General features: G+C 37.7%; 4 protein-coding genes and 1 non-coding gene across 7 annotated transcripts; all 5 read right to left on the bottom strand.

Annotated features, from left to right (window-relative positions):
• Window positions 1–4,683: 4,683 nt before the first annotated feature.
• Window positions 4,684–17,660, bottom strand: LOC126724825 (uncharacterized). Of its 2 annotated transcripts, XM_050429217.1 has the most exons (12): window positions 17,285–17,660; window positions 16,439–16,655; window positions 16,158–16,340; window positions 15,946–16,045; window positions 15,818–15,848; window positions 12,948–12,990; window positions 12,158–12,310; window positions 9,140–10,139; window positions 7,874–9,103; window positions 5,919–7,332; window positions 5,235–5,315; window positions 4,684–5,047 (listed from the first exon to the last, which is right to left on the bottom strand). In XM_050429217.1, exons 2-12 carry the CDS (start codon window positions 16,495–16,497, stop codon window positions 4,983–4,985), a joined length of 4,359 nt encoding a protein of 1,452 aa, XP_050285174.1. In that variant the 5' UTR covers window positions 16,498–16,655; window positions 17,285–17,660; the 3' UTR covers window positions 4,684–4,982. The 2 variants fall into 2 exon arrangements, with proteins under 2 accessions (XP_050285174.1, XP_050285173.1); XM_050429216.1 differs by having other exon boundaries at window positions 7,874–10,139.
• Window positions 17,661–27,637: 9,977 nt separating this feature from the next.
• On the bottom strand, window positions 27,638–29,986 carry LOC126724824 (trihelix transcription factor ASIL2). The gene has a single exon (XM_050429215.1). The coding sequence runs from the start codon at window positions 29,135–29,137 to the stop codon at window positions 27,833–27,835; it is 1,305 nt and encodes a 434-aa protein (XP_050285172.1). The 5' UTR covers window positions 29,138–29,986; the 3' UTR covers window positions 27,638–27,832.
• Window positions 29,987–47,422: 17,436 nt separating this feature from the next.
• LOC126724823 (uncharacterized) lies at window positions 47,423–52,488 on the bottom strand. 2 transcript variants are annotated; one of them, XM_050429213.1, is made up of 8 exons: window positions 52,329–52,470; window positions 51,654–51,727; window positions 49,962–50,029; window positions 48,989–49,056; window positions 48,665–48,771; window positions 48,262–48,311; window positions 47,900–47,982; window positions 47,423–47,815 (listed from the first exon to the last, which is right to left on the bottom strand). In XM_050429213.1, exons 2-8 carry the CDS (start codon window positions 51,709–51,711, stop codon window positions 47,740–47,742), a joined length of 510 nt encoding a protein of 169 aa, XP_050285170.1. In that variant the 5' UTR covers window positions 51,712–51,727; window positions 52,329–52,470; the 3' UTR covers window positions 47,423–47,739. The 2 variants fall into 2 exon arrangements, with proteins under 2 accessions (XP_050285170.1, XP_050285171.1); XM_050429214.1 differs by lacking the exon at window positions 47,900–47,982 and having other exon boundaries at window positions 52,329–52,488.
• TRNAA-UGC (transfer RNA alanine (anticodon UGC)) lies at window positions 52,479–52,551 on the bottom strand. The gene has a single exon. It is a non-coding gene; the product is annotated as a tRNA-Ala (tRNA).
• A 2,844-nt stretch (window positions 52,552–55,395) lies between these two features.
• On the bottom strand, window positions 55,396–57,757 carry LOC126727680 (uncharacterized). The gene is made up of 6 exons (XM_050433609.1): window positions 57,456–57,757; window positions 56,789–56,915; window positions 56,551–56,717; window positions 56,091–56,382; window positions 55,702–55,979; window positions 55,396–55,635 (listed from the first exon to the last, which is right to left on the bottom strand). The coding sequence occupies exons 1-6, from the start codon at window positions 57,487–57,489 to the stop codon at window positions 55,490–55,492; spliced, it is 1,044 nt and encodes a 347-aa protein (XP_050289566.1). The 5' UTR covers window positions 57,490–57,757; the 3' UTR covers window positions 55,396–55,489.
• Window positions 57,758–65,362: the final 7,605 nt, after the last annotated feature.

The following is a 65,362-nucleotide window of genomic DNA, read 5'->3' as shown; positions in this document are numbered from 1 at the left end:
TCCAATTGTTGAGACTCATTTTTGGCAAGTCCGGTAAGAGAAAAGGCCCAACAACATGGGCAGACCAAAGTTAGCAAGTAAGAAAAAACCATTGAGTCCAAGTGGCAGGAATGAATGGCTCATGGGCTCATAAAGTGGGTCCTGAAGAAGCAAATTGGCCTGAATGGGCCCGGAAAGAGAGGGGAAGCAAACCCATGGGCAGTATGTAGAAAAGCGAGAATGGGCCACAGCAGGCCCAAAGTAATGCAAGCAAAGAAAGTAAGGGGATAATGGAAGACCCATCAGCCCCAATGATGAAGTATAAAGTAATTGGGCCAGGGAAGTCCAAAGAGAGTTAATAAAGGCCCATGAGAAAATAGGATTGGAAAAAGGCCGAGGAAGTCCAAAGAAAGCAAATGGGCCAAGGATGCCCAAGAGGGAAATGGAACACAAGAGTCCGCAAACAATGTAAGAAAAGGCCCCGTGAACACACTAAGTCACTGGGAGGGAAATAAACAACAGGCCCAAAGAGGTCCAGCTGGATTGAGTCAAACAACATTATAGCAGGAATAGCATAATGGTACAGTAGGAAAATGCTAACAAGGTCACGAAGTGAACTCAGAATAGGTCGGGGGGAAGGAAGGCCCATGATCCAACAAGGCCCATTCCCCAAAAGAAGCAAGTCATAAAGAATGGCAAATCGGAAAAACAACCCACGCCATACGAAACCAAAAGTGCACGGAAAAACGTACAGACCGATCTCCAGAACACGATAAATGCATGAGCAGCAGGTGAAAAGGATGAAGCACGCGCGAGACCCAGGCACCACCAGCCTGTACCCAGCCAATATAGGAAGTGGTGGGTCATGAGTCAAAGGGCATGGTCTGGCAGTGGGGAGAGGGAAAAAACCTTTTTTGGGGTTCTTACTCAAGCTCTTTTGGAAGAAATGTCCTGCTGGGATAACATGCCACCCAAAAGAAGTAAGGATGAGTTAAAACCATCAGGTGCATGCCATGAGGGATAGAGAGAGAGAACACACACATTGTAATGGATAGAAAAAGTCACAGCAAGCAAACAAACAAAATAACCTTCTTTGTCTGGCAGAGGGGAGCGGCACAGCCAACATAGGTAAGTGGTGGTGGCTGAACCACTGACGACCAGTAAATGGTCAGCAAGGACACCCACACCAGACAAAGATAATTAAGGGCTAAAACAGTAAATACCAGTCATGACAGGCTTTATAAAGGACCCCTTGCTGTGCACTGAGAAGGGATTCAGAAAAATCATGATAATAGGAACTTCTAGAGAAAAACATAACCTAGAAATAAGCATTGAGAAGGAAAGGAAGTAAAACAAAAGAAAAATAAAACCAAGAAGTAGAAAAGAGAGGAAAAGAAAAAACAGAGAGTTTAGAACGACAGGCATGCACCAATAGGTTGATTTCCTCTATCTCTCAATTGTCTTGCTCTCTATAAAAGGCAAAAGATCTATATTTGGGCATGGATCATTTAGGCCTGTTCTCTCAAAGCAATTAATTTCTTCTCTAAGATTACTCGCGTTGAGGGAATGGTTTTTTCCCTTCTTGGTTTCAACTCCGTGTATTACTTGGCCTGGCAAACTAACGCTTTGATTTTGCTAACTCTTTTTTTTATCCTTCACTTAGCTTATTCTATATATAAAGAGCCTTTTGTTGCTCACTTTCATTCATTGTGGCTAAAAGTAGTGATTGTGTTTCTTATATCATCTTTATTATATCTGTCTGTCATAACTTCTTCACAGTGGTTCTGCCTGTCATGGGTCTGTGATTAAACTCTGGCGAACGAGGCACAGTTTGTGCACAAGCCAGACCAAAGTGAGTTACAATTGGACCAGTCTCGACTTACTCAGAACATTTGGGCCAAATACCGTAGGAGACAGCCCAACCCAGCATTACAAAAAAGGCCCACTACATTACACCAGTCATCAGTTTTTGCTCTTTTTAAAAAAAATATTATATGAGCTAGCATATATATTGTTATATTGACATAACAAATTTTATAATACACAATTATTGAGGTGTCAATTTTTTATAAGTCAAAATAAAATAATAAAATATGAAATTATGATCAACCACAACTGAAAATAAATGTTTTGTGAAAATGTTGTAACACTTGTTGTTATCACGATATTTTCACAATTGTTGAAAACTCAATTTTTTATAAATCAAATAAAAAATTGTTAAGTCCACAACATTTTCACATTAATTTCACAACAAATCATAGGTGGTAAGCTACTATTGATGGATAAAAAAGTGATATCAGTTGTGGGTCCATTTTAAAATCAATAACAACTTGCCATTTAGAATTTGTTATGTAAATATTATGGAGATAGCATTTCTAAAAAAAAAAAAATATATATATATATATATATATATAACCGAAATTACCACGGTTGAAAATAAAAATATTGTGAAAATATTGTGACATTTTGTTATGTTCCTACACTTCTCTTTTGGTTTAGTCAAATTTTGTGAGCAAAAATTCACTATTTCACAAACAATTTCTTTGGTTGTTTTTTTTTTTCTTTTTTTAATGCATAGTTTAAAGTAGTTGTCCCAATTAAAAATCAATAACAATTTACCATCTACGATTTGTTATGAAAATTTTATGGATGTAGCATTACTCTAAAATAAAATTATAAAATATCATACTAGGGCCCACCATAGCTAAAATAAAAGTATTGATAAAATAACATGACATTTATTATGTTCCTGACTTTTTTTTTTTTAGCCAATCTGTTGAGCCAAAATTCATAGTTTTACAAACAGTTTTCTTGGGGTTTTTTTTTTTTAACACATTGTTTAAATTAAAAAACACATAGTTTACCAACAAAAAAAAAAAAAAAAATTATAGAAAAAAAAAATACTTTCCCCCTTTATGTTTGGAGTAGTTTCATCTCCCAACTTTAAAGTTGAATAATTTCCTCATTTATATTTTGTACACAAGCATATAGTCCCTGCTGTTACTCTCTTAGTTAAATCCTAACAAAATCTTTTGATTCCTAGATATTTCATTGTGCAATATCTAAAATGCCTCACTAAATTTTAATTTCCCAAAAATTTTCTTTGTGTACTTTGAGATTTATGTGTTAGACATACTTAAAAAGTAAAAATTGTGATCTATGGTATTCTATTTGTTACCTAGAGAACACTAATTTATTAGAGGTTTAAATATTCTAGATTTATAATTTTATCTAATAGAAACTTCAATGACATTTGTCTTTTGTTATTTTATTTTTTTATTTCTTCTATTTCTTAAAAAAGGTGTTCATTAAAAATTAAGTAAGCGAAGTATCGTAGTTAGACTCATAAAATAAAATGATAAAGAATGAAGTATGTATAACAAAATATTCATTGCAAATGGTTGTAAGTATTTAATTTGATAAAGAGTTTCAATTGTAGCATATGTCATCATTTATTGCGAAAATTTAAATATTGTAACAATGTTTTATCAAAACTTAGTTGTTTATTGTTGGGAAATGATGACATTTGTTATCATTCTTAGTATAATTTTTTTGTTGAGTAGATACTATCTTTAGTAAATAGGTTCTAAGAAATTATAATACAAAATAAATAGAGAGTCATATGTTAAATAACTATTCTAAATTTAAATACATGATATGATACTACTTCAAATAAAAATTCTATCTAAAATTTTTTACTCAAGGGGCAGCACGTGCCTCGCACATGCAACCCTTACTAGTATGTATAAAAAGGGTGAATGTGCAAATGTACAGTAGCTACAGTGCCTTTTTGGTTTGTTCAATTGGCACTGTAAATGTACAGTAACTACAGTGCCTTTTTGGTTTGTTCAATTGACACTGTAGCTACATTTTTTTTTTTTTTTCAGTCATCAGTTTGTTCTTTTTTTCTTTTTCTTTTTTCCTTTTAAATATTTATATGAGTTGGTACATATATTATTATACTGACACAACAAATTTCACAATATTTTCACGATTATTGAAATGTCAATTTCTTATAAGTCGAAATAGAATAATAAAATATGAGACTGTGACCAACCACAACTGGAAATAAATGTTTTGTGAAAATAAAATGCGCGAATGCGCAAATGAACAGTAGCTACTGATTGGCACTGTAGATACTATTTTTTTTTTTTTTTTTTTGGTCATCGGTATCTTTTTCTTTTCTTTTAAATATTTACATTGTTACGACAAATCAAATTTAACAATATTTTCAATTATTGAAATGTCAATTTCTTATAGGTCAAAATAAAATAATAAAATATGAGAATGTGACATACCACAATTGAAAATAAAAGTTTTGTGAAAATTTTGTAACACTTGTTATCACAATATTTTCACAATTGTTGAGATCTCAGTTTCTTATAGATCAAATTAAAAAAAAAATGCTAAGTTCACAATATTTTCACATTAATTTCACAACAAATCATAGGTAAGCTACTATTGATGGATAAAAAAGTGATATTAGTCGTGGGTCCATTTTGAAATTAATAACAACTTACCATTTAGAATTTGTTATGAAAATATTATGGAAATAACATTCCTATAAAATAAATAATAATATATCAAACCAAAACTTACCAAGGCTGAAAATAAAAGTATTGTAAAAATATTGTGCCATTTTGTTGTGTTTTAGACTTCTATTTTGGTATGATCATCTATAAGTGCCTATCATTCCCAACAAAATTCAATGACAAAAGTCTCTGACGTAAATTGATTACAAACATTCACAAAATTTTGACAAATACAACCAAAAATAGCGACTCTTCGTTCAATAGCATATACAAAATATTGAATCACACTATGAGATTACCGACTAAATCATGAGGAAGGCCTCATGAGACCAAGAAGATATACATAGTCCATTCTAGATCTTTTATAAATGTTCGTATCATCCCTACCTCAAGCATTTGTATCTTATAATCCTTTACACCCTACCAATTTCAACAATCCAACACATTTGCTCCGGACCATCCACTCAATGATTATCTAGGCTTTGAATCACTTCCCTTGCTTCGGAATGATGAGAGCGAGAAAAATGATCTTGGAGCTGTAAGATTAAATATTTGGTTATAACACTGTCAGAAAGATGTTCAACCATTCTTTGATGATAATTATTTTGATCAAGAGTCACCTCTGACAGAGAGACTATTACTTCAGCTCCATCGCATTCATAATGTTACTGCTAGGAAAAGTATGATAAACAACACAATCAGATTAATGCTGATTAGCCATACCTTTTAAGGAGCTTCCGGACAAATGATCGTCCCTTAGTCTGAAGTTTGCTGGAGGTGCTGGGATAGAGCTATAGGCTTGGACTGAAAGAAATGAAAGCCATTGACTGATCAACTTTTTTTTTAATATTATTGAGTGATCAACTAGAGAAATAAAGTTACATTTCTGTCTATCCCAAGCATAAAAAAGAAAAGAAATAAACAAACAAAGGAGAAGATGCAACAAATAACGAAAGCATAATTTAACCCAGTGGAAAACAGGTTACACACTCTAAATAAGTTGCAAGTGGCTACCATGCAGACCACAAACTCAAAGTTGGCAGCAGTTACATTAGAAAAATGATCATTTAACAGAATGATGGTTGAAGCTTAACCCATATAAGCAAGCAGCACCAATGGAACTCCTGAAATCTTTTTATTAAGTGACAAAATTTTATGCTTGCTGTCAACAATTGAACTCCATTTTCTGCAGAAGGGTTTCTAGATTTCTGGATTCCATGAGCTTTCATTAGTTTCTGTTTATTTGTTAGTTTTGTTCTCTTCTTATTTCTTTCTGCGGTATCACTTGTATACAGTCCGTGTACTTGGGCAGTGCTTTTCTTATTGATTTTTCAATGAATTTATTTACTACTAAAAATAAAAATAATAAATATGAAAAACATAAAAATAGGGGAAAGAGTAAGTTACCCTGTTCATTGAACTCGCTCTCATTGAAGCTGTCGTCAGAAGGATGACCATGTGAGAATCCCATTCTCGACTTCCTCAAGTCTTCTGATGATCTATTGGCAACATCACGCCCATCTTCTGTATCATCATCTCCTTCAGAAGTTGTAGCAGAGATCCAGTCAACCAAACTATCAGCTCCGCGACTTTTCCTTCCAAACTTCAATAGCCGTTTAAACCCTTTTGTGACATCCTTACGAGACTGATTGTGGGATGCATTGGCAACAATAATAGGCTTCTGAGCAGCTCCCCATTTCTTTCTCATTCGAGCTGCATCAGCCTCTGATTGGGTAAGACTATGAGAATTCCAAGATGCAGGGCTCCCAATTGGAGAATCCACAAAAGCATCAATATCAGAGGTCTCATGTGGGTATGAAAATGGATGATGCATGCGTGAATTCCATGAGATTGGACTTCCATTTGGTGAGTCCTGCAGAGATCCTACATTGTGGAAAGTTGAAGGCACAGTAGCAGGCAATTCAGTAACAGAAGTAGGGTCCACTTGAGAAAGAGATCTCACGGAATCGCCATTTTCAGACCCAGAATTAGCTGACTTGTCATATTCTTGACTTAGTCTTGTTTCTCCATTATCCACGTCAGCACAATCTTCGACTGGCATGGTTTCAAGCTCTTCATCTTCTTCCTCTTCTTCCTCTTTGGCCATATCCACATCATCTGCCTCAAAGGCTGATTCATATTCTTCGTCATTTTCCAAAGTCTCGGATGCCAATGAAGCTTTCAGCTTAGCTATACTAGCTCCAGCACCAGGACCTATGCCATTACCCTTCCTGAGGAAAGCCTTTGAATCCACATTCTTTGAAATTTTTTCAGATGGGATCTGCTCAGTCTGCTCTTTATCAAATTTTAATGGAGCCAAAACAGAGTTGTCAGAGTTCACAGTGGACAAATCCTTCAACTCTACAGGATTAGAGGCACTTTTTCTTGAGGACTGAGACCGCCGTGGCTTCTCTTCCTTAGCATTTGGTGCCTCTTCACTGATACTCTTGCTGCGGTTAAAGTTTCTCACCTGTGAGCGGGGGGTTGTTTTGCCAACTCCCAAAGAAGGTTTTGTGTTTTCTTTCCTGAAATCTGAGAAGTTGGGAACTGACTGTGCTAGAGGATTTTCTGCTTGCACTCTTCTCCTCCCAGAACTGGAATTGGAGACTTTGGCTGATGACCGTGTAACTGAATTTACTGTGGTGCGAGGAGTAGATATAGACACATTTCTGTTAGGCAAAATCTTCTTTGCTTGAGCACTTCTGGAAGCAACATCTCCCACAGATGGCTCACTGAAAAATCTGTCTTGTCCATAAAATTTATGTTCAGGAAATTCAGAAAGGTCTTCATCGTCTTCACTCTGAAAGGAATCTATTGGGTGCTGTGAAAGCACAATCTTATTATGATTAGTTACAAGAAAGAAAATCAAAAACCAAAATACGGCTTCAGAATTAAGATTGAGTGTACACATCAAATTATACAAGTCATCAGATTTAGCACGTATGTCCTATATGTTAATCCCAAGTCTACTTCAAAAGGAGTACTTTAACTTCCAATAAGCACTTATAAGTCTACATGCGCACTCCTTAGGGTTTTGGGATTAAGCTCATAAGCATGAAAAGTTCTATTTAATTTGGTTAAGAGAATAGATGATATTAGGACTTATAGGTGTGGTGTTAAATGACAGGAGAAAAATGCAGAAAATAATGATCCATGGAGGATAGGAGAAAAATATAGGTGAATGTGTCAAAGCTTTTAAGAACCATTGCTTTGCATTCAATTATACAATTTCAAATAAATCCCAAGTGACAGCACAAGTAGCTGGGAACAACTCCTCATTAAGCTTGATATCATACTCAAAGGTACATAAATTTGAATGAGGGGACACTTATTTCCTAAAAACATAACTATAATAAGAATACCTGTTCCCTCTTCACACTCGACCGAAAATTGAAAGATCTGAGTTTATCTGCACGTCTACGAGCACTAGAGACATCCCTATCAGCAGAGGCAGAAAACTTGAGCTTCATCTCAGCTTTACTCTGCTCAAGGTTATCCTGCATGGCCTTCATCTTGGCTTCCTTCTCTGCCCTGTTGGAACTCCATTCTTCCCTCAGTTTAGCATCTCTTTTTTGCATGTACTTCTCATAGAATTTTCCTCTGGAATCATCTGTGAAATGAAGCTCAGCAAAGTTCTTCCTCAGACTATCACCATAATCCTGAATATCTACCATCTTCATTGGCGGCGGGGTAGAGGTATTGAACTTTGCCATATTAATAGAAGTCCCAGCTGGTTCAATCACTGAAGGTTTTTCAGATAATTGTGCAGGAGCTACCTCCACTGCTTCTGGTTTTTTATACTGTGAACTTGCTGCCTTTTCCATTTGTTTTTCAGCAGGCTTGTTTCTCCGTGCAGAACCAGACTGATCCCCGGGAACCCGAAGCTTGTGCTCAGCAAAAAGCTTTTCAAGCTCATTAGCCTTCATTTTCAGCTCATCATTGAGCTCCTGATTTCCCTTAGACTGTCTAACTCTCTGAACTTGCTCCAATGGCATTGTTGGCATCGTAGGAATGCTTTCCTGAGCCTCCGAAGCCTTTTTACCAGGATAATCCAACTTGTTATTTTCATAAGAAAAACCAGCCTCATCCTTCCTACTACCCTGAGGCTTCTTAATCTGCTCACGACTAGCAGAAACTGGTTTCTGAAATTTCATGCTCTGGGGTCCAGATTCTTCCACTTTCTGAAACTTCATGTTCTGGGTTCCAGATTCTTCCACTTTCAATTGTTGCCTATCTGATGAACCCAATTCTTTCTTTCCCACCTCCTCTAGTTCTCTCGTAAAAGATCTCCACTTGGACTGAGGATCCAATTGATCACCCTCAACTCCTTTCGCCAGACCCGAAGGGGCGGCTTCCCGAAGTTTTAGCCCACTACCACCTTCCAACTGTCCTGAAAAAGAGCGGGTATGACTATTATAAACCCTAGAACGTGATTGAGTCACCGGTCCCGAATCCCCAACTCTATTTACAAACCCACCATCAGATGATCCATCCCCTACCTTGCTTCCAAAACCTCCAACTTGATTCTTCCCTCCAACAACCTCAGACCGATCCCTATTTACAAATCCACCATCCGATGCACCATCTCCTACCTTGCTTGCAAAACCCACAACTTGATGATCTTTAACCTTCAACTTCTCCTGAGAAACCTCTTGATCACTGAAATCCCTTGATTGATTCAGAGACCCCACTACTTTATGATCCTTCCAATTCGTCCGCCCCTTCACTCCCACATCCTCCTCTTCTTTACCTTGATCTTTCAACCCAACAGAGCTTGCAGTGTCATTCAACAATCCCTTCTTATCCTTATCCTTATGATCCTCAGCTCCACTGCCCAAAAACCCATTACTACTATTCGATTTGGGCAGCGAAACAAACGGAGAATTAACAGAAGACGGTGTACACAAGGGGCTCTCTACGTCCTTCTTTTCTCCACTAACATCAATGCTCATATCACTGGCACCACTCCATCTCCTCAACACCGGCAGAGGTGGCGCCGCGGCAGTCGACACGTCAGAAGAGAGCCTCCTGAGCTCCACCGCCTTCCCAACGACAACCGGCTTGCCGCCGCCGCCACCACTACCACTACCACCGCTACCGCCGCCTGTCTCCTTCTGCTTGTTCTCAAAGAGGTTAATACGGTCCTGCACGCTGAGCCGCCTCGCGGGTTGACTCGCCGCGATGGAAGAAGAAAATGGTGGAGAGTCTGATGACTCGGTCACAGGCAAAGAATCTTCTTTCTTGTTTTCGTTGTTGTTAATGTTGTTTGCAAGCTGTGCTGTTGTTGCAGTATTGGCGGGTTGGTTGGGTTCGTTTTTCTCGTTTAAGTTTCGTCTCGTGGGGAACTTGGGTTGCTGACACGTGGAGATCTGTGATTGGTTTTGCGTTACGCTAAAACTGTGTTGCTGTTTTTGATGTTGTTGGTCTTGACCGGCTGCTACTGTTGTTGTTGTTGTTGTTGGGTGGTGGGTCCCATTGTTTGGGTCTTCTGCTGAAGTGGGGTCATCGATTGACATGTCAGACCCTGTGGATGATCGGATGGCTGTGTCGTCGACACCTGGCTTCCACGTGTTGATTAAGAGGTCCGGTCTTCTTTGGCACAGTGACCTAAATTTGGTGCATGCTTCACTGCACACACAAAAAAGGAAAGAAAATAAATAGTTTTATTATATTTTTTTAGAAAAAAAAAAAAAGGTACAACTATATATTAAAAGGTGAGAGAAAATTGAAAGCCAGATGGGCTTTGAAAAATGGAAAGGACCCCTATAACTACTGTACCTTCCAAATCAATACTGAATGTGATGGTACTTTTTTATTATTTATTTATTAATTAAAGCATACTTGTGCAAGAAGTCCAACATGGTCCACTAGATAAAAAATCGTAAAATCTTTGTCATGGGTCCACCGCAAAGTAAAAGAACAAATGGTATCCAGCATAATTTGCCATGTTAAAGACTGTAAAAAATTGATAAATTGAGGTGCTTAGGTAACTTTTGGCACATCATAATAAGAGCTTGACCCCATAAAAATTGGGATTTATTACCCACCCCTTGATGAAAACGACAAGTGGGGAATGAAACAAATGAGCAGGCCAAGGATTGGTCAATTCAAGAATGGGCCCCACTAACCCAAAGAACAAAGTTTTTAAAGGAAACAAGATCTGGGTTCTGTTTGTTTGGGACTTACGTGATGCACCTTGTGGTAGATTTCATGATTTACTAATCATGAAATATAACCATAGCCCATTACAATAATGACCCCAGATAAAAAAAATTAAAATTTTTTTACAGTGCTTTCCTATACTCATCTGACAAATCTTATTCACCAAATGATAGATCACAAGCACTTTTCAGGCCCGCCTATTTTATATTTTTGGCTATACCGTACATTTTTAAGGCTAGGTGCTAAAATTTCATTTTCAAGTAGCTTGGCAATTGCATAAATTTAGGCAAGTGGACCCTGGATGATGTGACCTATCAACATTGATTATTATTATTGGCCTAAACAGCTTAGCAAGTTCCTCACTCAAGAGCCTAAAGTTGGGGCATTTGAAAACTGCATGGAACCATAATGTTTCAATTTTTACTGCCCACATCACTATTGCTTTTTATAAAAATGAGGCATTATCAAAATCATCAAAATGACAATGGACTATTTTGGAAAAATTAGTGATGGGAGCTACTTTCACAAACCAAAAAAAAAAAAAAAAAACAGAACACAAGATGCCATGTTTTTAAAATTTTGAAGGGGGAAAAAAAGACTCAAGTTAAATGATAAGAGAAACAAAAAGAAGTAACCTTTGCACTTTGGTTTCCAAAATGCCCCAACTGACTCTTCCAACACAAGCTGTTTCAAAAGACATTGCGATTATACCAAGAATTAGTTGACAACATGGCAAATAAGTTAAACTTCCATTAAAAAGCAAGGTAGCTCCCTGACTTGACCGCATATGCTACCAATTCAGCAGACAATGTGTCAAAATCCTTTGATAAGATAACAAAATGAGAGGAGCAGGGTCAAGGGAAGACTAGGTGAAGGGTAAAATCTTGGCAATTATGTTCTATTCTATTAGAAAATCTAGTTGTGAGGGCAAAGTTTTGTGAATAAATTACTGACCTGGCATACTTGCTAATGTTTTCTATATAAACCCCCCAACGAAATGGTGAAACGTATGGAATGAAAACTTGAAACAACAGTTAATTTTAAGTTATATTAGTTTCCCCCTTATTATATGTCTTCAGTAAAAGGGATGTCCACACCACTTGCAATTGGTGTGATGAAAAAGCATTGTGGCATAAAAGGTTCCCATCAAGCCCGCATTACTTTTGAAGTTTTCCACCTTATGCAGTTTGGGAAGAGATTTTGACCTGAAGGGAGAGAAGTTTTAAACATTTCCTCTTCAATTTTCTTTTCTTTTGTGTTTTCCATCCCAGCAAACCAGAGGAAGATTCTTCCCTGTCACTGCTACCAAATCCCAGGACTAAAGTGCTACAAAAAGATGGATTCACTTGATGCCACATCCACAGGCACACACACACACACACGAATAGGCACACACGCACACACACACACACACTGACAGGAGGAATAGGAGCTTTAGATATATAAGGTTTACTTGAAGATAGAATTTCTTAGAGAGTTCTTACTTCAAGCGATGAGCGCCAAACCGATTTGCAAAATGATGGAGTTCAGACACTGTATCAGGGTTAAAACCAGCAGCTGATGCACGAGCACAAGCTGTGGTCAAGTCCTGCCTAACTGCAACAAGCCGTACATCAATGGCCCTTAGAAGCTCCTTCCTGGATAAGAGTGAAAATAGCAAAACAAAAATAAGAAAAAAAAGTAAGCAACTCAGAGAGTGTTGTCAGTTCAACATATCAAGAACATCTGTTATAAAATAATTTGTAATTTTAAATTGTTGATGAGCAAGTAATGGCATTTTTTCTAAGAAATTTATGCGTTTAACTATGATCATGAACTGTGTACTTCAATCATTGGCCATGATCAACATAACTTTGTCTTTGCCCTTTCTTAACTGTTGACCATGTATGCTAGTTTGTCCACCTGCTCAAAACATCAAATCTTTGACACTCCAGTCGACTTCCATGATATGATGATTCCTAAGTTCGTGAAAATCCCAGACCTACTAATCAAACCAAAAAGTGCTTCAAAACATCATTTCTGTGATGCAGGATCCAAGCTAGCATACATCAGTAACAGCAAAAAGGGAGATCTCATCTTAAATAAATATCAAAAGTATCTTCAATGGCTGATATTTAAAGGGCACGTGCAATTGACTAAGTGAACATTTGCAAAACAAAATGAAACCCAAAGAGTTCAAATGAAACCCAGAATATAGTAAATGTTAAGTAATTTGAAAAACTGATCAAATTTAATTTAAACAAAAACTTGGGGGGGAAGAAAAGAAAGTATTACTTTGTTGCATCTGCTGCTCCTGCGGTTCCTATTCCATCTCCACCTGGAGCATATTATCCAATATCAGCATATTAACAACTTGTGCTTTAAAAATAATGTAGCTTTTACTAGACAGTTCCAACACAAAAAATTTCAAAAGAATTTTCAGGTGTCTAATAACCTAGGCAGAACATAGCCCATGACATATTCCAAGGAAATAAGACTCCAAAGAATCATACTGAAGCTGGGAAATTGGCAAAGTAAAAGATAACATTAGTAATATTGGCAAACAGCTGATCTTAACATAACAGACAACAAAGAATTCAACAACATACTTGCTTAATTATTAAAAGAAAAACTTAATTCCTAGAGATAAATTTTCAGGATGCATTACCACAACTGTTAAAATATGTTACATAATGATTTTACCAAAAACAATAGCTCAGAATGAGTTTGCATTTCTCCCAATTTCCCCCCAGAAACCATCATGGCCCATGACATCATAGGAAAATTACGTTTTTCTTTTGGGTATGTATCATGGGGAGGCAAATTCACAGTTGTAGGACACAACATCCCATATACCCCCCCCCCCCCCCCCCACCCCCCAAAAAAAAGAAATATGGACGAAAAAAAAAAACAAAGGACTAAATTTCATGCATGGGTATATTCAATAGTTCAAAATTATTTCCCTAAAGAATCTCCATAATCGCTTCTATAGGCTCAAATGTGATAATGATCTCCAGTACAATAAACAATTCATGACTGGCTCTTAAACAGAAAAGATTTGGAACAAAATCTCTAGCAGATGTCCCTCAGCAGAACACACAACTACAACTCATTTTCTCAGTAGTGTGCTACAGGCATCAACACAACAGGTAGACCAATTTAAGTAAAATGCATCACATACTTGATTAAGCAGAAGAAATACCTTGCCGGCAAACAAAATTAGTCACAGTAAAATTCACTAAATCAAAGAGGTCTACTTATTGAGCCAATGAGCCACCACTTGGATCATAAGATACACTTTAGTCTTTAACCCAAAAACCAGGCCTAGCATAATACCCTTAGTGCAATGGCAAGTTAATTATGTGAGATTCCATCGGATAAGCCACCAAATCCTAATTCCTAGATTGTCTTCACTATAAGAACCATTGCACATAGAAAGGTTGCAGTTATATCATCAGTACATCTTCGCCTCAGTGCCCCACTCCCAAGTCCAATCCAGTACTCCATACCTAACGAAAGTGAGCTTGCTAGCAGATCCCAACAGCTCCAAGGAAGAGATCCAAGCTTTAAAAGAACAGGTCATGGGCTTTACCTAGGTCAAAGGTCCTTTTTTTTCTTTTTTCTTTTTTCTTCTCTGATATTTCTCTCATGATGCAACCACTTTTGTCTACAACAAAATGATGAAATAAGTTTCTCCTCTCCACTAACTTCTTCAATACAATCCATAGCAAAACTCTAGTGTCATATTTTTGCAAGGATATGGGGTGTTGATCTTCAAAATTCATGAAGGTACGCTGTTAAAATTTCAATATATGTTGTAGTACTTACTTGTTATTATTGCATGCACACAATCAAGCTCCCCCTTTGCCAAGTAAACTGACCATAATGTAAACAATGGAATCTTTATTTCTTTAGGCACCAATGCACTACATACAAATGCAAACTTAATGTAGTCTCATTCTAAACGCAACTTGATATAAGTGCCCAACCTTGTGTAAGATGAGTATTGATGCAACTATAGTGACTATCCACTATGTATAACTAGAAGAAAATGATCATAATTACATAGATAATGTCAAAATAAATCATGTGACTTAAGTAGATCACCTCCATGAGGAATAAGCTAAATTATCAGATAACAAAGAAAATAAAATTCCAATTGCTAATGAATTTGACATACATTAGCAGGTTATATGACATTATAATTATTTTTTTCTAATAAGGAAGTCATTCTAATTGAATACTTCCGGCTTGACATTCTACACCACAAATGTATAACTTAACATATAACTGCATCAAAAAGAATATGATCTTGACAAGACTCCAAGGCTTTTTGGCATGCATAACTTATTACAGGCTTCACGAAGAGGCACTCAGTGATGACATCTGCATAGATTTGTGCTCTATTTATATAAAACAATCCCCGCTAGCCAGAATTTAGTCCAGTTTGTAGCAGTTTATGCTTCAAAGATTGACAACGTAGCGGTGAAATTGATGTTCTGTGCTTTATCCTTTATCACTATGTAAAAATTTTCTCTTAACTAGTAATTTCACACGCACCTAGTGCATAATGAACCCAAAACCTCCCCTCCACCTTGCATTTACAGGGGACAAGGTGCCATTTAAGCTAGAGCTCATTCGCATATTCCCATTATGTATAATGTCAGTATGTACAAGGTGTTTAATAGGCACCTTAGAAAATTAATTCAAGAAATTCAGCAGTCTCAATGGGATATCTATTGCTATTCTTCTGATCATACCAGCATCACCAACCATTGGCACCTTGGTTTATGCCTATGTTGAGAACCAATGCAACTCAGACTTTGCCACTATTAATGATTAAAACAAAATAACAATAGTGGTCAGCCACTGGGCATCTCCACTAACTCTAATGTCCCACTTCTCACTCTTGGCTTAAACTTTCACTGGTACTGTCCACAGCATAATATCACAAAAGAATAATACAACATGAACCTCTAAACAGAGAGAAAGAAGTAAAATCTAAGGAAATCCTAAACATCATACTTGCTTCTGTGTATAAAATATATAATGTCTTCCTAGACAGGATTTTGCAGGGCAAGTTTTCTTGTAATCAGACCATCTGAGATTAAAAGTAAAATAAACTATCTAAAGTCAAATAGAAAATAGAAAGAAACAAAGCATACCTAATGCCCCAGAATTCTGATCTCCTGCCCTCTGACATAAAATAATTTCCCAAATTCAGTGATAAAAATAATTGTATTTCCAATTATCAGCACATTGGTTGTCTAATTAATTGAACTGTGGTTATTACCTGTGAATATATTCTCTGGGCTGCTTCCAACTGAGACATCTCTGCATCATATGTGTTAACCAGTTCCAAGACCTCTGGTGTACTAACAAACCGAACAAACCTGGAGAACAAGTTCCAATCAAGTCAAAGAGAAAAATCAAAACTGTATTATGTAGAAAGGCAGCAAAATTCAAGTATACTTAAAATTTGTTTCAACTGGCAGTATGTGTTACCTTTCCAGTGTTCCTTTAGTGAACCACGTCTCAGCATTTCTTCGCTTCTCAACTTCAAGCTTAATCGACTGAACTGCAAGTGCAACCTGCTCTTCTGCAACCTTTAAATGGGTCACAAATGGCTTAACTAATCCTGATGCAAGCTTCTCTGTGTTTCCATCACTTGAGACAAACAACTCACAACTGCCCAGAAAGGAAGAAGAATACAACTCCATATCAAAACAATACAAATAGGAAAGACAGAATAATAAAATCTAAAACCCAGTAACAGTTATCCTCACCGTGAACGTTTTGGTGACAATTGGAACACAGCATAATCAAGAGGCATGTCAGACTTCATCTTCCCCCTACTATTGCTAAATTAGCTCTTCTCTGAATTATTCATATACCCGGATGTACTTTCGGTAAAATGCAAGCCCAGATCCTCACAACTTTAATTAATCAAGTCATAAACCAGCAAAACTTCAATCACAAAACTCCACTACCACAATGTAGATTCTGGAAAAATCAATAAAAATACACAGAAACATAGTTACCATTTATAGAAGTGATGATGCAAATACATAATCTAAATTCATAAACTGCAAATATAGATGAAGTTAATAAAGAGGTAAGAAACTTTAATTATTCAACTCAAATAAGGGAACCATCTATGGTAATCCACATTTCAAATCCAACTGGATTACTTAAAATAAGTTCAAATTAAAAAAGTGGATGACTAGCGGCACCCACTAAACTTTTTGACCAGATTGCTTATCAAAAATACCCAACAGATCTCAATCCCAAAGAACAACTCCAAAACCAAATGCAACAAAAAAATTCAAGCTCTTGAACTAAAATAGAAGCCCAAACTTCACACAAATCAAACTTGTGCCAGATCTGGTTCAACAAATATCCAAACCCAAATGCCAAACCAAACCAAACCCACAAAGACTTCATAGTTTCCACTCATAAATCCAAATTCAAATGCAAAACCAAGTCAGACCGAGATGAAAATACACACATACAAATAGATATACGCATTAATACACACAACCCAGAAACAAAAATAGAATTTTCAAAATACCCATTAGTCTTTTGCAATAATTTAAGTAAATGTGAGAGGGATCAGTGAAACCAAAGAGTACCTGAGATCTTGGACTGTAGAAATCGGATCCTCCTAATCGGGTTCAAATGGTTACCAACATTTTCACTCTCTGAGCTTTATATATTCCACTTTTTCCTTCTTCTTCTTCTTCTTCTTTGAGAATAACTTTCTTTTTTTCTTTTTTTTTATTACTTTAATGGGTTTGTTTTTGTTTCTGTTACTATTTTTTTATTCTTTAAGTTCTAAGAAAACCCTAACATTGACAAGATAGTCTTTGCTTTACTCTTCCCTCAAATGTATTACTTTCTTTCTTTCTCTCTCTACACTCTCTGATACAGTAGAGAGAGACAGGGAGAGGAAAGAGAGAGTATGTGTGTGTTTTTTTTTTGTGTGTGCTTTCAGACAAGTTTGTTTGTAATTTGCAAATCCTAAGAAAGCTCAAGTAGGATTGAGAGACAATGACTCTTTTAAGTCATAAACAGTGTGATGTAAAATTTTGAAATTACAGAAATAGTCTTTTGACTGTATGGTGTTGGTCATGTCAATTTACTCAAACGAGCTTGACTTGATCCAAAGTCTTTTTTCAAATTAAAAAAGAAAACGTTAAACAGATATATTAATTTAGGATTTTTTTTTTTTTTTTTGTGGGTTCCAATTAGTTCGACTAATAAAGTCTCTGATGATTGAATAAGAAATTTAGTGTTTAATCTCCGCCTATACCAAAAACTGATTGATGTCTTGGTCTAATGATAAAGAACTATCATCAGGAACGGAACCTATAGGTTAAAACTCTTTCCAAAAAAAAAAAAAAACTTAGGAAATAAGGAAATATTTTTAGAAATTTTGTATGGGAAAAAAAAAAGTAATGATTCTTTTAACAATTTTTATATTTCTTATAAAAATAGTATAAAATTTTTTGTAAAATAATTCATTTACAAATGCTCTAAGTGCCCCCATTAACCAAACCCAATATGCTCATTTAACTAAATTGGATTCATCTCATTCTTAAAATTTTCCATTTACAAATGTTGTAAGAGTATCCATTAACCAGAATCAATATGGTCATTTCACTAAATTGGACCTATCTCATTGAATGAGGTGGGCATCAAAATTTTCTTTCTAAAATGAGAAAGAAAAACTTCTATCATGTTCATAGTTATTCTCTCATGCAAGAAATTCTCATTTACAAATAACAAATTACAATTTATCCTTAATTATTTCACTCCTAATATATATGACTCATTAACATGTGAAGGAAGAAAAATAATTAAAAAAAATATATTATAACTTAAAAGGAGATAAGATGAAAGCAACACCTAGATTTTATTTTCATTTTTTAATAATGCCTTTTCCCTTTTTGTTTCTTTTTTTGAATAATGCCTGGTGGGAAAGCTTTCTGTGAAGAAAATGGGCATCATTGTCCAAACATACATGATCTTATAGCCTATAGGTGGAATCATGGGATGGACCACTATTGAAAGAGGTGGGCATTTTTGTAATTTAAGCATGGTCAATTTGGTACATCCACTATTAAGTAGAGATTCTAAATTTAACGGTTTCTTTGGGGGAAAAAAAACTTTTAAAAGTGAGAGCGAAAGAAAAAGCATATCGTGCAACCCAAGCAGTGACCCTGGTTTGTATAAATTTTTTTGGATATGTGAAATTACCATGTTACTCTCCTTTAAAAGTCCCCGAAAGAAGCTATTATACTGTTCTTCAATATCCACTTATCTTGTGACACTTGTCACCATCATTTGAGTCAGCACAGCTTCATATGGAATAATAAATACTATTAATAATAGAAATAATTATAATTATAATCATCACCATGATAACAACAAAATCCCTTAATTATTACTATTTTTTAAATGAAAGTCATTTAACACAATTGATGGTTAATTTTTAGGGCTTTATTCAAGGTGAAAAAGACGGTTTTTTTTTTTTTTTTTAAAAAAAATTTAGAGAAGAATTTGAAAATCAAACTTAGGAGAATGGCCGTTTACTAAACTAACAAAGCACCCAAAAAAAAAAACCTTATTTCATAGGTTATATTTGAGCTCGAGAAATCAAAAATTGATATGACTTGTGAGCAATCACTTTAACTACAATGATAGTTAAGTATTAGAGAGATTGTGCATGGGAAATTATTAGTTTAAAGGTAGTTTGTCTAGTATCAATTTTAGTTTTAGACCTTCCAAGTATATGCCGTTACCAACATGGCAGTCTTTTGTCAGTTATGTGGTATCAAGCAACTACCAACCATGTCCACTGACCATTTCCAAATTTATGATAGCTACTTCTATTCTACTTCTAATGTTTGTGGTATATATTATTATTATTATTATTATTTATTTATTTATGGGTAGAGTTATTGTTAAATGTGACATAAGTTGATAAATTTATCTAATATATGCGATCATGATTTTGTCTGCCCAAAATAAATATGGGCTATTATGTGATGTTGACGTAAATATCATCTTATTTGACTTGTCAAATTCTTAGAGTATTCCTATCAGCACTCTTATAAAAAATGTCATTTTGACACACCAAAAGCCTACTTTATTATTTTACCACATCATTTTACAATATCTCATTTATCACATGTTTTATCTTTCAATTCTATACATTAAAATAATATTTACAACATATTAAAATAATATATTAACTCCTCCCACCACCACCATCATCATCATCAACAACAACAACAACAACGGCACAACCACCACTGTCGTAACAACGGCCACCAACAACCACTACCGTAACAACATCGACAACCACCACCGACACAAACCCACATCCACCAATGCTGACTTAAAAAAAAAAAAAAAAAAAAAAAATCCACAACAACCCACCACATTCACAAACCTTAAAATCCATCCCAAATTAAACAAACCCACAACCTAGCTCCAAAATCTCCTTCCTCACACTCTTCGACAACAGTTTCCTTGACGACCCTGCCGCCGGAGTCCCTCCAGTGCATCCATGAATATCGAATCGGAATCGCCTTCTTCTTCGTACTCACCGGAGTCGGCAAAGATTGAGATGGGGTTATTGTCAATGTGGACGAAGACTCAGTCATTACCAGGTGAGTCGTAAATGGGATCGGATGAAGGTTGTGGAGGTCGGCGGTGAAGGCCATGGACAAGAAAGAGAGAGAGAGATAGTGATAGGGAAAAAAATAAGCAAAAAAAAAAGACATGAGATAAGGAACAGGAGGAGGAAGAAAGAAGAAAAAAGTAAGAGAGAGAAGAAAGAAAAGTAATAAAGAAGAGAGAGGAAATGAATAAATTATTTTTTTAGCACATCTATTTGTACCATCTCAAAGATAGAACGGTACTGTTCACATGTGTCAAAATTTATAAGATTTGAAACACCTCATGAGAAGGGTTTTTTGGTGTTTGGTGTGCCAAATGCCAAATATTTGACATTTGGCATACCTAATGGTAATGCTCTTATGTGAAAAATATAATGAAAAATGTTATAAAAATTGTGGAGTTGGTGCTCAATATAACTACAATTATGAAGTGATCAATATGATAAAGTTACTACCATATGAAATAGTGTTATTAGTAGAGAATCAGTAGAATATTATACCCAATTAAGGAAATTCTGGTATTGTAAAATCAATAACTTTAGAGAATTCGTCAAATATGCTCCGTAAGAGGGATGTGTTGCTTGATGACGGTTACATCAAAAGAAGGTTACAAGAGTATTGTGATTGAAGGAGATGCATGGAATGTAAGTAGAGCCTTTGGGAAATCGAGAAACAACTCCCCATTGGAGTATCAAAACAAGTACGAAGGACATTTTGTATTTAGTTAATTTCTTTGAGTATGTTTCCTTTTCTTTTGTATTAAGAGGGGGCAATATTTCTGCCCACCACTTAGCCCATTGAGCTACCTTTTTTAATTGGATAGGGCTAGTCTCCATCTCCAACCTGTCACCTATGTTAGTTTAGGTTATGGATAGAAATAGTTCCAGGCCCTCTCCAAATTGTATTTCTCTCGTTTTTGTTTTGAATGAAGTATTTATTTAGTATTAAAAATTTTTTTTGAGTTCTACCCATCTTTTTTTCATCCCATTATAACCAAATAAATGCCTTCATTAATAAACTACTATAGCAATTACCCAAACCATGACAATTTTCACAAAATAGTTTATAAATGTCAAGTTGATAAATTGTTAATGGTAGATTATGAAGTGATATTAATGATAGGCCCAAACAAGAACTAATAAAAACCTACCAAGCCATCTTTTGTGAAAAAATGTTATGAAAATCGATGCATTTATAGCACTACTTTTGTAGAATTTCTCATCTTTGATACATGATTTATTATTATTATTATTATTATTATTGGAGAAGGGATATTTGAATCTAGAATCTTATCGGTGGAAGAACTAGACAATGCCAATGTTGAAATATAAGACAATTAACAATTTATTATTTTGATTTGTCTAAGAAAAGTTTTTGATATATTACTTAAGATACAAGAAATAGACTAATAGAATGCTGCTTGTATTGTATACACCTTTCTTCCTTGTCAAAAGATCATAGTCGTATTCACTTTTCAATAATGCACACATTAATTGCTAGGTCACTATTGTTGGTCAAAAACATACATAATATAAAAGAGTATAGAGTAAATCGCTTTTTACTAAATTATGCTGCTAATATTAGAACTTTTTGGATAATGAAAGATAAGGAGAAATAAAAAATCTTTGTTCCTATGCACTTTTCTTTATGTTCTTTCTTTTCACCCAAAATTTGGTACCATACACTTTACATGTGTTACTCCATTTTGATATCAATGTCATGGGAACTAAAAAAAGTTACCATTTTCAATGGGTAAAAAAAAAAAAAAAACCACTAGATTCTAATCAAGTCAATAGAGGTTTGGCCATTGTAACCAAACAGTTAATTTTTCATTTTCTATCACTTATCAATAAAAATTACCAATCTTGTCCATGCAATGTCAAAATTTACCAATCGTTTAGATGGATAATATTTGCATCCTATCCTCCATGATGGCAATATTATCATGATGTTGCAACAACTTGTTGGTCGGTCTTCATTCATATGTCCTCTTCAATATTTCAAAACCTAACTCATTTAATTGTTTCGAGGATTCACAAAACCTATTCATCCATGTTTCAAATTAAGCATTTAAAGAATCATGATATTCAGTAGTTTTAGGAATTAAAGAGCACTGCATTCACAAAACCAAGGGAGTCAGCTACTTTTCAAGTGGCAAACTGAATTGCTAAACAGTCTTTCTAACTTCCAGGCCATGATTGTAAGAAGCTATGAATGTCTTATTCATGTACTGCACAATCTTCTTTATAATGTATAAGTGCCAATGCATAATTCTAATTTTTGTGGTCCACAATAGTAGAAATTTGTAACTGTTTTGCAAAGTTCAATTGGAATGTTTTCCATCACTTCCATTTTTCATTTGATGTTTTTGATGTCGTGTAGGAGGTGAGATTATTCCTCTGATTTTGTCTAGATTGTTTGCGGCTTTAACTCTTTTTTTTTTTTTTTAATTTTTTATAAATAATAATAATTTGATAGTTACAATGAGAAAAATGAGATTTGAACCCTGAATGTCTCCCTTGAAAACACAAAAAGGTGTCAACCAATTAATTTATAAGACTAGCTCTTAGCGGCTTTAATTAAATCATCTATCTAGCACACAAATACACACATAAAAGAGAGAGAGAAGAAGAAGAAGTGCCAATGCCATAATCTTCATCTTAGTTGGTGAAAATACCTACTAAATAATACTAAAATAATAATAATTGTGTTGGTAAATTCATTGGAGAGAGAGAAGAAGAAGAAGTGCCAATGCCATAATCTTCATCTTAGTTGGTGAAAATACCTACTAAATAATACTAAAATAATTATAATTGTGTTGGTAAATTCATTGGTAAGGAATATATAATATAAGTGCCAAAAAGAGGACCCCTAAGAAAGAAAGGGAAAAAAAATATTCTTATTTATAGCAAGAAAAGTAAAATTGAATGTTACTCATATTCTATGTGTACCTACCAAAAGAATAAATTGTGTTGGTAAATTCATGGGTAAAAGAAATTAAGGAATATATAATATAGGTACCAAAAAGAGGACCCCAAAAATAGAGAAAGGGGGAAAAAATACTAATTCATAGAAAAAGTACAATTGAATGTTACTCATATTCTATGTGTACCTACCAAAAGAATAAATTGTGTTGGTAAATTCATAGGTAAAAGAAATTAAGGAATATATAATATAGGTACCAAAAAGAGGACCCCAAAAATAAAGGGGGAAAAAATACTAATTCATAGAAAAAGTACTATTGAATGTTACTCATATTCTATGTGTACCTACCATTCAAGCTCAAATTAAAGCATAAAAGGTCCTAAATCTAACTTTAGATTATCAAACTCACTGATCAGCTACAATACTCTTTTCTTTTAGAGTAGCATTATCTAATCTTTATTTAAACATTATCTATGAAAAGTAATCATATATATTTAGAGAGCCACCAAAAGTGGGCTTCATTATATGCTATTCCAAGTTACCAATTTGCCTCTCACAGCAAAATAGTATAGGAAAAAAAAACACAAAGTATATTTTTTTTTCTTTTTTCCTAGAAAAGTGAAATTCTTACAATGATATTGTCCTCCTTTGTGTCTCTTTCTTACCCAGAAAAGTTGAAATGAAAGAGAATACAAGTCTTCATTACTGGCAAAATTTGCTATTCTTTGGTTGGTGGTTTGGATGTAAGACACTTGTGCAGCAACAACAACAATCCAATTTTTTTTGGTACGTGTCAGTGACATAGATCTTCTTCATCTACTTTCTTCCTCAAAGGGGTTAACATCTTAAACTTTCAATGTGGCCACCAATGGATGAAAATGCATTCCATCTTTGAGTGACTGGCCAAACATGATTAGCTTGGTTGTTGACAAACTTTGCTTAACCAATCCTTGATGAACATGTGTCAAAAAAATGAAGATTGAGCAAAACCCTTTATGAATCATTAAGGCACGTGGGATGTGGCTCTATTTGCCCCTTAAAGTCCACCTATTTTACTTATCTAAATTGGTAATTATGATATGATTATTATCATTTGATTGGGATTATAATTGAGAAGAAAATATGAGAAATCCATAACTTTTAGATGGATTTAAGGTTAACCCAAAAGTATTATTTAAAGAAAAAAAAAAAAAAAGACTTTCTTTTTTATCATGAGAATCAAAAGCAAAATGGAGGAGGATTTTGATATACACATGGTTTGTGAGCCCACTATAAAAGATCCACCAACACCTTCACCTGACAATACTTGTTTTTGTGGCCCTTGAGCCATTGAGTGTAATTTTAACGGTTGGACCATAGAAAATCATTTATATATCTAAGGGTCTTAATTGCATGATGGGTGGACTTCTTTTCGCCTTTCGACAATCAGCCTTATATTTCAATTTTAAGGGGAGCCCACCACTTGAAGAATAGGTGGGGCACTTCACACATGTATGGGATTGACTATAGAGAATGGCTATGCTTGTTTTCATCGTCAGCGTACAAACTCGTAACTCAACTAACACGTTTTGATATTTTTAACCGAATGTTTAGATTGTTTGAAAAATTTATACATAAAAAATAAAATTGAAAAAAAATTTGAGCTCAAAAGAAAAGTGCAGATTTGACACTGCTATATCAAACAGGCACAGTCCCGAATGAGTGGATGTCCAAATGATATACTCTTTTGTCTTTGCTGCAGAACATCCAGCAACTAAGGGTTGTGGAAGATGTGTTTTTTTCTTCTAGATGGACATTGCTATATAGTCGGTAAGCTGTTGTGAATTGCTGACCAAACAAAGTGTCTGATACACTTTTTTTTTTTTGGACACTTTAAGGTCCATATCCTTTCGGCACTCATTTGCCTGAGGTGGTTGTTTGGTAGAATGCTTAGTCAGACAATTTAGCTTGTCGTTTGTATTATTTCTTGTTTCATCAATCTTCTCTCCCATGTTTCTTTTTCTTCACTGTTCAACCACAGATTAAAAAAAGGTATATATTACCAATACAATTGCATGTTCGATAGTATTATATAGCATGAATAATTGGGTTTAAACATAACAAAAGTGCCATATAAATACCATGTGAAGTTTGCAGATTCGATTATTAAGAGCAACCAATACATATATGTCAATACCATGTGAAGTGGGCTCGTTCATTACAGTTATTGAAAGCAATTACTTCATACAAAGAAAGTGATTGGACAGAACTGCGTATAATTCTTCCCTTGAATGACCTTTTCTAATGGCTGTGTCACTCTTTCTTATTCTGGCTCATCTTAACACTTATATAGAAAACAAGTGGTTCAGTAACTCCTAGGAAGGAAACTAATGAAATACAATGCTTGAATTGTTCCACTTTGTATCATGGCTGATGTCCAAATAAAAAGTACACATTCTTAGGTGCTGTTCTTTACTTTTTTTTCTTGGCTTATTTACAAATATAGAACCATATAGCGTATTAGCTTGTTGCCAATGCGCTTTTAATTGAGAAATTTAGAGTATCGATACCTAAGTTTTGATTAATAAAAAATTATGTTACCTTATAGCATTCATGATTAATGCAACACAATTGGACGCAGATATGAAGAGTAGATAGTAAGACTAAAAGTAACAATGTGTTTATTCTGCAAATATTGTCTGGAAAAGTCAAAATCAGATGAGATCTCATTTTAGAATCCGATCAAACTGATGTAAAGATAAACAACAGCTTTTGTTGCTTCTACAATTCAACCATATTGTCAGATGTTCAGGGAGATTTTATTAGCTTTTGAGCCCATCAGCCCCACTCTCTTTAGTAGCATGAAAAATGGAAGCACTGATATCCACTATGGGAGCACATTCAAATTATTCAATGATTCTGACTGAAAGCGAAATAGTGTAATTTTAATTTTGAGTTTTGGGCAACATATATGTAGCATTGCCGACCACATGTATAGCTAACAAAGGCCAAGATGCTTGTGCTTGCAGTGAAGTTATTTTCACATTTATATAGGGAGTGCCTGATGATCAAAACTTCACCTGCAAGATTCATTGATGTCTGGATCTTCTTTATTCCCTTTGCAGCTGATTAATGATTATCTTACTCTCTAGAATTGGATGCCATTTTTGTGTGGTTACGGATTAGAAATTAAATGTGTTGGATTCTCCTTGAAATGGCTGGCTCTTTCTGCCCTGAAGATGATATGGAAATAAAATGAACTTTGCTTAAGTTGATCATCGCATTCTATATGAAGAGATATAATTTTGAAGCAGTTCACAGAATGCTTCTGGAGAAGCTCCTGCACTGGTTTGCAATTTAAATGTTCAATGTGCCAGGTTCATTTAGCAGGCTCAGATGTGAGAAAGCTAGGTTCTAGTTTAAACATACACATTCACCCTTCGATGTGACTTCCTTAACCTGCATCTCTGTTTCTAGATCTCAGCATCTTCCTACATTTTTGCTAAATGACATCTTATGGTTCTTTTTATGCTAATGTGAGGGTTTTGCCAGTCATACTGGGCATTGAACTATTGGCTTCCACCTAGCAAATCAATAATTCTCAGTTTGCCCATTAGAATCTTGCCTGAATCATAGTTATGCTGAGAGCAAAGAGTGAACTCTTCTTTCAACCCTGCAGACTGGTTTTAGCAGAGAATTGCTCCTCTTGCCCCTTGGATAGTATCTAAAACTCTAAAGCACTGGAAACAATTAATCTGTTCAGAGAAGCCAATATCAATTCGGTATTTACTTGAACTAATAAGTTTTATGGTATAGCAAACTACATCAATGCGCAGAATTGCTCCATTTTCATATCATCTCAGAAAAAAGGCCTTTAAGCTCTTCTTGAATGCATAGAATTGCCATAGATATCACATGAAGATGTCATTGAAAAGATAATGCATGATGTTCCACCAAGTAAAGAGCTTCTCCTGTCAGATAGCTCATTTCTATTTTTTATACATACAATGTAACAGTAGGATTATGGTAAAGAATCAAGTTCTTCAACCATATCTTCTACCAATTCTTTTTTTTTTTTTTTTTTTTTTTTACCATATAAATTCCCAGAACCAAATAAGCTGTTCTGTAACAATCACAAAAGATAAATTACATTCATAACAGGAAACTGCATGAAGCAAAACCCAAATTTCATACCGTACCATCTCAAAAAATGGACTTTAAGCAAAGCTCATTGAAAAAGCAGGAGCATGACATTCAAATTAATAGCTAGCAAACATAGGATTTCAGAGAGACTGTATTATATAGACCATTAAATCAATAGGTTTAAGCTGCACATTTCTAAGGGTAGAATAATTAACAACTGAAGGCAAAGAAAAATTGACAACTGATGTCACATTCTACTGTAATTTAAGCATCTAATCAGTCTATTCCACCAAATTAACAAAGTTACAACTCTGATGAAACTAAGACTCAATAAACTTACACTTGCACACACACATAAATACTACCACTACAGATCCTTCTCACCAATGGGTCTATCTTCACTCATCAGAAAAACACATAAAATCCTAAAACACCAAATCTAAAACCCTAGTTACTATCATCACTATTATTGTTATTGTTATTACTATGATGATTACTAGCATTCCCAACACCACCACCGCCACCACCACCTCTCTTCCCACCACCACTATGCTTCAACTGCGAAATCTCCAACTGGGTCTTCATAAAAAACTGCATCCTCTGCAACTCCAACTCCTTAGCAAACTTCATCCTCTGCTTCTCCATCTCCACCACCTGCTGCAGCTTCGCGCTCTCAGCTTGCTCATACGCCTCCCCAAACCTCAATATCGCCTGAGTCAATTCCCTCACTGCATTCCCCCACCCCCCTCCTCCTCCTCCTCCTCCTCCTCCTCTTTCCTTCCTCTCCACATTCCCCCCTCCTCTCCCACCCATCACCATCAGCCTAGGCCGCTTTCTCTCCGTCCTTGTCATCACTGGGGGCGGTAAACTATCCATTGAATCCCTCTCCTCCGCCTCCAATTCAGAGTCTGAATCCGTCTCCACCCCGCCCCGCTTCTTAAACATTTGAAACCTCTGCCCAACACCACCACCACTACCACTCCCACTCCCACTACCACCACTATTTCTCAACACCAATTCCAACTTCTTCTGCTTAGTATTACTATTACTGTTACTCAATTGTTTATTAAACATCTGACTATTACTATACTGACTCGCCGCTGCGGCTGCGGCGGCGGCCGCCGAGGACCGATTACCGACCGGAATTCCCACCGGCACTTTCGGGAGCGTGGCGAGCGGAATTTTGGCCGTGGGACCGATCAAATGATCCAATTTCTCGAAAAAAGGCCACTTGCTCGGTCCGCCGCCGGAGGCGATCCTCGCCTTCTCGAGCTTGTACTTCTTCTTCACCGTATCGATCCGATTCTTGCACTGAATATCGGTTTTCGGAGTCTTCCGATAGTCTTCTCTGCTGCTCACGATATCGGCGACCTCTTTCCAGTGCTTCTGCTTCAAATTCCCTCTGCTCAGTTGAAGGTACCGCTCTCCCCACGCGTCGATCAGCACCGCCGTCGCGCCTTCGCTCCAGCAATCCTCTCTCCCGCCTCCTCCTCCGCCGGATCCTCCGGCTCCGGAACCGGCGGATCGAGGCTGTTGAATCGGAAGAGCTAGGGTTAGCGTGTTGTTGTTGTTGTTGTTGCTGTGGTGGTGGTGGTGGTGGTGAGATTGCTGCGGAGGCAGCGCTTGCGGCGGAGCCGAAGCTACCGTCACCGTTATCCGACCGTTCGTCGGCGGTCGCGGCGGAGTAGACGACGCCGGAGATTCCGAATCCGGCGATCGCTGCGGCGAGTGGATCTCCTCGTCCTCTTCCATCTCTTCCTCCAGTTCCTCCTCCTCCACCTCCACCTCCGCTTGCTTAACGTGCGCCGTCCTGTCCAGCTAAAGTGCGCCTCTGCGCTCCTCACTAACGTTCACCAGATCTCTGTCTAAGGAGGCCGCGCTAAAGTGCGCCGGTGAGCGCAGGACACGTATGAATATATGTAGAGGAAAGAAAGGAAGGAAAGGACAATTACGATCGTAACTAACGTGCGCCGGTGAGCGCAGAATAAGGCGATCTGAGAAAAAAAAAGAGGCTCTCTCAGAGAGAAAGAGAGAGAGAGAGAGAGATTAGGGTTTGTTTGGGTGATGTGTTTGATTTTTTTTTAGAGTGATCGATCGGCGAATATAATGACTGACTTGACTGACTGACTGACTTTTTATAATTTCAGTGTTTTTTTTTTTTGGTTTGTTTGTTTTATTGACGGGAAAAAAATTAAAAAGTTAACGGCGTCGGAGGAGGACGGGTGAGGTGGCAAGACGTTATTGGTTGAAGCGAGGAAACTCCGTCACCGGTCGTTGATGATGACGATGATGATAAAAAAAAAAATCAGAGATGTTAAAGCCGGCTCGGGTTTGGTTTTTTGGTTTGGTAGGTACAAGAAAAAGAACCGTGTTGTGTGTTTGTTTGTCTTTATTTGTGGTCGGTCAATTTGACGGAAAAAGCCAACCTGCTTCTTCGAAATTACCGAACCCAATTTCCATTTGGGTTTCCCGGTTTCCGGTGCCTCCTGCTGCTGCATTTTTAAGCTCAATCCTAACATTTGGTGTATTTAAGTGTTTACAATAAAAAAATAGGGAAAAGAAAAGGTGTTTTTATGATGTTGATGCTTTGCACCTAAGGTGTCGGCCTACAATATTGATAGTTATGTGTATATATATATAGTGGTTCGTTTGTCAAAAAGAAAATTAGAAACTTGAAAAAGTGTCTTTGTATATTGATTGTATTAAATAATACTATTCATTATTATCATTACTTGAGTTTGAACAGTTTTATTTGGAGTTGGTACTTGAATGGAACTTTTGCAAGGTTTTGAATTGATGTAGATTTTTTTGAGCTTCAGCTATCCTCACAAGTCACACAACTCATTTGAATTACCTTTTAATCCCCCCCCCCCCCCCAAAAAAAAAAATCACTAAAAATACCTTTTTTTTTATATCATAGATCCGGTTAATGTATACTCTTAGCATTTATTTTAGAAAATTTTATATGAAAAATTGAAAAAAATTAGTCACTTTTTCATTAAAATTTTTCTAAAATGGTTCACTAATATGGACAAAACTTAGGTATAATACTTTAAGTGTTGTTCTTTAAGTTCCTCACTTAAGATTGAGTCATGTAGTTACTTAACTAAAAAATACACTTCCATCCCATGAGAAAAATTCTACATGGCAGAATCTTAAGAAGGGAATCTAAAAAACAGCATCTAAGTACTGTACCTAAGTCTTGCTCTATTAACATGTGCTTAGTAAACCCCTATAGGCTATATCATATTGATAAAAGTCATATAGCTGAATTAACACCTCTTTATGCACAAAGTATTTGAAATCTAGGAGGAATAGGAAATTTATCCTAACGTTTCAATTAGAAACACCAATAATTACATAACTTATTTATAACAATTTTGTGTGTTAATATTACTGTAGGGGTATTGGGCCCAAAGCCTAAGTCGAGAACTATAGACCGTCTGAAAATAGGGAAACGTTACCAAAGGAGCCCGTATTAGTAAATGTCAAAGTCATTTAGGGACATAATGACACAAGAAGGCGTGCCGAGGACTAATTCCACCTCGGATAAACCAAGTCGAGGTCCGAACAGGCGGTTTGCCGTTCAGAAAGACGTTTCCAAAAGTCCTGCAGGCACAGATAAGCATGGCAAAAACAAAACACAGAGGGGAGTCTTGAAATATCTAGAGAGAAAACTACTACCACCGTATTAAAGACTTTGTAGCTAACATCCTAACTGCATTAATGTGAAGAAAACCCCTGAACATGACTATATTGGCTTGTGCATTGACTAGAAGGGGTGTCCGATGGGACAGACACTCAAATAGAAGCTTGGATGATCAATAAGTGGAAGGCCAAGATTGTTGAAAAGGAGCTCTATAATGGCAGAGATATACCATGAATAGGGGATCAAAAAAATTATAAAAGAAACATTGTAGCAACGTAGAATCAAACTTGTAACATCACCCAAGAACATTGAATAAGAATCATTGTCCTCGGACTTCGTTGATGACATATTTTCTTTAGTTAACACTTGTGCATTCATCATTCTTTTGTCACCCAACCTACCTAATTTGTTGTTCGGTTACTTAAAGCCCAGTTTTCTAACCCTTTCTCTACAAATTCACTGTTTTGGGCTTTTTGGGCCTAAGTCCATTCACATCTTGAACTGAGACGCCAAAATCTGGCCCTTACAATTATTTATATAAATTCACAAGCAGTACTGTTTTAGAAAAAAAATAAAAAATAAAATCACAAACCAATTTTTCTATATAATTTCAAGGGTTATGTTAATGCCTTAATGGGCACGGTAGAGTACTCGTTAACAATTTTTTAAAAATTTTTTAATTTTTTTTTTTGGGTATTTTTTTGACCTTTTTGTAGTATATATATATTTTTTTACACCTTAGTGATAGTTAACATTTCTCTAATTTCAAAACACACCTATAACATCATTCTCAGATGTCAAATACATGAGGGTGACAAAAGTCATTGGTGGGTGAGTTTCACAAAAACTAAGAAAAAGTAGAAAAACACATTTCTTTCAAGCAAGCGTGTTTGAACTTTGAACTTTGAACTGAAGTTGTTTCTATGAGAAGACATCAAATCAAAGCGCGCGTGTTCGCAAAGGCAGGCATGCCACCACTTCACGAGTTGTACTTATTTTTAAGTTGTACACTGATTGATTGTTTCCTTTAAGCTTTTACGGTAACAGTTGGTCTTCGGCGGTAACCCAAAAAGGCTAGTGACCGTCGGGTGATACTATCGAGATCGTACCCGACAGGTGTCGGTGGCAAAAGACCGGGAGCGGGACTCACGTTACTTGAAAAACGGGGTGATTGACATTCCGTTGCCGGTAATTTACAACTTCCTTCAATGACTGACGGCTGCCCAATTTATACGGCAGTGTTGTGTACGTATCATATGGATTGTCACCTAACTTTTTATTTTTCATATGACAAGTTTGGATTATACATAACACTCATGGTTCAAGCACATTTATTCTCAAATCAATTTATAATTAATACCATTTTTATGGTGCATTATGTATAATAACTTAGCAATTTTAATAATTTTTTAATTTTGTGTCCCTTAACTTAGGGTGCAAATGTTGGATTTAGTGTTCTGTGCGTTAGACTTATCGAGATGTTGATATGCGACAATTATTTGACATGTGATCAAGTTGTTTATTCTTACAAATTTATTGTAAGAAAAGTCAGGATTACAAAATTTTTCATAACTTTTTGTCATAACTGTAATTTGACAAAGTGTGATTAGTAAAGAAAAAATAATGGGTTTATGTAAAAGTGATAGTTAACCACTCATAATCTACTATGTTAGAATTGTGAGAAAAAAGTAGTGAAATTATTTGTGGTCCTAGAACTACACTTTATTATATTAGCAATCAACTCTTCCATTTGTTTTGAAATAAAACAAACTACTCCATGTTTTATGGGAAAGATGGAACTTTTCATTAATTTAATTGAGACGTGTGTAATGTCATTACTTTCAGAAAAGTGAAGATCCTTTCCTTTTACACTAGATAAAATAAATTCTAAATTAAAATTTGAGGAATTTTCCAATTGATGCAACAACTTGTACAAATTCATAAAATTCGTGCTGCTACTGTACTTATGGTATGAAGCAATTGAATTCAAGACCATGATGTACTGGTGTTTTTGGGTTTGGTAGAATTAGATTAACCTCTGTTTATCATATATATATCTATAGAAAGAATTAGATTAACCTCTCAGTTAGGGTCAGACATTGGAGCATTAATTGGTAATATTGGTGATATAAAGGTTGGATAAATTCTATAGGATATAATAGTTGGTCCAAGCTCAATTACGGTTCATGAATGAGTTAAACTTACAAGAACCGAATCCTTGATGGTGATTGGTGCCTGTTTGCTAATTTTTATTTATTATCTTCTTTTACAATAAATGAAACCCACCCACCTTTTTTTTAATTGGCAAGTTACACATGCTCTTGATAGATCTTGAACCCTGTTGAGGCCTAAAAAAATCACAATAAAATAAGCCCAAGAAAGGATAAGCTAAGCCCAAGAAAGAGTGAGTTAAGCCCAGAAGAAAAAAGACCAAGTCCAAAGGGATTATACAAAAGGCCCTGAGGATCCCGAAGCCCAGAAAAGGAAAAGCAACCAAAAAAGAAAAAGAGAGAACATCACAGCAAAGTATAAGACGCAAGGATCCTCGGGCACCATCAATGAGCGCGAAGAAAAAAGAAGACCAGGACAGATCGATAGAAAGAAAAACAAGAAAAAAACAAAAGGACGCAAGCGACCCTTCATGGCACAGACAGAAAAGGCGTCGGGGAACCAAAACAAGGAAGAAGAATGTTAACAAAACGATTTCAAAAGAGCAGAACAGGATTCCGCCCAAATAGGAAAGAAACGGAGAAGTAAAAGACACCAGAAGTGAGGATGCCGAGAAGGGCATACCTCAGCACATCCCAAAGAGGATGGCCAACCAGAAGCTTTCGAAGGAATCAGAACCAAGAGAAGGAAAGAATGAGAGAAAACGGAAAAGGGGACTTACCGAGATGATGAGGACAGAACATACTCTGTTTACAAAAGACCAAAACAGGGGAACCAACGGTTTCCCCAAGATGCCCAGAAAACTCCACTATAAAAGGAGAGGATGGGTTGTGAAGAAGGGCAGCGAGAAAAAAGGGAAAGAAACACAATAGAAAGAAGAGATTCTCTAGAAAATTATCAGAAAGTTTAGGCAGAAAGAAAATACCAAGGGAAAACAAATACTGCTTCCCGATATCCTGTAAAAGCAACTATGGCACATACTCGGATCCAACGAGAATCAAACTTCGCAAGTTTTGAAGGCTGAAATAGCCATTCAAGGCTGCAATTTTTAAGCTTGATTGGACCTTGTATCACGTCCTAGTAAGCTTGCTGTGATCGAATAGATAATGCTTTAATTAAATATTGTTCCCAGGATCCCCACAGTACTTCTCTTTTATTGTCTTGCTAATCCTGCTTTTCTTTTTTTTCTGAGCTTACGTTGTTAATTTCTGGCACTCCTCGATATCCCTGTTTGTCATCTTTTTGTCAGGAGCATTTCTCTGCATTCACTTGATTCTTAAACAGCCATTTAGCTGCGGTGAGTCAAGGCCCAGTCCACCAAATCTTTTCTTTTCATTCAGGTCCGGGATCATTGGGCCTGAATATCCCGAAAAAAAGCACTCTCACATTTTGGCGACTTCACTGGGGATTGGGCAAAGAAGAAGGAAGAAACAATCCCCTCACAGAGAATGCCTCCAAGACAAAGAAACAGCAAAGGAACCAATGTGCCACCTACGGCCTCGAGCCTGTAGGAGAAAACGAGGAAGTCTCCAGGCAAGGAGGTGGGATACCCTTGGTGGAACAGGAGGTTGTGTCGGAACAAAGACACGCAAGACAGGAACCAGACCTAATGGCCAGGATGACAGCAATGTTAAAGGATTTGGAGCAAGAAGTTCGTCTTCTCAAAGAAGGCAGGACACAGGAAGTCAGAGACAACATTCCCCCTACTGGCCACCAAGATGGGACCCAGCCAGAAGGAGGGTCAGCAGTAGGAGGAAGAGCCAACCCTCAGTATTTGACACTGGCAGACGTCAATGCCCTCTTGAAGCAAGAAAGGGAAAAACTCTCAGGGATCCCCAAGCAATTCTCTCGGGATCCCCCGTTCCCTCCAGAACTCCTTGGCAAACCATATCCTAAGGGATACGAACCCCCAAAGTTCCATCCTTTCGATGGGAGGAATGGAAGTGCCGTGGAACATGTGAGCAGGTTTGTCCACACCATGGGCCCTTATGCAGGAGATAAAGAATTATGTCTAAGAGAATTTGCCAAATCTTTGGTAGATAGGGCATACACCTAGTACACCACGCTGAGACCCGGGTCCATCAAGACCTGGGATGAGATGATGGAAAAATTCTGCGCCAAATATTACCCTGGTGAAGACAAAATCACTTTCTAGAACCTGCAGATGGTGAGGCAGAGACCTGGAGAAGATCCTGTTCAGTTTATTAAAAGATTCGAAGATGTGTCTCTAGACTGCTATGGAGACCATGAAGAAAAGGAGCTCGTGGAAACCTGTATAGCCAACATGCTTTTTGATTACAGGCTCAACCTTGAAAATTTATGTATCACACAGTTTGCTGACCTGCTGCAGAGAACCAGAAGGACAGCGCAAACTATGAGAACAAAAAGGCTGCCCGCATCCCAAGCTATGACAGCATCAGCAGGAGAGAAAAGGAAGAGACCAGATGGGAAGGTGTTTGAGGAACCGCCAGTGATCCCATGCACAGCTGAGGAGCTAAGCCATGTCCTAGACAAATGGATTGGAGATGGGGTTATCAGGCCATTCACTGTGTCCAGGCCACCAACCGAGGAAGAAAGGAAGAATCCTTTATTTTGCAGAATCCATAATTATGTGAAGCACTCCACTAAGGACTGCTGGACCCTTCGCAGGCTCTTCCACAAAAAGTTGAGGGAAGGAACCTTGGAACTCACTCAGAAGGAACCAGAAGTGCAGAGGAACCCCTTACCTAACCACAAAGGAAAAGGGGTGGTAGCAGTAGTAATACATGGGAACCCAGCAGAGGCAGGAGAATCTGAAGGATCCTTCCACCCGAGTACAGTCAAGACCCTCCAGAAGAATCCTAAGTTCAAGTCACTATTCAATCAACTAGGATTCGGACCAGAAGCAAGAAGAGTAGCCACAGAGTCTCTCATGAGTATAGCAGCAGATTCAGGGATGAAATGTTTTACAGCTGAGTCACATGCTAGTCGAGCTTTCTTGGAGACAACCAATGCAATAACTTTCACTGATGAGGATATGGAGATTGAGCACCCAGACCACCGTAGACCCCTTTATCTAATGGCCACCATAAACGGCGTTCAAGTCAGGAGAGCATTGGTGGATACAGAGGCGTCACTCAACCTCATAGCCTTAAGTACCTTGGAAGCTGTTGGCTTAGCTGACAGAAGGATCCTGGGGACCCCCATGGAGATAACAGGATTTGGAGGATCGGTGGAAGCAACAGAAGGATACGTGCAGCTAGCTTTAAGGGTAGGGCCAATAGTAGCTTTGACAAGGTTTCATGTGATTAATGTAGAAGTTTCTTATCACGTGCTGCTGGGACGCCCGTGGCTTCATAAACATCGCCTTATTCCATCCACGTTCCATTAATGCATTAAAGGGAGACTGAATGGGAGGCCCATAAGGATCCCTGCCAATCATAATCCTTTCAGTCAGGGAGAAGTGAACTTTGCAGAAACGATGTTTTATGATGAGTTGGAGCCAGATGATGAGAACCCCACCCCAGGGACCCCGGGGGCACCTATCCTAGAAGAAGAAGAAGGAGGAAGGGGCACCCGTGACCTGAGAAACCTTTTAGAAAGAAAAAGACAAAAGAGGGAGCCCAGCTCTTCAGGATCCCGAGAATGTGTGGTGGTGCGGGAACCTGGGGGAAGGCTAATTTATCGTTTGTGAAGGTGCGCGGGACCCGAATGCATTGTGCAGGAAGGTCCCGGACCACCAAGCTGCATGATGACCAAAGAAGAAATCCCAGAAGAACCAGTTAAGGAGGCCCAGATTTAGCCCGAGGAAGAACTGAAGGAAGTAGACCTGGGAACAGAACCAGGATCCCGGAAACCTGTTTTCATTAGTAGTCAATTGGTGGCTCAAGAAAGAGAACAACTAGTAGCCTTACTTCAAAAATACAGAGATGTGTTTGCATGGACTTATGATGAGATGCCTGGTCTAGACCCGGAGTTAGTAGTCCATTCTCTTAATGTGGAACCAGGGGTGAGGCCAGTAGTCCAACCAGCCAGGGTCTTTCACACTGAGGTAGAAGCTCAAATAGTCCAAGAAGTCAAGAAATTACTAACAGCTGGTTTAATCAAACCCATCCAACACCCAAAATGGTTGTCCAACATTGTACCTGTGAAGAAGAAGAATGGTCAAATCCGCTGCTGTGTAGACTTTCGCAACTTGAACAAGGCATGTCCTAAAGATGAGTTCCCCTTGCCCAATATCGATCTCCTTGTAGATTCAGCTGCAGGAAACTCAATGTTCTCGTTTATGGATGGGTACAGTGGGTACAATCAAATTCGCATGGTAGCCAAAGATGCAGAAAAGACGGCATTCAGAACTCCGATTGGGAACTTTTACTACACTGTAATGCCCTTTGGCCTCAAGAATGCGGGAGCTACGTATCAACGGACCATGACAGCCATTTTCCATGACATGATGCATGAGGAGATGGAAGATTATGTAGACGATATTGTGGTCAAGTCGAAAACCAGAACATGACATTTCCAAGTACTCGAGCAGGTCTTTGAAAGATGCAGGAAATACAAGTTACGTATGAACCCCATGAAGTGCGCCTTTGGAGTGTCTGCTGGAAAGTTCCTCGGGTTCTTGGTACATCACAAAGGCATAAGCGTGGATCCAGCCAAGGCCACAGCTATTGCCACGATGAGAAGACCAACTACTGTTAGAGAACTCAAAAGCTTCCTGGGAAGAGTCTCCTATATCAGGAGGTTTGTGCCTGGTTTAGCCTCAGCTACGGCAGGCTTATCAAAATTACTGAAAAAGGGAAATGAATTCACCTGGGGAACAGAGCAGCAGGAAGTTTTTCAAAGAATTCAAAGCATTATGAACCATCTGCCCACCCTCCAGGCACCAGTACGTGGGCGACCTCTATTGCTATACTTAGCATCGAACTCTCAGGCAATAGGAGCTTTGCTGGCACAAGAAGATGATCAAGGAAATGAGCAGCCTATATATTATGTAAGCAGAACACTCAAGGATACCGAGACCAGGTACCCCAGAATAGAGAAAGCCTGCCTAGTAATCGTTTATGCCTCCCAAAGGTTGAAGAGGTACTTCTCAGCTCACCAAATCCTCTTGGTAACCAAGTCCCACCCCATAAAAGCACTCCTGCACCAGCCCTTCCTCACGGGAAGGATGGCACAATGGCTAGTATTGCTCTCACAATATGATATAGGCACAAGAACCCCCAAGGCTGTAAAAAGCCAGGCCATAGCAGATTTGCTAGCTCAATTCCCAGGGAAGGAAGAAGGCCCACTGAGCGAAGAAATCCCTGGTGAGGTAGCAGTGATGGAGATCCCAGGGAAGAAATGGACTATGAGGTTTGACGGGTCAGCTACAGCAACTTCAAATGGGGTAGGAATTGTGCTAAGCTGTGAAAATGGGGATGTCATGCCCCTGTCTTTCAAGCTTGGTTTCTCATGCTCTAATAATGCAGCTGAGTATGAGGCATACTTGACCGGGTTGGCTATAGCACTCAACATAGGAGTGAAACACATGAGAGTGCTCGGAGATTCTAATCTTGTAGTCTCCCGAGTGAAAGGTGACTTTGCATTACGGGAACAAAGCTTAGCAGCCTACAGGACTTGGGCACAAAGACTGGAAATGGAATTTCAAACCTTCAGCATAGAATACACTCAAAGAAGCGAAAACAGGTTCGCAGATGCTCTCGCCACCCTGGGATCCCAAATACCATTTGATGGGAGAGATACACTGATAAAAATAGGAAGGCAGGAACATTCTATTGTGAGGATCCTCCAAGGAATGTACCCAGGGGAATCCAAACAGTGGGACTGGAGGGACGAAGTCAAAGAAAGGATGAAAGAAGTAAATCCTAGGGGGAACATCAAAGAGCTAATGGATTACACTCAGATAGAAGGAGAATTGTACAGAAGACTACCAGGAGGAATACTGTCCAGATGTATCACCGAGAAGGAAGGAAAGTTGAAATTAGAAGAATTACACGCCCAAACATGTGGAGTTGCAGAAAAAGTCAGCCTATACAGGAGGATGCAACGCATGGGGTACTACTGGCCAGACATGGACAAGGAAGCAGCAGTCATACAGGGGAAATGTAAAGAATGTCGATTGACAATCGATAAAGAAGAAAGCTACGCTGTGTTTGTTATAGAAGATTGGCGGGTTCCTTTCATAGGATACCTGGCTTAGGGTATCCTGCCAACCGACAAGGAGCTGGCCCATAAGCTCAAGAAACTGGCGTGCAGGTATTTCTTGCAGAATGATATTTTGTTCAAAAAAGGATACCACGGGGATCCCCTCAGGTGCCTGGGACCAAAGGAAGCCAGAGAAGTGGTCAGAGAAGTGCACTCTAGAGATTGCGGAAGTCACCTAGGAAAGAGAAGGCTGCACAAGCAGTTACTGTTGTTGGGGTATTACTGGCCAACGATGAAAAGAGACTCTGAGGAGCTGGTCAGAACATGTCATGCTTGCCAAGTCCTAGGAGATGCGATTCACACTCACCCAAATGTCCTACAGGATATGACGACACCATGGCCTTTCCATACTTGGGGGCTCGATCTCATAGGGCCCATAAACCCTCCATCCAATGGTTATATATGGATCCTGGCAGCCACGGAGTACTTTACAAAATGGGTAGAGGCCATCCCTTTGAAAAAAGCTACTGGAGCAACTGTAGCAAATTTCATTCGAGACCACATCATCACAAGGTTCGGGATCCCCAGAAGACTTATCAGCGACAATGGAACCCCATTCATAAACAAAGATGTGAAGGGATTAGCTGAAGCGTACCACATCAAGCATAGAAGATCTACCCCATACTACCCACAAGGAAACGGCCAAGCTGAAGCTACTAATAGGGTAATATTAAAAATCCTCAAGAAAATGAAGTATGAGTATGGAGGAAAATGGAGTGACCATCTAGCAGACGTACTCTGGGCATGTAGGAGCTCTGTAAAGACAGCCACAGGATTCTCCCCGTTCTCCCTGGTTTATGGAACAGAGGCCATCAGTCCTGTGGAGTTAATCATTCCTACACCAAGGGTGGTTCTCGAGGAAAGACAGGGAGAAAGTGAAGACGCAAGCACTGAAAAGAGATTAGTAGATCTGGAAGGAGTAGAAGAAGAAAGAGAACTGGCCAAGAAAAGGAGCCAAAGATACCAGCAAAGAATGACCAGAGCATATGCACAAGCAGTACGCCTAAGAGTGTTCACCAAAGGGCAATTAGTGCTAAGGATGGCGGAGCACGTGAGGAGGAACCTGCCAGGGCCTTCCAAGTTCACCCCAAAATGGGAAGGACCCTACATCATCAACACAGCTCATGAAAGTGGATATTATTACCTTGCCAAAGAAGATGGAACAGTCCTGACAGAACCCATAAATGGGAAGTGGCTGAAGCAATATTATGCATGAGGACAAGGGGATCCCCAGTACCTCAGGGTCCTTTCACCAACTTCACTATCTGCTAAGTTCCTTTTTATTTTGTCTTTTTATTTTCAGCCTTTATCAAGAATTCTGGTCTAAGATAATTTTGTTCAGGAACATGTGATAAATTGACACTTTGTGGTCAATGCTGCACCAAAAGACTTTTATTTGTTCCTAAAAAAAAAAATGATCATGTTTTAATGGAATTCCTGTTTCTGCAACATTTAAGTTTTTCTTTACTGCAAAGACCAAATATAGATAAATTCAAGGAAGGATACCTGAGTAAAAAAAAAAGGGGGGGAGAATGTGTAATACCCTTTTTACATATGGCCCAGGATCCACCACACAAATAATTTCGGATATCCCACAAACAGTCCCAAGTGCATAGGTCTAGGATCACAGAATAAAAGAAAATATCTAGGATACCTAGCCTAGCACTTGGCAAAGGGGGAACCTGTCAAAGTTCATGAACTGGGACCGTATCTCAAAAAAAAAAAAAACATACATAGAGAAGGATACTAGTCTACCCAGCTCAGTACTTGCACAATAAGTCACCAAGTACCTGGACCAGAACTTACAGTGAAACCTGTGGAAACCATGGTCCAGGACTCAGGAAAGAAAAGAATCACAAGAAAGTAAAGACAATATATATACATCCAAGGAAAAGGGCAGATTCACATACCAAGAAATAAGAAGCAGTTTTGAAGCACAAAAGAGAAAGAGCAGAGCAATGTTTTAAAAAAAAAATTATACAACCCCAAATTGTTCATATGAATGAAAAAAAAAAGCTAAGGAATGAGGCCGGCCAACAGAGAAGCATCTGGAGAAATAGCAGGAACAGCCAAAGAAGAAAGGATCCTCTGCCGCTTGACTTTCAAATCTTGTAGAACTTTGTGAGCATGAGCCAAAGCTTCCTCAGCAACAGCTATCTCAGTGTCTATACTCTTGAATGATTGCCTTTGAAACAGCATATGAGCCAGCAGACGCAAGTGATTCAGCAGGAAAGACAAATTAAACTTGGCCTCTAGAAGGTCCTGCACCACCCCTCTCCATTCCAGAAGCTTTTCTTCAGACAACAAATCAACAGAGGAATTCTTTAGAGAAATCAACACAACACACAGCAACTCCATCAAAATATTGCCTAGAAAAATGCCTCCCCTGAAGCCACTGGTAAAATCCCCGTGACTCTTGAGCAGGCTCTCTAGCAGCGGCAAGCCCTCCACAGGAACAGAGAAGCGCAGGAAGCTGCCATAAGAAGACCCAAAGACATGAAAGTGGCTGGCAGGAAGACTGTTGAATTCCAAAAGATCGAAGCGAGCCAGGAAAGAGGAAAGCCTTGAATCAAGATCTGAGGCAGCCACCTTCGAGGCATCCCCCATCACCGCGTCACCACTTGCAGAAACCTGAGGACTTGCAGCCTTTTGCTCTGGATGAAGGTCAGCAACTTCAATAGGTCTCACAATTCCTTCAGGGATAACAGGCTCAGAACCTGCAAAGCCTGTATCAATATTCAAAAAAAAAAAAAAAAGAAAAAGAAAAGGAAGAACAGATTTAGAAGAAGCAAACCGGTTCCAGTTTCTTGAGGCAGAACCTCTTCTTCCTGATCTCCTGACGTCCCCGAAGATTCTGGGAAGGAACATAAGGCAAGTTGAAGAAAAGGTGAAGGACCGATGGCAAATTGGCTAAAGGAAGGGATAGATGCAGGGGGCTTCGCCATATATATATAAAAAAAGAAGAAAGGGGGGAAAGAAAAAGGAAAACACGATGGAGCAGCTTACACTCACCTTCTGAGCTCTCTGATTCTAAAGAAGAGGCAACACTGGGAGCGGGTTTCTCACTGGTTTGACCTAAAAGGAAAAAGAAGGAACTCAAGAGAAACCGGAAAAGAAAGTAAAGTATAACGCCACTTCGAAAGAAACAAGGTTTACCTGTTTGTTTGGATAAAGGAGTGTCTCCCAAAGCATCCTTATCTGACAAGGATTGAGGAAACACAGTCCTGATAGGACTAGGAGTGCGTGCAAGATGGGGACTTTGAGATGACGGGATCCTAGAAGCTTTGGGATCCTGAGAATCCTGGAAACCTTGCATCGGCTGCCCAGTTTCCTCAGCAGGGTCATCAGTAGGGGGCTCATCTCCCATAACAGGAAAAATGACAGAAAGAGCTGTGATAGTTTCCTCCCCCAGAACCTTGCCAGTCACAGGAGGGGATACCTCCACCTAAAGAAAGGAGAAGCAGAGAAGGCAATACTAAGTAAAAAAAAAAAAAGAGGAAAACAGCAGGAATACTAGCAGCGCAGAAAGAACAGAAGAAGGGGGAACACACGTACCACGTCGTCTCCAGAAGATTGGCTCTTACCCTTCTTATAATCAGACTTGCGCTTGGACTGCAAAGGAAATCACCACCCGTCAGCAAAGATAGAAAATGAATGCGAAAAAAAAAGAGAGAAGAAGGAAAGAAGTCTTGCCCTTCTCTCTCTCTCTACAGATTCTCTGGAAGTCTTTTGCTTACAACGAGTACGCCCAGAGGGTCCTAAAGGAGGCTGGGATACCAAACCAGAGGATCCTAAAGAACCATGGACTGAAGCAGTCACAGGAACCTGGGGAAAAGAAGACTCTACCTTGGTCTTCTTCCGGGTCCTTGAAACTAAAGGTTCCCTGACATCCTTGCCTTCGTGAGATGCCAAGTGTGCTTGAGATTTCCCCGTTTTCCTTCTTTTTGCTTCAGAGCCTATCTCCACACCCCCTGCACTTTCGCCAACATCAGCAGCTTTCATTTTCTTCAACTTAACATCCTTACCTTTAGCAGTAGTGGCACTAATTGTCTCTGTTGCACCCTTTTTGATGGGTACCCCAGAGGATGTACCAATGATAAGACTATCACCCAGCCAGGCCTCAGGAAGATCCTGTCCATAAGTCACCCAACCTCCCCTGGAGAAATGCCACTCTGCAAACCCAGTCTTGCTGCTTGCAGCAGCAGAAACAATCCCAGCAGTAGGAAGGGATAAACGTCTATTAGTTGTCGGAGCAGAAACAATGCTAGAGTTCGGGACTTCTCGAATTGTACCAGTGCCAACATAGTCAACAAAAGATTTTTGTACTCTTCTCCAATAACCGGTATAGCCACTGGAAGCAAAGACTCCTCTCTGGGAGTTAGGCACTACGAACTGGGGGCTCCTCCGAGACCAATAAGAAAAGGCCTGCAGCCTCAAGAAAGGATCCAAGGAAGGAAGGGATGGCACCACATCCTTGAAAACTGGCGGGATATCTTGATCAAAACCAAACTGTCGAAGCACCCGGTGTGCTGAATAATGAGTGTACTTTGGGCCACTTGAAGAAGGCACGGGAAGCCAGGAGGGGCTAATGCAGGCAAGATAAGCCAGACTGCCCTCATCACCACGGCGCAAGTTGAAGGTATTACCTGTTGAAGATAAAAAAGAAGACAACACAGAATCACACGCAAAGCCAGGACCAAACTCACGAGGGGATCTCCAACATAAGCTCCCTGCTTGGTCAAACAACTCCACAAGATTGAGGCCGCCACCTTTTAAGCTAATCCAACGAAAAATAATGGGAAAGGCATCAGTAGAATTGCCACAAAGACCCTTCACTATGTCGGGGGATCCTTGGAACTTGTCCTTCACAAACTTCAAATTTCTACACTTAGCCAAAGTGGCTGCAGAACGGTCCCACATAAAAATCTGAAGAATGGCACAATGAAGAGATGAAGTAATCACATAGCAAGAGTCACCCTCAGCCTCATCTCCATGAAGCTGGTCCAGTTGAGAATAAACGTGACCCAAAAACAGAGGGGCCAAAGGATATTGGGTACCTCGAGCCAACTTGATAGCCAACGGAAAAAGCGAAGACTTAACTCCGTACCCAGGGAACTCACTAAACAAAAATTTACTAAGCCAGAAGGCCAGGAAACCGGCCCACCTTACTTCCTTATCCTTTTCACGAGAGAGGGTCATCACCCATCTCCCCATCCTAGCCGGCTTACCACCAGGAGAGGCGGAGCGACCACCAAAATGACCAAATAATTTCTCTTCTACCACAAGATCCTCACCAGAAAGATCAATATCAAAGGGATTCTCTTCACCAAACACCGGGAGGAGGAAGTTATTAACCACATCCTCCAAGGTGATTGTCAATTCACCAGTAGAAAAGAAAAAAGTATGAAGGGAAGGGCACCAACGACGTACCAGATGCCTGAGCCCTTTGGCGTCTCTGAAACCCTCAAGGTTTCTGGAAATAGCCACTGCCTTTAGGATGCCGGCGCGCTCCAAATGACCCACAAACTCAGCATCAGACAGTTCCTTGTCTACCCATATGGGCCAACCCTGAATCTTCCCCGCCACGAAATCAAAGAAAATAGGAACCGCCTCTCGGATTCCTTGTCTGATCTGGAGATCGAAAACCTCTCTAGGGTCAGGAACCTGGGCGGAACCAGCGAAACCTGCTTGGCCAGAAAATAGCCAAACGTGAGGGGATGGAGGAGCCTCACCATGAGAAATATGAGGAAAAAATAAACTGGGAGAATACCAAGGATCCCGTAGAGGGAAGGCTGGATGCTCAACAACCTCATGAGAATCGCTCGGAGCAGAACCAGAAGAACCTTCACCCTCAGAAGGACCAGGAGTACGCTCTCTCCTCTTTCGAGAAGAAGAAGAAGCCATGGAAACACACACACTATGAAGAAGAAAAGAGATTGAAGGTGTGAAAAAGGAAGACCAGAGTAACAGAGAAGAAGAGGAAAAGAAAGAGAAACACAGAGAGCAAAATAACCCAGAGAAGCAAAGTGATAAGATGAAACGGCTACAATAAAGGCGCAAATAGCAGTTGGGGAAAACAGTTTATGAAAAGACGCGCCAGTTGCCAAAGAATTTAATTTGAAGTAGGGGTTACAGCAGTTATTAATGAGAAATAACGGGAAACGAGGAAAGTGGGTAGAGGAGTTTCACCTCAAATATCCAACTGCCACGTCCCGTATAAAGAGGGAGCTGCGAAAGAATAAGGGAATACAACACGCAAAAAAGAGGCGGCTCGAAGCAGCAGAAAAAGAGCCGGGATCCCAAGTAAATAGGAAGGGAACCCAGTAAAAGTTAAAAAGGGGGGATACCACAAAAACCTAAGGAAACCTAAATCACTCACGCGTGGGCTTCAGGCAACCCACGAGCTCGGGGTGCTAAATGTTGAGGCCTAAAAAAATCACAATAAAATAAGCCCAAGAAAGGATAAGCTAAGCCCAAGAAAGAGTGAGTTAAGCCCAGAAGAAAAAAGACCAAGTCCAAAGGGATTATACAAAAGGCCCTGAGGATCCCGAAGCCCAGAAAAGGAAAAGCAACCAAAAAAGAAAAAGAGAGAACATCACAGCAAAGTATAAGACGCAAGGATCCTCGGGCACCATCAATGAGTGCGAAGAAAAAAGAAGACCAGGACAGATCGATAGAAAGAAAAACAAGAAAAAAACAAAAGGACGCAAGCGACCCTTCATGGCACAGACAGAAAAGGCGTCGGGGAACCAAAACAAGGAAGAAGAATGTTAACAAAACGATTTCAAAAGAGTAGAACAGGATTCCGCCCAAATAGGAAAGAAACGGAGAAGTAAAAGACACCAGAAGTGAGGATGCCGAGAAGGGCATACCTCAGCACATCCCAAAGAGGATGGCCAACTAGAAGCTTTCGAAGGAATCAGAACCAAGAGAAGGAAAGAATGAGAGAAAACGGAAAAGGGGACTTACCGAGATGATGAGGACAGAACATACTCTGTTTACAAAAGACCAAAACAGGGGAACCAACGGTTCCCCAAGATGCCCAGAAAACTCCACTATAAAAGGAGAGGATGGGTTGTGAAGAAGGGCAGCGAGAAAAAAGGGAAAGAAACACAATAGAAAGAAGAGATTCTCTAGAAAATTATCAGAAAGTTTAGGCAGAAAGAAAATACCAAGGGAAAACAAATACTGCTTCCCGATATCCTGTAAAAGCAACTATGGCACATACTCGGATCCAACGAGAATCAAACTTCGCAAGTTTTGAAGGCTGAAATAGCCATTCAAGGCTGCAATTTTTGAACTTGATTGGACCTTGTATCACGTCCTAGTAAGCTTGCTGTGATCGAATAGATAATGCTTTAATTAAATATTGTTCCCAGGATCCCCACAGTACTTCTCTTTTATTGTCTTGCTAATCCTGCTTTTCTTTTTTTTTTTTCTGAGCTTACGTTGTTAATTTCTGGCACTCCTCGATATCCCTGTTTGTCATCTTTTTGTCAGGAGCATTTCTCTGCATTCACTTGATTCTTAAACAGCCATTTAGCTGCGGTGAGTCAAGGCCCAGTCCACCAAATCCTTTCTTTTCATTCAGGTCCGGGATCCTTGGGCCTGAATATCCCGAAAAAAAGCACTCTCACAAACCCTTAGGAGTAAGTAACCAGATATTAAGAGACTAAGCCAGTTTGGTTCAACTTGCAAGCCTCAGTTGTCTTTCAAACCTTCCACATTTGTCTTGTGTTTCTCTCTTTGCAGTCAATTTTTCTTGAATGATCACACCTAGTATTTAGTTTTTGTAGGCCTTAAGCATGGAATTTTGAGGTATCAATTTTTTATGTTTTGCACCAAGAGCCTTGTAGCTTGGTCATCTTTATGAAGAGAACCAAGATTCAAATCCCCTCTCACCCACTTATTTTAATAGTTGAATTATCATTATATATAAATTTGCCTTGTGTTTATGATCAAATAACTATATGCAAGTCCTGAAATATGACTAAGCTTTAGATACTTCTCATAAACAAAAATCACCAACAAAATCGAGAAAAGAAGTCATTGATAATATTAAGAATTAGGGTTTACTAGCAGCCACATAAGCAATGCTAATCTATATAGATAAAGTGCCACAGAACCACAAGGCACTGAACTTGTAGATAAATATATAATTCATCAACAAAATAATAATGCAGTCAATATGAACAAGCTACTTTGGTAGCCAGGGCCACATGTAATTTGCTAAGATGAGGCATGTTACAAAATTGAGATAGTTCCATCCAATACCTGAGTAATCTTGCATCTTCTAATCAGAAAAAATCTAGTGTACCTTTGCTTTTTATCCATAGACAGCAAGGTTTCATGTGGCAGAGGGCAGTGCTAGGCGAATTCCATCAAGTTCCTGTTCTGCAATCAGTTGGCAACCTAGACGAGACCTGAAACAAAGTATCAATATAGAATTTAAACTAGCTTGGACAGCAAGATAATTTGCAGGCCAGTTTCAATGCAGAGGGATATACTTCTCAGTTAGCCCAAAAGCAAGATCCAACATGTCATTTTCCTCATCAGTAGGATCTTCTAGTTTATTGTAGTACTCCATATCCTAGCCAAGAGTTTTAGGAGTTAGCATTAGACCCTCAGACCATACCTCATTAGCTCATTGGAACTAAATTAACTCAACACAATCAAAAGTACATAGGGGGGAAAAGGAAAGATAGGAAAAACATGCATTTTAGCCAGGGAAGGAAAGTGGTATGGTGACATTCACTGGATAAGAGCTAAGTGCAATAAACATTATTTTGCATTATTGGCTCTCATGTAGTGTGTATTGCGAAGGCTAAATTTTCTTCTAGAAACAAGCAAGTTCCAAACACATGTATACCTGCACAATTACATGACATGTGGAACAGGCACACGATCCTTCACATGCCCCTACAATCACATTAATACTCATTAATCTTACAAGAAATGCACTATAAGTATACTTGGGACTTTTCTACTTGAATTTCAAGTGAACCAATTTAAAAAGCCTTGACCCTAATCGCTGAAGGACAATTTCACTAATTGTCTTCATAATTCAATTCAATCAAGTAATTGTTAAGCGGTATGAAACAGTGAATCAATTCATCTCACATAAAACACAATTCGACATTGTGGAAAGAGTTAATAATTCTGCCTTTAACCCTTATTTTGGTAAGGTTAAAAGAATAGCAATATCAAGAGGAGGCCAAAAAATGGAGACTCAGGTGAGGTGCAAAACATTGAATATCATGCTCAAGTATTACCTTCAATATCTATGTCATGTTCGAGGGCAGCTTCTAACATAGACATTCCAATTGGAACATTAATAACCTTCTCCTCTCCATCCTTCTCAATAAATGTCACGCATATTCTGCAGAATTGAACAAATGGGTGTGAGGAGAGAGCAGGAAAAAATAACAGTGAGTTCCAATAATTAGATATGAGAGCAATATATGGCAGTCCATTTTTTCATATTTTACTATATTGCACGAGTTTAAGTAGGCATGTTCATCTTCTTGAATATATCAATATTAAAACCCCTAAACCCTTGTCCCTAAAAGCCTCTTTCCATATACAGAGCAACTTACTTTTTTTTTTCTTCATTCCATTCTTCATGGGCCTTGTCAGAAGCTTTTGCACAAAAAGAATGACTCTTCTGAAATGGAGATAATATTTAGAGACTGAACAACGTTTTTGGTGCTAGGTAAAACAAGAGATTCCATGTATTTCAAGCAGAAAAAATTCAGATACAGTACTCTGACTGCCAAAGTACTTACATTAGATTGCACCCTTAAAAGGATCAAACTGATATGAAACCAAAGTATGTATATACAAAAGCATATAAGAGGCCCATAGAAAAAACCTGTCAGCAAAAGCTACTCTACATTACATAACCAATTAATCTACTGTGCGGTCTCAATCCTATCACTTGCAATCACACCCCTTCCACAAAAAACTTCTTCAATACACAAAACTAGGTCTATATCTTCTTGAAGATAGGAGAGGCCAGCTGCAAGTATCATTCAATTTAATTGCCTCTTTAGAGAGCCAAGCAAACCATCACTACTCTAGCCAAGATACTCTTGGCTCAGTTGCACTTCCAGCTCTCCCATTAGGGACAGCTTGGATTCAAAACCTAGAGGCAAGGTCCACTCAACTTATGTTGCAATTTTTTTTATTGAAAAAAAGAAAAACCATCGCTAGAGTAAAGCAATTTTTTACAATTCTTTATCACTAACCACAAGGGTGCCAATTGTGTTTCTGCTACTCTTTCAATCCTTGTTTGCATGTTTAAGGAATCAAGATCTATCTTCAAACTGGTATTATTGCCCCTCCCCCCTCCTTCCCAAAAGATAGTAGAATGAAGCAATGGCCATATGAATATGGAGATGAACATTGTCACCAAAATGATTACATAGTTGTGACTTAATCAATTGCTTGGATGCATATGAAACTTTCTGAACAATGATACGAAAGAACATGGTAGCCAAGAACATTGGCATGCTTAGAAGGTTTTTTTAAATGAAAAAAAAATACAAAATTTTACTTTAAAAGGCTAACCAGAGGTTGCAAATAATGATTGCAAAATGCATGTGATTGTGCCATCTTTGATGCGGATGTCAAATGCCCTGCCAATAAAGATATGACATCAAAACAATACCAAGTCAAAGTAATAACGATTGACACTACTACTTTATGGAAATTTTAGTGAATGTAATGGGAACAGAGCTTGAGACAATTGATAGGGTTAAAAATACTTGGAAGCACTAGTACCAATGACTTCAAACTTCATTCAATTCAACAAAGCCTAGATCTTAACTACTTAGATGTAACTTAGTATTGAAACATTTTCTATTCTCTACTTGTCAATTACAAATTATGTAGTTATAAAATGTTATAATCACAAGATATAATAAAAGAAGGGTGTCAGTGGACACAAGCAATCCAATAAATTATGACTTTCTAGTCATTACGCAAGATTGTTAGTAGTTCTACATGTACAGACAGAAAATTCCCAAGCCCAGGATATCACATCTCAGATCCCACCAACATGAAATTGAGTGTCCATGCCACTATGAAGTGCCTTACAATCATGTTGATAAGAAAGAATATGTTACTACAAGTTTAAAGATGTGGAACAGTAATTACAACAAATTTGTTGCTATATCACAGACAGACTTATCTTATAGAAATCCACTTCTCTAAAATTAACCTTTTCTTCTTCAGCACTAATCATGATTAACAATGAAGGTTTTCAGTTCTGACAAATTTTGCAATTTTTCAAGGGAACATGAAATGAATTTTTTTTAATCTTTTATAAGGTAATGACAGATTCATAGTGCTCTGTTAAATTAAGTTTCCTAACACATGGGACAACTTTGAAAAAGAATCCACTCCCAATAAATTAAGATTCAAGAATGGGGATAGCACCAAAGGAATTTATAACAACAAGAGTATATTGATAATTGGGTTCTAGAAAAGGGATCATATATTTTGGCTTCCATTCCACATGTACACGAAATCATTAGTAGGAACACTTTACTTATCAAGTTTAAAAGATCCTAAAGAAGGCAACTACCTTACTAGATTTCATTAAAGCAAACCAACCATTGTTTATTGTTCAGGAAACTAACTTGAAATTACTACCAGAAAAATCCTACAAAGAATGCAGAAGTGGATATTAATCCCAATCAAAAAAGCATAAAAACTGTTCCACTTGTATTTAATTAATATTTGCTTATGTTTATTCATTCATGTTGTGATTGTTGGAAACATTAATATTAGTAAGTGACCAAAGGATCCACGTCCAATAAGCCCATGCCTTCCATAGTGTATTAGTGTTAATTTAAAGTCTGTACACTTAGGCATCCATTCCCACCAACTTAGTTCCTACCAGATATGTAAATTCAGTACATGATAATTGAATTAGGTCATTCATGCAAAAGCACCAAATTTCACTTGTTACCCAACTTGAAAATCAATAAGGTTTTAGCAAACTACTACTGATTAGTGCCCTCCACCAAAGCGGCATGATGTGGGTTCAAGTACCAGAATCAATCTCTCCCAAAAAAAAAAAGCTGCCTCCCAATCATGTCTTTTGGATCCCACAAAAGTGAGAGTTTTGTCCATTAAGTATGACTTTTACTACTCATTAGTGAATTTCATCTAATTAAACAACAACAATATTATTATTAATAATGTCAAGCTAAAGCACAACACACATTACTTTACATATCAACTTCAAGGTCGTACCTCTTGTGAGATCCTTGATAATCCTAGCTCCGAGCTGAGATATCTTATAAACAAGCATAACGAAAGACAACTACCTGGAAACCAGACCATAATAAAATAAAAAAGTTCCAAGCCATTACCAAAAATGAATTAAAAAAGAAAAAAGAAAAAAGAAAGAAATATCAAATATATACAAACAAAGGCGGGCCTGTAGATGAAGAAAAATAAAGCCTGTATGCAAAAAGTTAGATACTTTAACTACCCAGAAGCCCCATTTTAGTCGTGTAATCATTTTGGTAATTATTGTAAACAAAGTGCCATACATTTCCTTCAGCAACAACGTGAACAATTGGTATCCTCTAGTGAAAGTGGGAAATACTCAGATATATACAAACAAAGGTGGCCTCTACTCTCTAGAGGAACAAAAATGAAACCTTTATGCAGAAAGTAACAAAGTTTAACTACCCAGCATCTCCATTTTCTCAGTTGGTGGATTTTTCAAACATATAAAGTGAGTTAATTTAAACAAAGTGAGATACATTTCCTTCAGCAACATTAACGTGAACACTTGGTGTCCTCTAGTGAAAGTGGGAAAAACTCAATCAAATTCAAAAAACTTTAAAGACCCACTTCAGATTGAAACATATAAATATGGAAAACACAAAACAAAAAGTGAGAAGAAAAGTAAAAGCAAACCAGAGAAGAGGGAACGCCTTGTGAAATGGGTATTGAAACTCAGCCTTTGCTCTTTGTTGGGAGACCTTTGGGCTAGCTATATATAGGTTTCGAGTTTCGATCCAAAATAACGACACGTCGTGTTTGGTGGATATAATGGAAAAAAGAAAATGGAGATGCGGGGTATCGAACCCCGTGCCTCTCGCATGCAAAGCGAGCGCTCTACCGTTTGAGCTACATCCCCTTTTGAGATATGATGCCCTCAAAGGTCAATCAATTATTATTTTTATGAAGCTTGGTTGGTTTATTGCACATCTTAGAACGAGTGAGCCCATAAATTTTTTTTTTTTTTTGGGGGTAAAAAGCCCATAAAAAGGCTATTTTACTTTTACAGTGAAGGTGTTATTATAAACGTGAGTGAGTTTTAATTAATTTAACTAATAATTTTTTTTTTTAATAATTGGGTAAGAGATATGACATCAACGACATGTTATTTAAAACTACAAATGGCATGAAAATATTTATAAAAAAATTTAATTAGCTATTACGTTGGATTAATGCATTTAGGCCAATATTTGAGATTACAAAGTAATTGGATTTTAAATAAATAAATACATACTTATCTATCTGTATATATTTTACTAAAATACTTTATTCCACTAGACAAAACGAAACAACTTTTGGATTAATATTGGCTATCTTGATTTTGAGGGGTTGGCTTCACCAAGCAGAAATAAGAGATAGTTGTTGAAATCTGTATCAATGGTTTTTTTTTTTTTTTCTTTGGGGTAATCTAATCTAATCTAATATATTAAAGTAGAAGCCTTTACCAAGGCTTTACCAATTGTTAGATTTGAAACTTCAAATATTTTACATGTGGCAATCTTATAAAAAAAAAAAAAAAAAAAAAAAAATCTATTCAGGCCATGTGGCCTACCAATTCCATACGGCAAGTCACAATTCATCCACCTCGAATTTATTGTCTCTATATGTGTCACTTTTTTTTTAAATTTTATTATTATTATTATTTTTTTTTTTTATAAGATAGAATTTTTACTTTACCCTAATCTAAGTATATATGTGTGTGAAGCTTTATCTCTTGGAGACTTGAACTCTGACCCTTACCTCTCATACCTCACAAAGACTTATACTTGTGAAGTGACTATCGCACCAAGAGTGCGTGGAAATATATGTGTTACTTGTTAATAATAAATAGATTTTATTTTTTTATTAATGAAAATTTCCTCATCTTAATTGACAATGCATTTACATTAATTATATATATATATATATATATATATATATGCAAAAGGTCCTTACATCCCTCTTAATTTTTTTTTTTTTTTTTGAAAGCTGCATCCCTCTTAATTACATGTGCACTACATTAACAATAATTTCCCCCTCTTACACGTGCACAACCCAAGAATATCATTAAGAAAAAGGGTGCACAACTTGGTCCGAAATGTCATGATAATCTAATAATTACAACAGGAGAAAAGAGGAGGAGAATTTAAGGTTATGTTTGGTAATAAATTTTTTTTTTTTTTTTCAAAAACTTGTTTTTAGGAATATAAAGTAAAAAGAATTTTTTGTATTTTTGAAATAAAAAACATGTTTAGTTAGTTGTAATTAAAAAATTAGTTTTTGGAAGAAAAAAATAGAAAATACTAAAATATATTGTTACTAGGATTTGAATTTTAATATTAACTCATTAAATTAAATTGATTTTTGAAAATTAGAAACTGAAAACAACCTTTTGCATATTTTTAGTTTCCTTCACAAATTGAGTTTTGAAAACAATTTTTGTTTTTTGTTCATTTAGAGTTGCTAAACAATTTTTTTAGTTTCAAAAATAGAAAATTACTTTTGAAAACAGAAAATAAGGAAAAAAAAAAACAATTACCAAACATACCCAAAATCTTTGATGTTTTCGTTGGAAATACAAAAATTGATAATACATTTACATTAGTTGAAAGGAATGCATTTACATTAATTATATGTAATCTCATCATAGTGAAACTAAAATGAGTTGAGAAGGAACAAAATTTATATATAACACATGTAATTATGCATATGAATATGTATAATACTTTAGAAAAATTAAAAGCTATTCATTTGAATATATTAAGTGATGTAAATTCCTTATCAACAATAATTCTACGCATGGTTAAATTCTAGTTATTAATATCTAATAAAATGTTGAGTTCTTAAAGTTATGATTGTTCTAAGTGGTTATCTTTATCTCTATGATTACATTCTTGTCAATTATTAAATTAGTTAGTTTAAGTTAGTTAAAAACTCTATTACCTAAGTTCCAAGAAATTAAACATTCTCCAACTAAGTTATTAATTGTTAATTAAGATGATTTAATTTAGGTAAGATTTTTATTTTTATTTTTATTTTTTTTACAAGATAAAATTTCTACTCTAACCTAATCTAAGTGTATATGTGTGTGAAACTCCCTCCTGAAGACTTGAACCCTGGCCCATTGCCCCCCACACTCTATAAGCATTTATACTTGTGGAGTGACACTGCACCAAGAGTGTGCGGTGGTTAGGTAAGATTTTATTATCTTACCTTCAAGAAATTAAATTATACTCCAATTAAAATTCTATTTTAAAAAAATTAAGATTTAAAATAAAGATTAATATTTATTTTAATTAATTTATTCATCTATCATAATTTTGTAGTTTAATATAACAAAACTCTTACCCACTATATACTAGCCATCTTTGTGCCAAGTGACTCAATATATGTATGAATTATGTTAATTAATTTAGAGATTCATGTGACTAACTAATTATTATGATAATTAATTAATTATGATAAATAATCCGTGTATCATATATAGGGTATCATTGAGATCCTTGCAACGATAATTAATAAATTGAGCTTAAAAACTAATGTATCACAAATCACAAAGTGGAAATTCAAATATTGATTTATGAAGTGGTTAAATATACTATTTATATCCATTATCACATCAGTTTGTAAACATTATGTAATAAAATTTGTAATATCCTCGCATTTTCCATTAATTACTGTTAATTACTGTATAACCAAGACCAATTTAAACTATTCTCATATAGATAAATATATCTAAAATTGCATTAATAATGGTCCCACAGTATCACCAAATGTAGCTCTCTGATAGCATCTGATAAGTATGTGCTGTTATTTAACTACTTAAGTTTAGAGATCACTATAATCTCTGCTTCTACAAGTACAGTATCATTCACAAGAAACCCTTTTGATGCATCATTGAGATCCTTTAGGAGCAAAAATTCTGGATAACCCAAGCCTTTTGAAGAAGAAAACCAATCTTCAGCTGCCAAAGAAAAATAAATCAAATAAATTCACCAAACTGAACTGGAGCAAAACAAATGAAAGATACCAGGTAATACATCCATAGTGAAGAAACCCTTGAGTTTGACTATATGGTACGTATGTTGAAAATAATCACCCTTCACTCCCAACATTGACAAGAAAATGATAAAAATATTTGATTTACCTCTATTTTCTTTGTGCTTTCCTTTGATTTGATCCCTTATGCGCAGCTTGTATTCTACAAAAACATTTTGCTCTGATGGAAGACAATCGCATAAGAACAAGTAGACTGATACGGCTGGATTTTTTACAGTAGAATCTCCTTTGGGATAGAACATTAACTTCCTGGATTCAGTAAAAAGAGTTACAAATAACAGTTGCTAAGTTCAGAAAGCAAGATTTTCATTTTTATAACAATGTTAGTGCAACTTCTAGTAATGCATGCATATATATTACCATTTTGAATCTCGATCAGTGAATTCTTGAGAAAAATAATATTCTTCATTCAGTGTCGAAAATCTTTCAATCTTCCAAGTCAAAGTGCTGTTATAGGGTTCTACAATAAAGGAAAGACACTGCCTTTTGACATTGTGTTCATGAACAAAAACCTCTGCAGCAAATACGCAACAGTTATTGACAAGGTATCCTTGAGAAGCATCATTAAAGGTATCAAGGGGAAGAAATTTGGCAAATCCCCATTCGCTATTTATGTCATTGAATCTTTTGATACCACCACCACCACCAGCATCTTAAAAAAAAAAAAAAAATCAGATGTAGAAAATGTAATAAAATAAAATCAAACAGACATGATATAACACAATTAGTGAAGCATAGAGTTACACAAAAAATGAAATAGAATATTTCAATTTCGTTGATCAGAATTATACATTCATGCATCAATTGTGAGAGAGCAAACCTTGAACTGTCAAGTACTCGTCCCGTATCTGATCAAATACAAACAATTTGAAGCTGGCATTAACTTCCCAACCAAGAGGAAATTCTCCCGTCTCAGTGATTGCTAAGTAAAGGGAGATATGACCATTCCTACTCTTCTTAATTCCTTTTGGATAGAGAGACAACCTCCTGCAAAAAGAAGACAAGTTATATAATCACTTGACTAAACAATTCATAGGGTAGAGAATTAGAGCCCCCACCATTTATGCCCGCCAGCTTCAAAAATATCGGACTTGTACTCTAGCCCAGACTTGGACAGTAAAGAGAATGACTCTGTTTTTAGTAGGAAATTATCTGGAGTAAAATGTCTTTTGGATCTTGTGATTACTGCAATACAATAGAATAATATGAATAATTAAGGGGCAATCTATAAAAATGTTGGGTACGGAATAGCGTTCAGGAAAGAATTCAACCAAGAAATTCTAAAGAATAATCAATAAAGTCATAGATCATGTAAATACAACACATTTTCTTTTCTTTTCATCATATATCATCTATCATATGTCATATTATGTTTAGCTAAATACTTTCTTTTTATTTTAAATTTTTAGAAAAAAAATTACTTTTTATAGATGAGAAAACGATTATAAATTAAAAACAAAACAAATATAAAATAAATAGAAAGTATTTCAGAGTCATGAATGGACAATTGCATATATACACGGCCTATTTCATGTTCTAACTCTTATGATCATATTTTTTTTATATTCATTTCTTTTATTATCTTCAAATTACCTGATGGCATCACAGATCACAGATGTCTAACATAATTACTTGTAGGCTACAAAATATGAGATATATATATATATATATATATATTTTAACATATAGAGTGACAATAACTTAGGAGAGGGATAGAGAACACACATGATTCATCACGGGTGGTAGGAAAATCGCCCATGACTAAATAGTTAGGATTCTGGAAATCCTTTGAGATCAATATATTAGGCTAATGTGTGTGAAACATAACAGTACAAAAATGTATTTATAGAGAGAAATTAGAGGGAAATCAAAGGGCGTGAGTACTTAGCATCCATGCAATGCACTTTAACGTATCAATTATAATGGCTTTAGTTACATAGAAAAATCAAAGGGCATGTATACTTAGCAACCATGCAATGCGCTTTAACGTATCAATTATCGTGGCTTTATTTGCACAGAAAAATCAAAGGGCATGTGTACTTTGGAACAATGCAATGCACTTTAAACATATCATTGCATTATTTATGGAGGGAAATCAAAGTGCATTAATACGCTAGAGCAATGCAATCCACTTTTAACATATCATTGCACTTACTACTGCACACCCTTGGTGTGATGGCCACTCCACAAGTATAAGTACTTGTGGGGTGTGGGGGACAAGGGTCAAGGTTCAAGTTTCCAGGAGGGAGTTTTACACACATTTACACTTAGATTAGGTTAGAGTAGAAATTTTATCTTGTATAAAAAAAAAAAAAACATATCATTGCACTTAAAAGTAAAACACCCAGAACTTGTTAGATTAGGTAAGAGAAAAATTTCTATCTTTTATATATATATAAAAAAGTAAAACACCTGGAACCTGTTATTGGATGGAACTTGGAAGTGAAGAGAGAAAGGGATGATACAAATCCTCAGTCTCACTTTTTATTTTCTACTTTATGCTATGTCAATAACAATTTGTCATGTATTTGCTTAACATTCTTTATAAAATTAGTTTCTTTCTCTTGTGAAATATGATTTAATCTTGGTTTAATTTACTTTATCTTTGAGAAGGTGGTTTAATTTGCTACAATCATCATATCATTATTGTAGGGATAATGGCCCAAAATTATATACTGGGCCTTGGGCTTCTTCTGAGGACGTTGAATGATACGAGGAAGGACAAATAGTTATTAGGGGTTCCAATTTAAAGTCTCATAACTAAGGGACAAGTGGAAGGCGGTCCGAGGAGGAACTCCTCCTCGGATATGATGAGTGCAACTCAAGTACGTGATCTAGCAATTAGAGTGATCCTCCAAGAAGTTCTAACGATAGGAACGTGCTTCATGAACATACAAGAAGGAAGGAAACCAAAAATATCTAAGGGAAAGCTGCTACCATCGCATTAAATGCATTGCAGCTACTTTTCTGGCGCATTTATGTGGAGAAAACCTCTAAATAGTATTGCCTTGGCTACCATAACTCATAGGAAGCCTTAGAGGATGTCTGATGGGACAGGTACTCAAGTAATGGCTCAGATGATCAATAAGTGTAGGACCAAGATGGTCCAAGGAGAGTTATATAATGTAAGAAACCCTCCATAAGGAAGAGGATCAGAAAAATAGAGAGAGAACACTGTAGCAATCTAAATTGTTCTTGTATTCAATTGTGACCAATTTATATAAGCGTGACCTCCTCGGACGGTGAAGTTGTTCAGTTTTACTTTCTTTGTTCTTGCTTGATCATCTTCCAAACTCATACTAGCCGTTGTCAAATTCATTAGGGTCTAGTTCTTCGACCCACTCTTTACAAATTTATTGTATTGGGCTCATTGGGCTAAGATTTCATACATTTTGAGCTTGGGCTATAAACAGTGTCCCTACAATTGACGTTGTTTGTGGGAAGAACTTGTGTGATAGTGAAAACAACGGTCAACTATGGTAGGTTCAGGTCCACACCAGGCAGAATCCATAGCATCCCAACGTGAAAATCCTTTTGCCAACCTTGAGCATAGGAGAGATCAAGAGGGTAGCGTGCACACTACGCATACAAGGATAAGCCACTCTCGAGTTGGGAGTCATGTCTCTCAAGAGCAACATAATAAAACCATGCAAAGGGAGATCGACCATCTAAAGAGGAAGTTACGCCATGCATAACAAAGATGAACTCCCTTCCCATCTGATTCCTTTTCCAACAATGAGAAGGATAGCAGTTATCGCCGTAGATCAAGAACTCCCCTTAGTGAATCCTTGTCATAAAAAAAGGAGCACCACCATGAACGTAGATGCAAGAGCCCAACTCACAGAGGGCTAGGAAATGATGCTATGAGCAAAGTTTTGAACTAGATTTCCAAGTTGCCCTTCACTCATAGGATTGAAAGGGCAACTCTTCTTCGGCGTTTCCATCAACCAACATTCACAATCTACAATGGGCGAACGGACCCGATGGAGCATGTGAGCCATTTCAGTCAGATAATGGCTATCCATTATAAGGACAAAGTCTTGATGTGCAAGGTTTTCCCATCCAATTTGGGACCCGTGGCGATGAGATAGTTTGACGGCCTAAGGGCAGATTCCATAGGTTCCTTCAAGGAGCTCACTCGGGCATTTGGCTCTCGTTTTATTACATGTACCAGGGTCCCTTAACCCTTAGACTCTCTACTATCTCTATCCATGCGAGAAGGGGAGAACTTGAAAACATACTCGGACAGGTACTGAGAGACGTATAATGAGATAGATGGTGACTTTGATGACGTCACCATCAGTACTTTCAAGAGTGGCCTCCCAACTAAGCATGGTTTAAGGAAGTCCCTAATAGGAAAGCTTGTCACCAGCCTGTGTCAACTCATGGACCGAATTGACAAGTTTAGAAGGGTTGAGGAAGACCAGTAACTAGGTAAAGGAAAGGCTAACTTTATCCTCCAGGAAAGGAGGGATTTCAGATCGGACCGATTCAATAACAACCGACCTCGGAGAGATTTTGCTGAACAATTAGGGTCTACCAACACCAAGATAGTTAATGCAGTATTCCGAGAACCAGTGCATCAGGTTCTAGAAAAGATTAAGAACGAGCCGTTCTTCAAATGGTCAAACAAAATGGCTGGAAACCCCATGAGACGCAACCAAAGCCTTTATTGCCAATACCATCAAGACCAGAGGCATACTACAGAAGATTGCAGGAATTTGTGGGACCATTTAGACTAGTTGGTCCGAGAAGGGAAGCTGAAGTAGTTGCTGCACCATTCCAGTGGCCAAACAGGGCAGATAGGTTTGGATCCTCGGAGAGATGTTTCTTCAAGACCTCCTCTAGGAACGATCAATGTCATCTTTGCTGCCCCTGGTAGGACCGGTTCTTGCCCTTCCAGAGTGATGTTTGTGGCTTGGCTATTCACTGAGGACAACAATTTAGAGCCAAAAAGAGCCAAGATAGAGATCCCACTGGTTCTGGGCTTCTTGGCCGAGGATAAGATCGAAACTATTCAACCCCATGACGATGCTTTGGTGGTCACCCTCAAGATAGGGGGTATGACGTGAAGAGAGTATTGGTAGACCAGGGAAGTGTTGTCGAGATAATGTACTCTAACCTATACAAAGGGTTGAATTTGAAACCTGAGGACCTAACGGCGTACGATTCCCCTTTAGTAAGTTTCGAGGGGAAACTGTTACTCCCAGATGTTAGATTAGACTGCCTATACAGACCGGTTCGGACGTGGTGGAAGTGGATTTCATTGTGGTGGACACTTACTCACCCTACACAACTATTATGGCTAGACCTTGGCTTCACACTTTAGAAGCCGTCTCTTCTACCCTGCACCAGAAGGTGAAATATCTGTCGGATGGCCAGGTTAAAAAGATTGTGGTGAATCAATCCATGGCTAGGTAGTGCATGGTGGCTGCCATCTTACATTGGCCTAATGCTGAGTCCTCGGCTTCTGTTGAAAGGGCCTTATAGCAATAAAAAACTCCGGTATTGCCTGATAATAGATCGACCGAGGAAGCAAAGTGCGAAGATTTAGAAAAGGTTATTGTTAGCGATGATCCGAAGAAGTTCTTTCAGGTCGACTCCCAGCTACCTCCTCAAGAGAGGGAAGAGCTAATTGAGTTCCTTAGAAAAAATGTGGATGTATTCACGTGGAGTGCTTATGAAGCTTTGAGGGTGGACCTAAACTTCATTTGCCACCATTTGAATGTCAATCCATCTGTTACCCCCAAAAAACAATCTCATCGACGCTCATCTAGAGATCATTCTAATGCTGTCAAAGATGAGGTGACAAAGCTTAAGTAGGCAGGGGCTATCAAGGAAGTTTTCTACCCTGAGTGGCTGGCCAATACTGTGGTAGTAAAGAAAAAGAATGGGAAATGGTGAGTATGTGTGGACTTCACGGATTTAAACAAGGCTTGCCCAGAAGATCCATTCCCTATGCCTCGAATAGACCAACTAGTAGTGAAAGGGATCTAAGAAGATCAACAACAACTATTGTGTCCAATCTCAGATCAGATCACGGCGAAGGGTAGTCTAAAACTTCTTTCTCCTTCTTTATTATTATTTATCGTTTTATTTTTTTAAAATTATTTTTATTTTGATTGTGTGAGCGTTTGAATACACCAAGAATCAAAGGCAAGCAATCACAATCGATAGATAATCAGACATGAAGAAACCAGCAATGAAAGCCTTGACAAAGTAGAAAAGTATAGAGAGGTAGGTACAACAGAATAATAGTAAGTCATTCATCATCCTTTTTGTGATATTGACCAAAACATACATATATATAACCCATCAGATCCAAGATCTTAACAATCTCCAATTCATGGATCTTCCATTTACACCACTTATATGCCTAAAACCTTCACTTACCAACGATATAGGCACCAAGAGAGGAGCTATGTTAGAATTCCGTAGAGAGACAATCAGCCGTTTCGGCTATGGCAGCTGTGTGGAGAGAAAGAGAGGGGATTTACATTAGATGCCGATGTACCAATTTGAGAGAGAGAGAGAGATGGCATCTCCACCAAGGAACAGCAGCATTGGCCGGTGAGAGGTAGATATAGAGGATGTGAGAGAGAGGGGGTGGGACAGTACCGATGTGGGTTGGGTCGGTCACTGAAATGATGCCCTAACTCAGTTGGATGTGGACCAGGGTTGGGGTCGGGTAAGCCCCAACCTGGTCTATCATTTGTTTGTAATTAAAGTCCAAGTCAACAAGCCCACCCAACAAGCTATAAATCACACAAACACACCCAACAAGCCCAGCCTTGGAAAACAAACGACTTGGTCCAAACTAAAGGCTTCAAAATTGAAAACCCAATTAAAAAAAAAAAGACTGAAGCAAGAGTCTCTTCTCTTCTTCCTCGTTTGACTTTTTCAGTTTTCAAATATATTCGCTTCTTTAAACACAGCTCACCTAGCCAAAATCATGAAGTCAGTATATGATTTACCTAACGAGTTTTTAAAATTCGCTGTCCATTTCCAAGTTGCATGTTTTATCGCTTTCATCCCCGGTTACTTGATTTCCTCTTCAAGCTTTCGAGTAGCTCTGTTTGTAACTTTATTGGTCCTTTCAACTCTTTCCTCAATTCAGTTGAAAAAGAAGTGTCCTTGTTTGATTTTACTCTAAAGGTTGTAATCACCACTTCATGTTTTGTCGTTAAAGAATTTCCTTCAATTTTGTTTGTTATCGTAACTGATCGATCTGTTAGTTCTATTATTCAACCTCGAAGAGATAGAATTTTTCTAGATGATCGACCTTCTTCTCTGGTTACCTCGAAGAGATAGAATTTTTCCACTGCTATGCGACAACTTCTGATAGTTTCATCATGCTTACTGAGATAGAAACACATTCACGTGACTCATTACGCACGCTTTTGCACTACACTGCATGAACCTACCGCTGTTGCACCAAGACCAGTCATGTCAACCACATCAAACACATCACACATGCCAACAAACGTTACAGTTGAGTTGAGTCATTTTCTCAATTATGTGTGAACATCCTGACATCCCATCATTGTTCCGTCTTGTTCAGTCAGATCAAACACAAGCCCTACTATTCTTTTCACATGTATACTCTTGTTACCTGATGCATTTCACTACATTAGCTCGGAATTGCTGCACCAAGTCTAGTCATATTAAGTTAATAGCCTACATGCACCAATTACTATTATGCAGTTGAGCCTACTCTTGTACCAATTATGAACTGCTGCACCCAGTCTAGTCATATCAATCGATCAAGCTGACTCATGTACCAATTACTATTAACTAAACAACTTGCACATGGCCGACACTACTACACCATACAGTTGCCTATGCAATTCATCTATATGTACCTTAGTCAATCCTTACAGTTGCCCATCGCATCTAGATATACCTCAGTCAAATTCACTTTTTGCAATGCCGATGCGCAACTGGCTCCTACCTCGTTTTCCTGATAACTATAGGAGGGAGAGAGATAACGATGAAAGGGAATATTATGCAGGACTGTGGCGAGAATAGGAGTATCGCATGAATGAGTCAAACTCTCTACATAATGATCTCCTTCTACTTGGGGCACCTTTGGTGGACCAAGTCTCACTAACAATGGCAAGGGGAAACATAAAGCAATGTAGGCGGGCTGTTGCCAAAATCTGAAAGGAAAACAACTTAATGTTCCTTCGTAGGTGCAAGTATCACCTGTTGCAGCTTGTAGAAGAGCAGGTTGCTGCAACCAATAGGCAGCTCACCCAAGTGGAACGTAATAGTGTCCTCAGCTACAAGGACTACCTGTCTGAATGAATATCTATGTACTAGTACTACATTGCCTAGCCAGGTTCTATGTGGAGTGCGTACTATCTCTAGAATTATGTTATCAATGTTGGTAATGCCAATTGGTCGATATGCAGGTCATGCGTATTGATGGTATCTTGTGTTCGTTGTATGTGTTAGTTGGTCGATATGCAGGTCATGCATATCGACCAAGATTGTGTGTAGGAAAATTTAGGTATTATGTATGGGTTATACATCTAATAATTTGCCTACCTTTTTGCTATAAGTAGTCATTCAAAATTATGCATCAAACTTGTATATTTGTGCAAACGATGATAAGGTTTACATAAACCCCTAACCATAAACACTATTCCCTATGCAGTTTGAATACAACAATAGTGACACATATATATCTAAAATATAATTAAGGATAATTGTTTACATCAAAGTACGAGTGGACCACAACACGATTACTCTTTATCTGACATCTCCATGTCCGACTAATAAATGTCTGCTACAAGAAGTGATTGCATGTATCGTGCATGCTACACAACTTGATAGTTTTTAGACCCCTTAAAACAATTGATTTAACCTACGTAATTAGCCAAGTTGTTACTTAGTCCAATTAAACAAGTCTAGGTTATCACAATATCAAAGATCAAATCATGCAAAGCAGTGGAAGATAAACAACACAAGATTTGATCACCTAGGAAACCAAACCGGTAAAAACCTAGGGAGGATTTGACCTAACTATCCTCAAGGTAAACTTGAATCCACTATCTTGAAAGAATCGAAGTTCATACAATAAGACTTACAAGTCTCCACGCTTGACTTCTTATTGCTACCAACCAGTAGAACTTACTGACACGACCACATGCAAGCTCCGAATCCAAGACTCCTTCTTTCTTGGATTCACCACCAGATACAAGCACACCCACTTGTGTTTTCTTTAAGCTTCAATGGTAGCAACTGAATTGATCATCAAGGCGTAGATAAATCTTCTCCTTGAAAACCCTAAGTTTGTGTAAAGGAAAGCTCCTCTAGATCTCACAAGAGATTTACACAAACCGCAATTATGAGCCACACTAAAATGTATATTTTGGACAAATAAGAAACCCTAAAAACGTTTTAAAACACTTATGGCTGAGTTGGAAAAATCTGCAGAAAATCATTCTGCCCGATCTTCGATCGATCGAGCTTGTCTTTCGATCGATTGAGCCAGGCCGAAAGGCACAATGCTTTCCTGCTTTAACTCGATTCCAACTTTACATAAATGCACAACTTTGAGCTAGTCTAAAACACTTCTAAACACATTATTTTGATCATGGTTTGCCAACAATACAAATTAGAGTTTC

This window comes from Quercus robur, chromosome 5 (genome assembly GCF_932294415.1).
Source record: "Quercus robur chromosome 5, dhQueRobu3.1, whole genome shotgun sequence".
NCBI lineage: Eukaryota > Viridiplantae > Streptophyta > Magnoliopsida > Fagales > Fagaceae > Quercus > Quercus robur.
Note: the sequence above shows the minus strand (reverse complement) of the source record. Positions and strands in the feature narration are given on the sequence as shown.

Bases quoted from the DNA above. Each gene is read 5' to 3' on its own strand.
- LOC126724825 (XM_050429216.1), bottom strand. From the start codon at position 16,497: ATGAAGTCTGACATGCCTCTTGATTATGCTGTGTTCCAATTGTCACCA. The intron at 5,316-5,918 runs GTAACTTACTCT...CATTTCTTTCAG, and splicing joins GAGCGAGTTCAATGAACAGG to TCCAAGCCTATAGCTCTATC. The intron at 5,048-5,234 runs GTATGGCTAATC...TTAATCTTACAG, and splicing joins GTCCGGAAGCTCCTTAAAAG to CTCCAAGATCATTTTTCTCG.
- LOC126724824 (XM_050429215.1), bottom strand. From the start codon at position 29,137: ATGGAAGAGGACGAGGAGATCCACTCGCCGCAGCGATCGCCGGATTCG.
- LOC126724823 (XM_050429213.1), bottom strand. From the start codon at position 51,711: ATGCTTGTTTATAAGATATCTCAGCTCGGAGCTAGGATTATCAAGGAT. The intron at 50,030-51,653 runs GTACGACCTTGA...CTTTATTGGCAG, and splicing joins TATCAAGGATCTCACAAGAG to GGCATTTGACATCCGCATCA. The intron at 49,057-49,961 runs GTTAGCCTTTTA...TCTCCATTTCAG, and splicing joins ATCATTATTTGCAACCTCTG to AAGAGTCATTCTTTTTGTGC.
- LOC126727680 (XM_050433609.1), bottom strand. From the start codon at position 57,489: ATGGGCGATTTTCCTACCACCCGTGATGAATCAT. The intron at 56,916-57,455 runs GTGTGTTCTCTA...ATTGTATTGCAG, and splicing joins TACCACCCGTGATGAATCAT to TAATCACAAGATCCAAAAGA. The intron at 56,718-56,788 runs GTGGGGGCTCTA...TTCTTTTTGCAG, and splicing joins GAAGCTGGCGGGCATAAATG to GAGGTTGTCTCTCTATCCAA.